The sequence below is a fragment of the Dipteris shenzhenensis genome, chromosome 13 (assembly GCF_047967505.1).
Source record: "Dipteris shenzhenensis isolate YYH24624 ecotype China chromosome 13, Dip_SZ_1.0, whole genome shotgun sequence".
Lineage (NCBI taxonomy): Eukaryota > Viridiplantae > Streptophyta > Polypodiopsida > Gleicheniales > Dipteridaceae > Dipteris > Dipteris shenzhenensis.
Window position 1 is genome coordinate 23,906,143 of NC_141608.1, and position 72,089 is coordinate 23,978,231.

A 72,089-nucleotide genomic window follows, 5' to 3' on the forward strand; every position below is an offset into this window, starting at 1 on the left:
TTTTGTACTGCAAAAGAGCATCATTAAAACAATGAAGATGCATCTATTTTATAGCATATATTGCGACAAATAATTACTTAATTACATCAAGAGGTAAGAAACTTACATGCATCATACATCCTAATGATAACTCTCGCTCGCGCTCGTTTATTATCTCTCCATCGCATTCGGCTTTACGTAGAGCTAGTTATAGCCAATCAAGTGACATGTGAGTGGGGAGAAGGGTGAGATCCCGTGGATATGGTTGTGATCGCCTGTTCATTACTCTAAATCTCATCCTTGCATTTATTATTTCTGCTTTGGCCGCTTCATATCTCTCAATCCACTTCTGCATCTCCTTGCTATTGACGATACAAAACTTATTGAATTTCTCCATTTGCTCTTCGCTCATCTTTCTTTCAATCCCTTTTCCTTGGGCAACCTTGCCACAACGATGTGATCATCATCCTTGTTATGCCAAGCTTGCAGCATATTGGGATCTGTGGATGCAAGAAACTCCGTGATATATACTAATGACTCTTGCACAAGCCATCCCTCTGCCATGCTTTTAGTCTTGCTCTTTGTCTTACAAATCCCTTCAAAGTTTTCATAAACTGCTCAAGAAAAAACATCCACCGACTATGAACGGTACCTGCAATGGCCACCTCATCAACTATGTGCACAAGCAAGTGCACTTGAGTTGTCATAATGCTCGAGGGAAAGTGCTTCTCAAGCACGCATACGGCTTCGATGGATTCCACGCTAGCCTTCTCGATGCTCGATATAGAGATATCTTTTCGAGATATTCACCTATTTCACATGCCCATGTAAGATATATTCATAATCAGTCTACATATTATTCAGCTTAAATTGAAGAAAATGCAATCAATGGGATTTGATAGTAGGCATACCTCACAATACGACTGATCTTGAATATAGCATTTCTAACATCTTCTTGTAAGCACCCTTTTATTCTAATTGGGAGGATGAACTATCAAAGCAACAAAGAAGTCATGTCAATAATATAACATAATCATAATTACACTAACGCATCACGAACACCTATTTCATTAATTTTGGACTTTTTGTGTTGTTTTTGGACGAAGCCCGAAAATACTTCCCAAATGAAAACTTTACTTTATGAAAATATCCTTTCCAAATCAAAATTTTACTTTCTAAAAAGTTTCTTCCCAAATCAAAAGTTCACTTTGTGGCACTGTCATATTCACATAAAAATATTGTTTTTTCAATCTATACTTTTGCACCAACATGCAAGAATTTGAAATAATCCTATATTAGAAATTCTAGCTACATCTAAGTTATTTGTTAATTTAATTATTTTTAATATTTTTCCTTGACGTTTTTCCTTCCCAAATCAAAAGTTCACTTTGTGGCTCTATCATATTCACATACAAATATTGTTTTTTCAATCTATACTTTTGCACCAACATGCAAGAATTTGAAATAATCCTATATTAGAAATTCTAGCTATATCTAAGTTATTTGTTAATTTAATTATTTTAAATATTTTTCCTTGACGTTTTTCATTGACGTGATAAATTTATAAATCCATGAAAGGAGACTTAAATATTTCATGAAAATAACATTGTCACTCGGCAATATGCACAAAATTTAACAAAAATTTTAATAAATAGAAAGAAGACATGATGCCATAAGACCAAAGAGGGATAATAGCAATTGTAGCTTTATGTATATGATTACATTGAGAGATGTTGCTCTTAGCTAGAGTCTTTATATCCAAAATGATATAGATTGAACATATGTTTACAATTTAAATTGTTGCTCTTAAAGAGCCTCAATTCGTGCCATCTACATAATTTGACACCCCATTGTCTTATTGCTCAATGTCACGATAGTCCCTTGCCAGTTGCCATCTGCATAATTTGACCTAGGCTTGTCTTGCCAAGCCTTACCCCTTGGGTGCATTGACTCCCCATTGTCTTATTGCTCAATGCGATAGTCCCTTGCCAGGTGCCATTTGCATTAACTCCCTGTTGTCTTGCCAAGCCTTGACCCTTGGGTGACATCCAGTGCAAAATACAGGTGCCATCTGCATTAACTCCCACAAGTTATCTTGCCAAGCCTTGCCCCTTGGGTGCATTGACTCCCCATTGTCTTATTGCTCAATGTGATAGTCCCTTGCCAGGTGCCATCTGCATTAACTCCCTATTGTCTTGGCAAGCCTTGACCCTTGGGTGACATCCAGTGCATATTTTGACTCTCATTTGACATACGAGGTGATGACTCTAATTATAATTGTCTTGGATTGGCTCCTTGCCTAGTACCCAAATAAAATCCTTCTGAATCAATGGACTTCAATACAAAGCTTTAATCATGGACATTCTTCATTTGCGCTGTCTCCTTCTACTTCCTCCATGGCGAGCATCCTTAAAAATTCATGTATATGCAAAATAGTTTGCTGTGGTATTTTTATTTTTCCTTCTACCTCATATCCCATGTGCTTCTTTGATTTCTTTGCCCTTGAATGCCAAGACACTATGATTGTCTCCGTCGAAACTTGAGAGACTGCTTCATCATTTGGGACCCACTCCTTCATTATACAATTAGTATATAATGTGTTGTTATCCATATTCTCCTTCCTGCCCTTTGGCTCATACCATACCGCTGTAAATGTTGTAGCTCTCCCTTGGTCATCTCTTTGCACATCAACTACTTTTGCAACCCAAAACTTCACATTCTCATATTCATCATCCGATGGCCGAACCACAACAAAACAATCGACCTCTATATCTACTTGTGGCATAAACTCTCTCTTCTTCGGTCCACAATATGGACGTGGGAGTAATGATACAAAATCATTTTCAAAGACTGGAGCTGGGCGCAAATCGTTATGAACATTTGGCCAAAACATATTGCATTCTTCCTTGACATCCTTTGAGCCTCGCATTCTCTCAAGGTCCTTTATTAAATTTCGTGTCCTGTAATTACAGTGGTAGTGTGTTCTCTCCAAGTAGGCTTCGAATCAGGATATCTCCGGAGCATTTCCTCTTTGTATGTAATAAATGCTTTTAATCCATCTATTTCACAATTAGACCTCTCATTAAATTCTTGTATAGGAGCCCATGTTGGATACCTTTCCTTGCTGGGAATTGAAGTTAAGAGAGTGTAAGGTTCTTCAGGTTCCCATTTTGTATCATGAGAATACTGTTGCCATTGCATTACGGGTTTTTCATCTTTTAAAAAAAAATGAAAGGAGTGTGGATTGGTATGACCTGTCAATGCATCACCACCCGTTTGTATGAAAGGTAGAATGAAGCTCTTCCAATCATACATTCTTTCGAGCCTCTCACATACTGTACTTTCCTTACGACCACCAACTTGCCTGCCACATCTTCTTACCAAGTCATCTATTGTCTCCACATCCTTGCATTTAAGCTCCCTTGAGACTGTGCTAAAAACCTGATCGATATCCTCATGTGTATGCCCAACATACAAAAATCCACATTCGACCTCATTGAAGATTCGATGAGCAACTAGCATGGAGCAGAATGCAAACATGAGTACGTTCTTATTTTCTTGCCAGCAATTATCAGCTTGTATTCTCAAAGTCGATGGCAGGCGACCTTTTTCTACATGTACATTGCGAATTGCCTTCATAATAGATGTTACAACTTGATTGCTATCATGTAGATACAAGGAATCAATCCATATATCTGCAAAGAACTTAATTCCATGCACTAACACTCCACATAGATGTGTCTTTAGAAAGTGCTTTCCTTGTAATTTAGGTGGAGTGGCAACAAAACGAGGCAATGTTGTTGTATTCTGATCCATGCCATCTACAATAAGGCACATGTAGTCATCAGGATGCGAAATAGCTTGCTCCTTCTAAAATGCATATTTTTGTCTGGAATGTCGAATAAGGTCATGATGAGATTTTTGGTTTTTTTTGTATAATTCCCTTTGATTTGGACATGTTGCACTCTCAATCGCTCGCTTTAAATCATCACAGACATTGCACTTTGACATTTTTTGCCTCCTTGGGATTTTAACATATCCAAAGTTCTTCTTCCAAAGAGTATACAAAGTATGAGAAGAAGCTACGGCATCCCCTCTTTGCCTTTGCTTTTCTGCAATAGAGTCAAATACTTCGAGCTTTGTCAAGCCCATTGGAAGGTGCATTTCAGTGATCGCGTCACCGTTAGGGAGTTTGGTGGATATATGGGGTTGAGGCAAAGCATTTTCATGTATGAAGTCTTGCAAAATTGCTACTGCCCTGACAGTTGAGATTCTTGATTTGGACCTTCCTCTATTACCGTGAATGCTAAATTTGTTGCCGCCCTTTGCCTTGGTGACTAAATCCCAATATGTACCATGGGATAATCCAGTAATATTGCGATATGCCTTATTGCAAATCGTTTTTCCATTTACGAGAGGTTTTACCTTTTGTCTTGAACTTAGCCTTTTATTGCCATTCTGAAGAAAGCAAGAGAGACTTGTGAGAAGGTATTCATTTCTTTCGCTTCCCCTTCTTTGCCACACGTGTCCTCTACATTCCCTGATGTCTGCAAGATCAATGAAGCGCATACATCTTCGCTTGCAACATAGATATCCCAATGCATTTAACATGTTCTCCTCCTTCATTACTCTCTTCCTCTTTGGTTGCTTTTGTGGATCTGCTTGGATTCTCTTTCTCTTCATGCATATGTATGACCGTTTTCGTTCCTCGTGCACATTGTTATCTGTATTTATGCACTTCTTCTCCTCATATTTGTTTGTAACCAAGCATCCATGATTGTTCGTTGCATCCTAGTTCATATCACAATCAAAGTTAAATACTGAATAATCCTCTGTTGATCTCATCCTCGTTTTTAACATACTCTTAGGACCATTCAATGAATTCAATATTCTACGAGAGTATTGAGAACCTTGAAACTCTTCCACTCCTGAGAGAACATCACTCATTGGGACATCTTGCATGGCTTTCACAAATCCACAACCTTGATTGACACCAGGTTTGTTAATATGCATGAACTCATCCACACTTGACAAGACATCGCTATTGAAACCTTTGCCCTTCTCACTGTGCAAGAATTCATCCACCCCAGATAAGGCTTCGCTTCTAAAATCATTTTGTTTCTTGGAACCAATGAACTCATCCACTCCAAATAAGATGTCACTTCTATAATTGAGTATATTGAAATCATCCACATTTGAAGTGATAGAGCCTGGCACATGGGCACGCTTTTTAGGTCCTTTGATATTGTAGTATGCGTTGTCTTTATCATTGAAAACCACGTGCCTCTTTCTCATGTTTAAAAATTGCATGCTCCATCTCATATTTTTGCCTACCTCATAGTAGGGATCACTTAAGGATGTTATGTTATCAACCATACCATCATCAGTGACTTTTAGAATCCTCATCTGCGCAAATGACCATTGCTCCACTTGTTCAAATCCCAATACTTCACCTTCTGCTACAATCTTATTTGCAAATGATCTCATTTGTAAAATGTCCCCTATAGTAAAATCCAAGGTGGTGCACTTTGTATTCTTGATAATGTCTATTGCATAAGTCTCATCTTTGTCCCATGCTATAAATGATTTGTTGGATGTATTGTAGGGCATAACATCTCCAAGTGTTTCCATATCTCCACATTTATACTTTAGCTCAACATGTGCGCTAAGAATCTTTGATACAGTAGCTGCTACCTTATCTTCGCCAAGTCTTCGAAAGTGGCAAAGTGAAATGGGATCACTATCATGGATTGTAGCAAATGCAACTACTTCTCTTTTGCTACATAAAATCACATCCATCCTTGGAACAAAATCTATAGCCATCTCCTTTGTGAGAGTCCTTCGCAAGCAAGCTGCAGTGGCAACAATTACATAAATATTAGTCTCTTTTTAATAATCTACTTATTTATTATAATTTTTAATTAGTACTTAATTTATTAGTGGGAGAAGTTATCCGATCAAGTACTCATCAGATGGACATGCCAAGTTATCCTTTGCATGGTCAATCAAGCATTAAATACTATTTTTGCTCTAGTGTCATGCACATCCGTAAAAAAACATGAGCCTACTAGGTACGTTATCCAATCAAGCACTAATGGGATGCGGGTGCCACTTTGCATGTAAGTCAATTCCACCTAGTTGAGGTGTACAAAAAGTGTTGTGCCCATCGGATATGCTTTGCATGGTCCATCAAGCATTAAATACTATTTTTGCTCCTGTCATGCACATCCATAAAAAAAACACGCTGCTAGGTGTGTTATCCGATCAAGTACTTATGCGATGGGAATGCCACTTTGCATGTAAGTCAATTCCACCTAGTTGAAGGTGTGTGCAAAGTATTGTGCCCATCCAATATGCTTTGCATTGTCGATCAAGCATAACACACTATTTTTGCCTTACTGTCATGCACAACCATATAAAAACACGGCCATAGGTGTGTTATTCAAATAAGTACTTATCAGATGGGGGCTCCACTTTGCACGCAAGTCCATTTTAACTACGTTGAGGTGCATGCAAAGTATTGTCACCATCGGATATGACTTGCATGGTCGATCACGCATTATACACCATTTTTTCCCTAATGATATGCACATTCGCACAAAAACACGCCATTAGGTGTGTTATCTGACCAAGTACTTATCGGATGGGTGTGCCTCATTGAGAACATTTCAATACCACATAGGTTTAGGCATAAAAAAAGTTTTGTGCCCATTGGATATCCTTTGCATGGTCAATCGAGCATTAAATACTATTTTTACTCGTGTCATGCACATCCGTCAAAAAACACGCTGCTAGGTATGTTATATGATCAAGCACTTATGGGATGGGCGTGCCACTTTGCATGTAAGTTGATTCTACCTATTTGAAGGTGTGTGAAAAGTATTGTGCCCATCGGATATGCTTTGCATTGTCGATCAAGCATAAAACACCGTTTTTGTCTTAGTGTCATGCACATTCGTCAAAAAACGCAGTCCTAGATGTGTTATTCAGACCAGTACTTATCGGATGGGGGCTCCAGTTTGCACGCTAGTTTTTTTCAACTAGGTTGAGATGTGTGCAAAGTATTGTCACCATCGGATATGATTTGCATGGTCGATCACGCATTATACACCGTTTTTTCCCTAGTGGTATGCACATCCGCAAAAAAACACACCCTTAGGTATGTTATCTGACCAAGTACTTATCGGATGGGTGTACCTCTTTGACAACATTTTAATACCACCTAGGTTGAGGTATAAGAAAAGTATTATGCCCATCGGATATGCTTTGCATGGTCGATCGAGCATTAAATACCATTTTTGCCTTAGTGCCATGCACATCCGTAAAAAAACACGCTGCTAGGTGTGTTATCCGATCAAGAACTTATGCGATGGGAATGCCACTTTGCATGTGAGTCAATTACACTTAGTTGAAGATGTGTGCAAAGTATCGTGCCCATCTGATATGCTTTGCATGGTTGATCGAGCATTAAATACCATTTTTGCCTTAGTGCCATGCACATCCGTAAAAAAACACGCTGCTAGGTGTGTTATCTGATCAAGCATATCTGATCAAGCACTTATGCCATGGGCGTGCCACTTTGCATGTAAGTCAATTACACCTAGTTGAAGGTGTGTGCAAAGTATTGTGTTCATCAGATATGCTTTGTATTGTCGATCAAGCATAACACACCGTTTCTGCCTTAGTGTCATGCACAACCATATAAAAACACGGCCATAGGTGTGATATTCAAATAAGTACTTATCAGATGGGGGATCCACTTTGCACGCAAGTTTGTTTCAACTATTTTGAGGTGCATGCAACGTATTGTCACCATCGGATACGATTTGCATGGTCGATCACGCATTATACACCATTTTTTTCCTAATGATATGCACATCCACAAAAAACACGCCATTAGGTGTGTTATTTGACCAAGTACTTATCGGATGGGTGTGCCTCATTGAGAACATTTCAATACCACCTAGGTTGAGGCGTACAAAAAGTTTTGTGCCCATCGAATATCATTTGCATGGTCGATCGAGCATTAAATACTTTTTTTACTCTAGTGTCATGCACATCCGTCAAAAAACACGCTGCTAGGTATGTTATTCGATCAAGCACTTATGGGATGGGCGTGCCACTTTGCATGTAAGTCTATTCCACAAGTTTAAAGGTGTGTGCAAAGTATCGTGCCCATCGGATATGCTTTGCATGGTCGATCGAGCATTAAATACCATTTTTGCCTTAGTGCCATGCACATCCGTAAAAAAACACGTTGCTAGGTGTGTTATCTGATCAAGCACTTATGCAATGGGCGTGCCACTTTGCATGTAAGTCAATTACACCTAGTTGAAGGTGTGTGCAAAGTATTGTGTTCATCGGATATGCTTTGCATTGTCGATCAAGCATAACACACCGTTTTTGCCTTAGTGTCATGCACAACCATATAAAAACACGGCCATAGGTGTGTTATTCAAATAAGTACTTATCAGATGGGGCTCCACTTTGCACGCAAGTCTTTTTTAACTACATTGAGGTGCGTGCAAAGTATTGTCACCATCGGATATGATTTGCATGGTCGATCACGCATTATACACCATTTTTTTCCTAATGATATGCACATCCGCAAAAAAACATGCCATTAGGTGTGTTATCTGACCAAGTACTTATCGAATGGGTGTGCCTCATTGAGAACATTTCAATACCACCTAGGTTAAGGCATACGAAAAGTTTTGTGCCCATCGGATATGCTTTGCATGGTCGATCGAGCATTAAATACTATTTTTGCTCTAGTGTCATGCACATCTGTCAAAAAACATGTTGCTAGGTATGTAATCCAATCAAGCACTTATGGGATGCGCGTGCCGCTTTGCATGTAAGTCTATTCCACCTAGTTAAAGGTGTGTGCGAAGCATCGTGCCCATCGGATATGCTTTGCATGGTGGATCGAGCATTAAATACCATTTTTGCCTTTGTGCCATGCACATCCGTAAAAAAGCACGCTGCTAGGTGTGTTATCTGACCAATTACTTATCGGATGGGTGTGCCTCATTGCGAACATTTCAATACCACCTAGGTTGAGGCATACAAAAAGTTTTGTGCCCATTGGATATGCTTTTTATGGTCGATCGAGCATTAAATACTATTTTTGCTCTAGTGTCATGCACATCCGTCAAAAAACACGCTGGTAGGTATGTTATCCGATCAAGAACTTATGGGATGGGCGTGCCACTTTGCATGTCAGTCGATTCCACCTAGTTGAAGGTGTGTGCAAAGTATTGTGCCCATCGGATATGCTTTGCATTGTCGATCAAGCATAAAACACCGTTTTGGCCTTGGTGTCATGCACAACCATGAAAAAACATGGTCCTAGGTGTATTATTCAAACTCTAGTACTTATTGGATGGGGGCTCCAATTTGCATGCAAGTCCGTTTCCACTAGGTTGAGGTGTGTGCAAAGTATTGTCACCATCGGATATGATTTGCATGGTTGATCACGCATTATACACCGTTTTTTCCTAGTGGTATGCACATCCGCAAAAAAACACGCCCTTAGGTATGTTATCTGACCAAGTACTTATCGGATGGGTGTGCCTCTTTGACAACAATTTAATACCACCTAGGTTGAGGTATGAGAAAAGTATTATACCCATCGGATATGCTTTGCATGGTCGATCGAGCATTAAATACCATTTTTACCTTAGTGCCATGCACATCCGTAAAAAAACACGCTGCTAGGTGTGTTATCCGATCAAGCACTTATGCGATGGGAATGCCACTTTGCATGTAGTCAATTCCACATAGTTGAAAATGTGTGCAAAGTATTGTGCCCATCAGATATCCTTTGCATGGTCAATCGAGTATTAAATACTATTTTTACTCTAGTGTCATGCACATCAGTCAAAAAACACGCTGCTAGGTATGTTATCAAATCAAGCACTTATGGGATGGGCGTGCCACTTTGCATGTAAGTTGATTCTACCTAGTTGAAGGTGTGTGCAAAGTATTGTGCCCATCGGATATGCTTTGCATTGTCGATCAAGCATAAAACACCGTTTTTGCCTTGGTGTCATGCACAACCATGAAAAAACATGGTCCTAGGTGTATTATTCAAACTAGTACTTATTGGATGGGGGATCTAGTTTGCACGCAAGTCCGTTTCCACTAGGTTGAGGTGTGTGCAAAGTAATGTCACCATCGGATATGATTTGCATGGTTGATCACGCATTATACACCGTTTTTTCCCTAGTGGTATGCACATCCGCAAAAAAACACGCCCTTAGGTATGTTATCTGACCAAGTACTTATCGGATGGGTGTGCCTCTTTGACAACATTTTAATACAACCTAAGTTGAGGTATAGGAAAAGTATTATACCCATTGGATATGCTTTGCATGGTCGATCGAGCATTAAATACCATTTTTGCCTTAGTGCCATGCACATCCGTAAAAAAACACGCTGCTAGGTGTGTTATCCGATCAAGCACTTATGCGATGGGAATGCCACTTTGCATGTAAGTCAATTCCACCTAGTTGAAGGTGTGTGCAAAGTATCGTGCCAATCGGATATGCTTTGCATGGTCGATCGAGCATTAAATACCATTTTTGCCTTAGTGCCATGCACATCCGTAAAAAAACACACTTCTACGTGTGTTATCTGATCAAGCACTTATGCGATGGGCGTGCCACTTTTCATGTAAGTCAATTCCACCTAGTTGAAGGTGTGTGCAAAGTATTGTGCCCATCGGATATGCTTTGCATGGTTGATCGACCATTAAATACTATTTTTGCTCTAGTGATGCACATCCGTAAAAAAACACGCTGATAGGTATGTTATCCAATCAAGCACTTATGGGATGGGTGTGCCACTTTGCATGTAAGTCAATTCCACCTAGTTAAAGGTGTGTGCAAAGTATTGTGCCCATCAGATATGCTATGCATGGTTGATCGAGCATTAAATACCATTTTTGCCTTAGTGCCATGAACATCCGTAAAAAAACACGCTGCTAGGTGTGCTATCTGATCAAGCACTTATGCGATGGGCGTGCCACTTTGCATGTAAGTTAATTCCACCTAGTTGAAGGTGTGTGCAAAGTATTGTGCCCATCGGATATGCTTTGCATTGTCGATCAAGCATAAAACACCGTTTTTGCCTTGGTGTCATGCACAACCATGAAAAAACACGGTCCTAGGTATGTTATTCAAACTAGTACTTATCGGATGGGGGCTCCAGTTTGCACTCAAGTCTATTTCAACTAGGTTGAGGTGTGTGCAAAGTATTGTCACCATTGGATATGATTTGCATGGTCGATCACACATTATACACCGTTTTTTCCCTAGTGGTATGCACATCCGCAAAAAAACACGCCCTTAGGTATGTTATCTGACCAAGTACTTATCGGATGGGTGTGCCTCTTTGACAACATTTTAATACGACCTAAGTTCAGGTATAGGTAAAGTATTATGCCCATCGGATATGCTTTGCATGGTCGATCGAGCATTAAATACCATTTTTGCCTTAGTGCCATGCACATCCGTAAAAAAACACGCTGCTAGGTGTGTTATCCGATCAAGCACTTATGCGATGGGAATGCCACTTTGCATGTAAGTCAATTCCACCTAGTTGAAGGTGTGTGCAAAGTATCGTGCCCATCAGATATGCTTTGCATGGTCGATCGAGCATTAAATTCCATTTTTGCCTTAGTGCCATGCACATCCGTAAAAAAACACGCTGCTAGGTGTGTTATCTGATCAAGCACTTATGCGATGGGCGTGCCACTTTGCATGTAAGTCAATTCCACCTAGTTGAAGGTGTGTGCAAAGTATCGTGCCCATTGGATATGCTTTGCATGGTCGATCAAGCATAACACACTGTTTTTGCCTTAGTGTCATGCAGAACCATATAAAAACACGGCCATAGGTGTGTTATTCAAATAAATACTTATCAGATGGGGCCTTTGCACGCAAGTCCATTTTAACTACGTTGAGGTGTGTGCAAAGTATTGTCACCATCGGATATGATTTGCATGGTCGATCACGGATTATACATCATTTTCCCCCTAATGATATGCACATTCGCAAAAAAACACGCCATTAGGTGTTATCTGACCAAGTGCTTATCGGATGGGTGTGCCTCATTGAGAACATTTCAATACCACCTAGGTTGAGGCGTACGAAAAGTTTTGTGCCCATCAGATATCCTTTGCATGGTCGATCGAGCATTAAATTCTATTTTTACTACTCTAGTGTCATGCACATCCGTCAAAACATGCTGCTAGGTATGTTATCCGATCAAGCACTTATGGGATGGGCGTGCCACTTTGCATGTAAGTCGATTCTACCTAGTTGAAGGTGTGTGCAAAGTATTGTGCCCATCGGATATGCTTTGCATTGTCGATCAAGCATAAAACACCGTTTTTGTCTTAGTGTCATGCACATTTGTAAAAAAACGCAGTCCTAGATGTGTTATTCAAACTAGTACTTATCGGATGGGGGCTCTAGTTTACACGCAAGTCCGTTTCAACTAGGTTGAGGTGTGTGTAAAGTATTGTCACCTTCGGATATGATTTGCATGGTTGATCAAGCATAACACACCGTTTTTGCCTTAGTGTCATGCACAACCATATAAAAACACGGCCATAGGTGTGTTATTCAAATAAGTACTTATCAGATGGGGGCTCCACTTTGCACGCAAGTCCGTTTTAACTACATTGAGGTGCGTGCAAAGTATTATCACCATCGGATATGATTTGCATGGTCGATCACGCATTATACACCGTTTTTTCCTAGTGGTATGCACATCCGCAAAAAAACACGCCCTTGGGTATGTTATCTGACCAAGTACTTATCGGATGGGTGTGCCTCTTTGACAACATTTTAATAACAACTAGGTTGAGATATAGGAAAAGTATTATGCCCATCGGATATGCTTTGCATGGTCGATCGAGCATTAAATACCATTTTTGCCTTAGTGCCATGCACATCCGTAAAAAAACATGCTGCTAGGTGTGTTATCCGATCAAGCACTTATGCGATTGGGAATGCCACTTTTCATGTAAGTCAATTCCACCTAGTTTAAGGTGTGTGCAAAGTATCGTGCCCATCGGATATGCTTTGCATGGTCGATCGAGCATTAAATTCCATTTTTGCCTTAGTGCCATGCACATTCGTAAAAAAACACGCTGCTAGGTGTGTTATCTGATCAAGCACTTATGAGATGGGCGTGCCACTTTGCATGTAAGTCAATTCCACCTAGTTGAAGGTGTGTGCAAAGTATCGTGCCCATCGGATATGCTTTGCATTGTCGATCAAGCATAACACACTGTTTTTGCCTTAGTGTCATGCACAACCATATAAAAACACGGCCATAGGTGTGTTATTCAAATAAATATTTATCATATGGGGGCTCCACTTTGCACGCAAGTCCGTTTTAACTACGTTGAGGTGCGTGCAAAGTATTGTCACCATCGGATATGATTTGCATGGTCAATCATGCATTATACATCATTTTTTCCCTAATGACATGCACATTCGCAAAAAAACACGCCATTAGGTGTGTTATCTGACCAAGTACTTATCGGATGGGTGTGCCTCATTGAGAACATTTCAATACCACCTAGATTGAGGCATACGAAAAGTTTTGTGCCCATCGGATATCCTTTGCATGGTCGATCGAGCATTAAATACTATTTTTACTCTAGTGTCATGCACATCCGTCAAAAAACACGTTGCTAGGTATGTTATAGGATCAAGCACTTATGGGATGGGCATGCCACTTTGCATGTAAGTCGATTCTACCTAGTTGAAGGTGTGTGCAAAGTATTGTGCCCATCGGATATGCTTTGCATTGTCGATCAAGCATAAAACACCATTGTTGCCTTAGTGTCATGCACAATCGTCAAAAAACACGATCGTAGGTGTATTTTTCAAACAAGTACTTATCGGATGGGGATGCCACTTTGCACACAAGTCAATACTGCCTAGGTTGAGGAACGTGTAAAGTCTTGTGTCCATTGGATATACTTTGCATAGTCTGTCTCACATGATACACCATTTTGTTGCTAGTGTTATGCACAATCGTCATAAAATACATAGGAGGTGTGTTATCCGAACAAGTACTTATGAGATGGGTGCACCACTTTGTATGCAAGTCAATAAGACCTAGGTTGAGGAGTGTACAAAGTTTTGTGCCCATTGGAGAAATGTAGATGCGATAATATTAGAAAATTCTCGGTATATGTATATGTGTGTGTGTGTGTGGCAAACAATTTTGGCACAAAGTAAACACCTAGTGCACAAATTATGCACTTCATACCTTGAGTAAATAAGCTTGTTGATGAGGATAAATATGCCGAATAAAAGCACAGTTGTTGGGTATATGTATATGTGTGTGTGTGTGTGGCAAACAATTTTGGCACAAAGTAAACACCTAGTGCACAAATTATGCACATCATACCTTGAGTAAATAAGCTTGTTGATGAGGATAAATATGCCCTTGAATAAAAGCACAGTTGTTGTATGATCACAATAGGATCGCTTTGACACCTGTGATTTTGCCCATATGTAAGTTTACAAATAGTATAAAAAATCATGTAATAATATATTAATAGTTTGCAAATGTGTATAGCAAGTGAGTAATGGGAAGTGGAAGTGGGAATGAGGAGGGAGGAGTGGAATAGGATAGGGAAGTAATAAGGGTGTATGATAATAAGTATAAAAAATAGTATAATAATATATTAATAGTTTTTAAATGGCAAGTGAGTAATGGGAAGTGGAAGTGAGAGTGGGGAGGGAAGAATGGAATGGGAGAGGGGAAGGTAATAGGGGAGTAGGCTAATAAGGGAGTGAAATGAGTGAGGAAGTTAATAGGGGATGAAAAAGAGGAGGGTGAGATGGGGAAATATGGGATTTTGGGAAATAGAAGGAGTATGGGACGTGGTGGAAATGTGGGATGGGAGTGGTGGCAATGGGGAGGAAGAAGAAATGGATGGATGGGAGGAGGGCTAATGGATGAGGGATGGGGGTTCAATAGGAGAGGGGGAGTAATGGGAGCCAATGGGAGAGGAGGTAAATGAAAAGCCAATAGGAGAGAGGGGAGGAATGGAAAGCCAATAGGAGAGGAGGAGGAAAACCTAATTTTTCTTATATATAGTCTTCCTTCTTCATTCATTCTCCCCTCATTTCATTCACTGAAGCAAGAAAGCAAGAAAGCAAGGACGATCAAGAGAGCAAGGAAGGAAGAGCAAGAAAGCAAGAAAGAGCAAGCTTACAATCTTTTTCCAGGTACTTGCAAACTTTTTTTTCTAGTTTCTTTTTGAAAATTTGAAGAGAGAGAAACTAGAGAGAGAAAGGTTCAGGGGAGGGGAGGGAGGGGAGGGAGGAGGAAGGGAGGGGAGGAAGAGGGTGGGAGGGGAGGGAGGAGGAAGGGAGGGGAGGAACGGGCGAAGAGGGAGGTGGGTGGGAGGGAAGGGGGTGGGCGGCTGAGAGGGGGGGGAGCGGCTGAGAGGGGGAGGGGGGGGGCGCGACTGAGGGGGGGAGGGGAGGGGAGCGGCTGAGAGGGGGGGCGGGGTGCGGCGTGGCTGAGGGGGGGAGGGGGGGGGGAGGGTGAAGAGGGGGGGCTGGCGGCCGCGGCCGCCAGCCCAGGGAGGGGGAGGGGTTGCGAAGGGGGGCGAGGGTGAAGAGGGGCGGGGGCTGGCGGGTAGCAAAGGGGGCGAGAGGGTCGGGGGCGCGGCTGAGGGGGGGAGGGGGGGGTGAAGAGGGGGGGCTGGCGGCCGCGGCCGCCAGCCCAGGGAGGGGGAGGGGTTGCGAAGGGGGGGGGAGGGTGGGGGAGCGGCTGAGGGGGGTAGGGGGGGGAGGGTGAAGAGGGGGGGGGCTGGCGGCCGCGGCCGCCAGCCCAGGGAGGGGGAGGGGTTGCGAAGGGGGGGGGGGCTGGGTGAGAGGAGGGGGGGGGGCTGGCGGCCGTGGCCGCCAGCCCAGGCAGGGTGAAGAGGGGGGGGATGGGTGGGTTGCGAAGGGTGAAGAGGGGGGGGGGAGGGTGAAGAGGGGGGGGCTGGCGGCCGCAGCCGCCAGCCCAGGGAGGGTGAAGAGGGGGGGGGATGGGTGGGTTGCGAAGGGGGGGGCTAGGTGAGAGGAGGGGGGGGGCCTGGCGGCCGCGGCCGCCAGCCCAAAGAGGGTGAAGAGGGGGGGGGGATGGGTGAGAGGAGGGGGGGCTGGCGGCCGCAGCCGCCAGCCCCAGGGAGGGGTTGCGAAGGGGGGGGAGGGTAAAGAGGGGGGGGGCTGGGTGAGAGAAGGGGGGGGCTAGCGGCCGCGGCCGCCAGCCCAGGGAGGGGGAGGGGTTGCGAAGGGTGGGGGAGCGGCTGAGGGGGGGAGGGGGGGGAGGGTGAAGAGGGGGGGCTGGCGGCCGCCGCTGCCAGCCCAGGGAGGGGGAGGGGTTGCGAAGGGGGGGTTGGGGGGGAGGGGTTGCGAATGAGAGGAGGGGGGGGGCTGGCGGCCACAGCTGCTAGCCCCAGGGAGGGGTTGCGAAGGGGGGGGAGGGTAAAGAGGGGGGGGGTGGGTGAGAGGAGCGGGGGGGGCTGGCGGCCGTGGCCGCCAGCCCAGGGAGGGGGAGGGGTTGCGAAGGGGGGGGGGAGGGTGGGGGAGCGGCTGAGGGGGGGAGGGGGGGGTAAAGAGGGGGGGGCTGGCAACCGCGGCCGCCAGCCCAGGGAGGGGGAGGGGTTGCGAAGGGGGGGGGGGGAGGTGTTGCAAAGGGGGGTTTGGGGGGGAGGGTGAAGAGGGGGGGACTGGGTGAGAGGAGGGGGGGGGCTGGCGGCCGCAACCGCCAGCCCAGGGAGGGTGAAGAGGGGGGGGGATGGGTGAGAGGAGGGGGGGGGCTGGCGGCCGCGGCCGCCAGCCCGAGGGAGGGGTTGCAAAGGGGGGGGAGGGTAAAGAAGGGGGGGGCTGGGTGAGAGGAGGGGGGGGGGCTGGCGGCCGCGGCCACCAGCCCAAGGAGGGTGAAGAGGGGGGGGGATGGGTGAGAGGAGGGGGGGGATGGGTGAGAGGAGGGAGGGTGAAGAGGGGGGGGATGGGTGAGAGGAGGGGGGGTGGGAAAGAGTGAAGGAGGGGGGGGTTGAGAGAGGGGGGGTTGGCGGCTGCGGCCGCCAGCCCAGGTGAAGGGGGGGTGTCGCCAAGGAGGGAGGGAGGGTTGAGAGGGGGCCAAAGGGAGAGTGGGGAAGAGGGTGGAAGGGTTGGGGGGGTCGCCAAGGGGGGTGGGGAAAAGGGGGGAAGGTTAAAAGGGGGTAGGGGGAAAAAGGGGTAGGGGAGGAAGAGGTTAGGCGATGGGAGAGGGGGAAGGGTAGCAGGAGGGGAGGGGGAGGGCGAGGGGGATTCTGGGGAAGGAGGGGGGGCGAGGGGAAGGGAGGGGTCGAGGGAGGAGTTTTGGCGGCAGAGGGAGGGGAGGGAAGGAGGCTGGAGGAGAGGGTTGGGTCGAGGGATGGATGGAGGGAGGGAGAGGAGAGGAAGGAGAGAGAGGAGAGAGAGAGAGGGAGAGGAGAGGAGGGAGGAGAAGGAGAGAGATGGGAGAGGAGGATTTGACTTACTATCACGAGCAAGAACGAAAAATAAGATTTGACTTACGAGAAGAATGAAAAGGACGAATGAAAAGGACTTACGAGAAGAATGAAAAGGACTTACGAGAATGAAAAGGACTTACGAGAATCGAGAAGAATGTTGAAGAAAGTATCAAGAAGAATGTTGAACATAAATTTGAATTCAAAAGGAACGTATGAGAAGAAAGTATAAGAAGAATGTTGAACACAAATTTGAATTCAAATTTCCCTCTCTTTTTCGAAAATTCAAATTTATGCGTAGGAGGAGTGGACTAGTTTTAACTCTCTCCTCATTTCATTGAAGCAACCAAGAGCGGAAGAGAAAGGATAAGCCGAGCCTTACTTTTTTCACTTTTTCTAGGTACTTGCATTCTTTTTTATTCGTCTTGTAATTCTATTTCTTTACTTACAATTCTTTTCAATTAGTTTCTTGTTAAGGTTTTTGAGTTCTATTTCTTAAAATTCGTATTGTAATTCTTTTTCTTTACTTATAATTCTTTTTCAATTAGTTTATTCTTAAAGTTTTTGAGGAGGGTGGTCTTTTAGAAGGCATTACAATTCTTTTTAAATTAGTTTCTTATTTGAGTTTTTGAGTTCTATTTTAATTAGTTTTTTATTTATATTTGAGTTTGTAAATTTGAGAAATGGGAGAATAGGGAGGGAGGGAAAGAGAGAAATTAAGAGAGAGAAGAGGGGCTCCTTAAATGAGAGAGGAGAGGGAGAGAGGGAGAGAGAGAGAGAGATTCACACAGAGAAGAGGGGCTCCTTAAATGAGAGAGAAGAGTAGGGAGGGAAAGAAAGAGAGAGGAGAGAGGCGGAGAGAGATTAAGAGAGAGAAGCGGGTAAAGAGAGAGGAGAGAGGGAGAGAGAGATTAAGAGAGAGAAGCGGGTCTCTTGGGGGCCGTGGCTACTTGAGGGAGGGAGAGAGTAGGGAGAGAGAGGGAGAGAGAAAGAGAGAGAGGGAGAGAGAGAAAGAGAGAGAGGGAAAGAGAGAGAGGGAGAGAGAGAGAGAGAGATGTTTATGGGAATGAAACGTGGCGAGAGGAGAGAGGAAAAGAGAGAGAGAGAGAGAAGAGAAGAGGAAGACTTAGGGAGAGAGAGAGAGAGAGAGAGAGAGAGAGAGAGAGAGAAAGAGAGAGAGGGAGAGAGAGAGAGAGAGAGAGAGAGAGAGGAATGAAACTTCTGTGCTAGAGGGAGGGAGAGGGAGAGAGAGAATAAGTGGGATGAGGATAGAGAGAAAAATACTTAAGAGTTGTCAAAGAGAGAGAGAGAGAGATTAAGAGAGAGAATGAGGTGTCTTGACTATGGCTACAAAGAGATTTAGGAGTCGAGAGAGAGAGAGAGAGAGAGAAAGTAAAGAGAGTTTTATATATTTACATCTTTTATATTATATTTTTAAATGAGAGAGAAGAGTAGGGAGGGAAAGAAAGAGAGAGGAGAGAGGGGGAGAGAGATTAAGAGAGAGAAGCAGGTCTCTTGGGGACCGTGGCTGCTTGAGGGAGGGAGAGAGTAGGGAGAGAGAGGGAGAGAGAGAGAAAGAGAGAGAGGGAGAGAGAAAGAGAGAGAGGGAGAGAGAGGGAGAGAGAGAGAGGAATGAAACTTCTTTGCTAGAGGGAGGGAGAGGGAGAGAGAGAATAAGTGGGATGAGGATAGAGAGAAAAATACTTAAGAGTTATAGAGAGAGAGAGAGAGATTAAGAGAGAGAATGAGGTGTCTTGACTATGGCTACAAAGAGATTTAGGAGGAGAGAGAGAGAGAGAGAGAGAGAGAGAGAAAGTAAAGAGAGTTTTATATATTTACATCTTTTATATTATACTTTTAAAAAATTATAAAAGAGTGAATTTATGGTTTGTTTTGAAGGTGAGATAATGTTTTTATATATATTCATCTTTTAAATTGAAAAATGTTAACTTTTCTTTAGATACTTGTTCTTTATTTATATCACATGCAGGTTTAGCCTCTACATCACAACCCCTTCTTTTGCATATTTAAGCCTCTTAAACCCCAGCACATTAAAATGAACACAGAAAAAGAAATTATTTATTGCTTTTCTTCGCTTCGACGGTTGGTTTAGCATAGTTTAGCATAGATTAGATTGCCTTAGAGGAGAGGCAATTCTCCAAGTTGCCAATCGAAGCCATGCTCAAATTTTTCTAACTAGTTCCTAATCGTTGTCAGTCCCTTCGCTCACATGCGGTTTAACACTCATAACATGCTATTAAATAAGACCTTTTACCATTTACCAAGAAGTTTATCAGTGGGCAGATTGCATGAGCAGATATCAGTGGACAGATTGCATGAGCAGATATCAGTGGATAGATTGCATATATCAGTGGACAGATTACATGTCATGGGACATATTGGAGGTTTATGATTATTGGTTATTTTATTGCATTTGTATAAATATTTAAGCTCATTTATTGTCATAAAAATCCTTGTAAAGCCTTTTATGCTATTTTTTACATTTATTGTCATATGAAGCGCCTTGTAATAAACCCGACCATCCCGACCATTCACTAATTAATGAGTATCAGTGGGATGCATAAGTGGATATCATGTGGGCTGCATAAGTGGATATCAGTGGAACAGTTTTTAGTGGATAGATTGCACCAGTTGGGTATCAGTGCTCAGATATCAATGGATGGACAGATTACATGAATCTTCACGAAGATTGAAGCTTTATCACTAGACGACATTTTATATTACTTGTAAAGCTTTATTGGCTAATTCTTTTACATTTGTACAAATATTTAAGCCTTGCAAAGCCTTTTAGGCTATTTCCCACATTTATTGCCATATGAAGCCTTGTAAAGCCTTTTGGGCTATTTTCCACATTTATTGTATCAAGGGTTGTATATTGTACTTTACTTGTATGTATCTAAATTCTTCACTATCTTTTCTTGTAGGATTATGGAGCAATCAGCTAATGTGATGGCTATGCTAGATGACTCTGAGATCAGAGAATGGGTTTCTGATGTCACTCTGAATTTGAAAGGAAAGGAGTATAGCCCCAATGGCTTTGGTAGGTGGACTCAATATCACATGGGTAGAAGAGCTTGGTTTCTTCATCAAAAGGAAAAGAGACTCTTTCTACTTATGTCAAAAAGGGAGTTCAATGGTGTTGAAGATCCATGGGATGCTACTTTCTTCAAAAAAGATATGACTTCAAGCCTTGTAGTAGGCATAATAATTCAGCGAAAAGACACTTTTGTGGATATTTTAACAAAGAGTTCAGATCCTGAAGTTGGCGGTATGCATTTTATTTTGTCAAGGAGAGACGCAAAGACCTTTGTGATGCCTCCTCCTCAACCATCAAAGTTTCCAGAGCTGCAAAGGGCATTGGAGACTCTTTCATATACTTGGGAGCAATTTCCTAGTGTGGTGGCAAAAAGGATGCATGCAAAGATAATGTTTGAATACTTTCAGGATGCAGAATATGCTCTCCATATGCAAGAATCATCACATGAAGGAGATCAAAAAGCTCAGACTTCAATGCAGGGACAAGAAGAACAGGCACACTGTCACAAACCTGTAGAACATGAGCGCAAACTTCTAGAGCCAGAAATGGTGGATGTAACTAAGGATGATGAAAAACAAGCCTTGAGTGCATGGGAATTAGCAAAAATTGAAGAAGATCAAGGTCGATCCACTGCAGTTATGCTAGAAGCTCTTGCTAGCAAACCACGACGTGAAATGCAAAAGGCTAGTACTGCAAGAGCCATGGTTCCAAGCAGTAAGAAAAGACATCGTCCCACTGTAGAGAAAGATAATGTGGATGAAAAACGGTCAAAAAAAGAGAAAGATGAAGAAGACTCAGAATCCGAGGCTGAAGATGATCAAGATGAACTCACATCAATCGAGCATCAATCAAAAATCTTAATCTGCGTCTTAATGAAGCAGTTATAGATGATGATGTGGGATATATCTGGGGTCAAAGGACGTGGTTTGTGAATGCCAAAGATGTGGAAGCTGCAGCTCTGTTTACTAATAGCCGAAGCCTTGATATATCCTATGCAATGCAAATATACGAGGCTTTGAGAGATGGTAAGAAACCTGTGGCAAGTAATGTGGTCTTGCACCCAATAATGTTTTGTCCAACCAAAAATAGTTTTCTGGATCAAATAACATTTACAGGGCCTACACATTTCGAGGAGATCTTCAGTCAATTCTTTAAAAACACTCTAAAAAATATTCCACATGAACAAGGCGAAGAGGCACAAGGAGAGAATATGCTAAAGGAAGTCAAGAAGGAATTTCTCCTTCATTGCAGATTCCAGCCCATTTATGGTCAGCATTGGGTTTATGCTTGTAATCAGATCACAAGGGAAGCAAAGGAGGGCAAAAGACTCACTCTAGAACAATTTGTAAAGATAAGCTCATTCCATTATTATCCTGCAACGATCTGTATATTCAAGCATGAGATTAAGTATTTGATTGAGTCCGAAAGACTTAATCATTATGTCCATGGAAAGCGTAAGATATCCTCAACATCAGAGGTCTTACAGAAGGCAAGGGTGATATGGACAACATTTGGTTCTCCAAATCCTAATTTGAAGCGAAAGGTCACAAAAGCAGACGCCGACACACTCACAAACTTTTATACTTCTTTGAGTGCAGTTGTGCCTAGGGGAACCCAAGAGCGGGAAGAAAGTATGACAAGCCTCAAGGTGGTGAGGGACAGATATGCCGACTACACTTCTATCATATTTCTTCCTGTTGAAGTGTTCAATGAGATGCTTGAAACATGCATTGCTTGTGAGCGTGGACAGCTGACCTTTGAAGCTCCTTTGTTTATCTCCGGCAAGTCAAAGGTAATGGATAAGAAGGAGTTGACAGCAAGGATGTGGAGGCTTGTAAAGTACTTACCTGATAAGTATGCATCCATGGCAGCACAAAAAATTTTAAAGAAAGAATGGTTTTTTGGAAAAAAAGACAAAGACCACTGCATGGAAGAATGCATCAATGTATAGGTGAGGCGTGATGCAGTGCATAGTGCCATCAAGTATTTGCTGTCAGAGAAACAAATTCCACTTACTCATTGTAACATTGACTATAATGTGGTGAAGCATATAGCTTCTTTGTCAACACCCAAGGTAAAGCTATGGGCAAACAGGTGGATTAAAAAGGATGAAGATGGGTCGGAAATAGTAACCTCTTATATGAGAAAAAAGATCCCACAACAGGTGGTTGCATATGTGGAAAGATTAATCAGCGAGATAAGAATGCCGACAGATATGCACCAAAGCTTTCAATTCAATGTAGAGGTTACGACAGAGTCTGGAAAGCTTGTCAACTTCAGGGGAGTCTCAGAAGATGACTTCTTTAAGAATGAGTCAGCATGGGATAAGCCACAACTATTCTTTATCAATGAAGTTTCTAGCGATGATATCCATAACTTCATTGATAGAATAGTATATACCACCATTAGCAAAGTGGCGATTTGTAACATTGTCATATTTGTTGATAAAAAAGACAAAGAAGCCATGCAGGTTACTCTAGAGCGAGCATATTCATCAGATTTGAAGATCTATAGTGGTGTTTATGCAGCAAAGAGAGGCAAGAGAGAATGTGGCATAGCGATTCAAACTCTTGAATCATTCTTTCTGTGTATGCGGAGTCCCAACCCTGATCACTCCTTACAAAAGAACATAAGAGGGAATTCAAATAATTTGAGATTGATGCTAGAAGAGCAAGATATTCCCAGGTCCATACATTATCAAAAAAACAACTATGGAAGTCCTGCAAAAAGTGGGAGTCTCTTGCTTACCATGATGGAGAATTTGCTGCCGGCAGGTTGGGAGGTCACCTTGTGCAGGATGGGATATTTATTTGAGGATCTCCTAAGAAAAGGCAACTCCACCAATATTATTGAAAATAAGCATTTCATGGCCTATTTCCAGCTTCAAGCAAATCTAACCACAGGCTATGAAAAAGAGATAGACCACAAGGACACCGATGACATGGATGATTACCTTGAAGATCATAATGTCCCAGTTGTTGATGATGAAAAGATGGACTTACTGTAAAGAAAGAGGGAGAGAGATAGGAGACTCAAGTTCAGCTTTCTTCACAACACACAAAAGAGAGAGGACACAAGGTTGGAGGGTGAAGCCTTTCTTCACTTTTGCACACAACAACAATACAATAGAAGAGGGAAATACCCTATATGTCAAAACCTAGAATACGTGGTTCATATGTGAACCCAAACCAAAAACATACGTGGTAGTCTAACTACACCACGAGTACAACTAACATAGGCGGTGACATAAATGATAGTCATCCAGGAGATATGTCAGGGGTAGAGCTTGATATCTCAACACTCCCCCTCAAGCTCAAATCCATCTCACGTACACCAAGCAAGCTCCTAAATCTGCGAAGCTTCTCGGTACCCAATGCCTTCGTAAAGATATCAGCCACCTGCTCCTCAGTGCTGACATAGACAAGATCAATCTCACCAGCTAGAACCTTCTCTCTCACAAAGTGATAATGCACCTCAATGTGCTTCGTTCTAGCATGATAAACTGGGTTATTAGCAAGCATGATGCTGCTAATGTTGTCACAATGAATGACAACTGTTGCATGAACTGACTGTCCCATATCTGCAAGTAGCTTCCGTAACCAAGCTACCTCACATGCAGCCATTGTTGCACCCCTGTACTCAGCCTCTGTGCTCGACAAGGCAACTGTTGGCTGCTTCTTGCTGCTCCAACTGATGGCACCACTCCCAAGGGAAAACATAAAACCACTAGTAGATCTCCTGTCTGAGACACTACCAGCCCAGTCAGCATCTGTGTATCCATGTACCTGTAATGCACACCCAGCTTCATAAAACAGTCCATAATGCAATGTGGACTTCACATACCGCAGTATGCGCCTAGCCGCATCCAAATGTGGCTTCCTTGGTGCCTGCATAAACTGACTCACCAGCCCCACAGCATAGCTCAAATCTGGTCTGGTTATAGTCATGTAAATCAAGCTACCTACTATGCGCCTGTACATAGTAATATCTTCAAGAAGCTCACCTGACTCTGCATTGAGCTTCACATTCTGCTCCAATGGAACAGAGATAGGCTTACAGCCTGTCATCCCATATTTGGACAGCATGTCCAAACCGTATTGCCTTTGCAACAACCATATCCCACTCGGGGATCTAATAACCTCAATGCCCAAGAAGTAACGCAGCTCTCCCAAATCCTTCATCTCAAATTTCTACTTCAATAGCAGCTTCACTTCATTAATGTCTGCATCACTATCACCTGTAATAATCAAGTCATCAACATAGATGACTATAAGCACAATCCCTCTGTTTGTCCTTTTCACATAAAGTGAAAAATCTGAATTGGAAATCTGAAATCCAATAGTGACAAGATATTGTCCTATCTTGTCTGACCATGCCCTCGGCGCCTGTTTTAAGCCATACAGGGCTTTGCGCAACCTGCATACAAAATCGGGGTGTGCTTTATCCTCATAACCTTCTGGCTGCATCATATAAACCTCTTCCTGCAAGTCACCATGCAAGAAGGAATTTTTCACATCCATCTGATGCAAAGACCATCCCTTTGCAGCAGCCATAGCAATTACTGCTCTCACGGTTGCCATCCTTGCAACTGGGCTGAAAGTTTCCTCATAGTCAATTCCATATGTCTGTGCAAAACCTTTGGCAACCAATCTTGCCTTGTACCTGCTAACAGACCCATCAGCATTGTGCTTTACTTTGTAAACCCACTTGCAGCCAATAGCCTTCTTATCATGAGGCAAAGGCATCAAATCCCAAGTGTGGTTTGCATCCAAGGCAACCATCTCTTCATCCATAGCTGCTTCCCAATTTTTATGCCCTGCTGCATCCTCAAAACATGTGGGCTCTGGCTCCTCTAGAACCTTGACCATATAAGCATAGTGATGTGCTGTATACCCATCATATCTTAGCCTGTCAACTGGATACTTAATACGAGTGGACCTCCGTACAACTGGATCAGTTGCAGGCGTCTTTAAATCATGCCTGCTTTTCCTTGCACCAGGTGTAACAACAGAAGGAATCCCAAGTTCCTCATCAAGGCTCATTTCAGAGCCGCTTGACTCTCCATCAACATGAGAGCTACCAGCAGACACATCAAACACTGGAGCATGGTCCACTTTTTCTTTTCCCTTATGTGATACCTGCACAACACTATCAGGACTGCCATGTGACGATTCACTAGATCTCAATCTCCCTGTCCATGCATTAGATCCACTAGTAGAGGACTCTCTGGGTCCACTCAAGGCTTGAGATTGCTGCTCTGCATTTATTGCAGCATTCCCATTTCCTGCATCTGCATCTCCTACCATAACAGTTGGTGCATACCAGCTGCTCATTTCATCAAAAACAACATCTCTGCTCACTTGCATTTTGCGGGTGGAAGGGTTATAACAGCGATACCCTTTCTGGTGCTGAGCATATCCAATAAAGATGCATTTTTCTGCCTTTGGATCCAGCTTTGTTCTCTTCTCATCAGGAACATGAACATAAGCTATGCAACCAAATACCTTCAAGTGAGAAATATCTGGTTTTTGGCCTGTATACATTTCTTCAGGCATCATGCCATGGACAGCTGCAGTGGGGGTTCTGTTCATAATATAAACAGCAGTTGCTATTGCTTCAGCCCAAAAATAATCAGGCATGTTTTTCTCATTTAGGATCGCCCGTCCTACTTCTGCAATATGCCTGTTCTTCCTTTCTGCAACCCCATTCTGCTGAGGGGTAGACCTGCATGAGTACTTCCTTTGAATTCCCTGTTCTTTCAGATATTCACAAAATTCTTCTGAAAAGTACTCTCCCCCTCCATCAGATCTTAGCACTTTAATATGCACACCTTTCTCTTTTTCAACCATGGCCTTAAAAGCCTTGAAATGGCTGAACACTTCACTTTTGTGCTTCATAAAATAAATCCACACCTTCCTAGTGTAGTCATCAATAAACGTCACATAATAATGGCATCCACCAATAGAAGCAGCTTTGGTTGTCCAAACATCTGAATGGATCACTTCCAAAGGTCTTATGCTCACCTTAGCATTTTTAGGAAATGCATGTCTGGCCTGCTTACCCATTTGGCATGCTTCACATACCTTTTGCATTCCCTCAACTCTGAATTTAGGCAAACCTGCAACAATGTTTTTCGTTTGCATAGATTTCAGCCTTTGTATATTCACGTGCCCAATGCGCTTGTGCCATATCTCAATATCTGCAATGACACCTCTCCCATGTGCAAACATAGCAGCTTTCACCTCAGGCATATCAACATCCAAGGTGAACATTCTTCCATTTTTGTTGCCTTTCGCAACCAAGTGGCATTTATTTTTCAGGTCTTCAACGAAGCATCCATCAGGATTAAATCTAACCTGCAGACCTTGCTCAACCATCTGGCCAACTGAAACCAGGTTGTTAGTGATTTTTGGAACATGAAGTACATCTGCCAAGTACTTTGTTTTGCCATCCTGCATAGCCAATGGCACTTTACCAACCTGCGTAATTGGGTGCGCAGTATCGTCACCTGTTTCAACATAACCTGGCTTATCCAAATTTTTGACATCATGAAACCACTCACCATGACTGGTCATGTGGTTAGAGGCACCTGAATCAACATACCAAACATCATTGCAAGCTGCAGCATCTCCTGACATGGAGTTAACCATATGCTGCATCACAAAAAGGTGCTCATTTCTGTCGTCACCATGCCCACTTGATGATGCATAGTTGCTTTGCTGCAACTTTCCACTTTTGATGTCATTCTGCTTTTTATAGCATGTATTCTCCTTGTGTCCAGGCTTTCCACAATAATAGCATTCTATGCTGCTATTTACTTGCTGGTTCCTTTGCCATGAACCACGGCCTCTTTGGCTCCCCCTGCCTCTAGAACTACCACGTCCTCCTCCATAGGACTGGTTTTCCTGTTGTTGCTGTTGGTTCTGATTTCCTGCACGGCCACCAGAACGGCCTCTTCCTCTACCCCTGCCTCTACCTGTATTCGAGTAGAAAGCAGTCTCTTGAGAAGTTGAGGTGGCTGAACCACCATTCCTTTGCTCTTCACTCAGCAAGAGAGCAATAAGTTCCTGAAAATCAGGAAATGTTTCACGGACTCCAATGGATGTCCGAAATTGTGCATAATCTTTCCCAAGACCATTCAAGGTCATGGACACTAAGTCCTCATCATCAATGGAGGCAAGAGAATCTGCAAGGCCTTTCACCTTCAAGGAATACTCATTTATATTCAGATTTTTCCTTTGCACATTGTGCAACTCCTGCTTTAGCTGCATCTTTCGTGCTTTGGTATTTGTGCTATACAGCTTCACCAATGTATCCCATGCCTCCTTAGGCGTCTCTAGATCCTGTATATGCACAATCATAGAATCTGAAATGCTAACAGACAGCCAATACAGGCATTTTCTGGCTTTTTCATGCCATTCTTTAAAGGCCTTCAATTCAGCAGGAGTGGGAGCAACACCCAAAACTGGTTCTGCAGTTTCACCACTGATGTAATCCCAAACTCCCTTTCCCATAAAGAAGTTTGTCATCCTGAACTTCCATGCTTGGAAGTTGTTCTTGTCAAGCTTCTCACTGACAATGGTAGACAGATTCTCAGACATTTTACAAATCACGAATTGCAACAGCAACCTGTAAACACAGCAAATGCCTCAGAAGGGCAAATAGAAAAACTTCTGCGAAAAGCCTCACAGGGGCAGATCTGCAACACTGACGAAAGTGGTATTTCACCACACAGTCACTTCCTCGTGACGATTTTGCATCAACAGGCAATAGGCATGAATCTGCAACTCCCAATATCTCTGCACATAGGCATACGATGCAATTTCTGTGGCACCTTTCCACCGACTAGCCGCGCGGTGATCGCACAGCAAAAACAGGGCCTTTTTCTGAGTGCCTGCGAAGAACTTCCGCCTTCAAAACGGGCCCCGAAACAGCCTCAAATCAGAAAAATAAAGTCACCATGGGCTTCGCCCTCTCCCGCAGCATATACTGCGCTCTCGCCGCACCGCGAAGGGCCTCTCAATCTGAAGCAGTGCACTCCTGCACTTCTGGCTGTGCTACCTGCAGAGATTTGCTCCCAAACTTGAAATAGGAAAGCTACACTGGTCCTCTTACCAGGACACCACAAACTTGGCTAGCTTTCTTGAGCTCCTTACCACGAACAAGGCTCTGATACCATGTAAAGAAAGAGGGAGAGAGATAGGAGACTCAAGTTCAGCTTTCTTCACAACACACAAAAGAGAGAGGACACAAGGTTGGAGGGTGAAGCCTTTCTTCACTTTTGCACACAACAACAATACAATAGAAGAGGGAAATACCCTATATGTCAAAACCTAGAATACGTGGTTCATATGTGAACCCAAACCAAAAACATACGTGGTAGTCTAACTACACCACGAGTACAACTAACATAGGCGGTGACATAAATGATAGTCATCCAGGAGATATGTCAGGGGTAGAGCTTGATATCTCAACACTTACATGACCCATTCACAGAGAGGTTGGTGGATGAAGACAAATATGATGATGCCCTCTTTGATAATTATGGCTCGCAGGGTTATGAAAAAAGGCCACTACGACAATACTTAGCAGTATGAACTCTCTATTTCTCAACTAAATACAATTTTTTAAATAAGATTTAAATTTAAAGATAATGAATCTAATCTCTCATATTTGTTTACAGGCAATAGAGGGAGAAGAAATGGATGAAGTCAATACGGAGGCACTCCCTTCTACTTCAACAATGCAACCACCTCTAAATTTGATTGAAAAATCAAATTTAGCTGCATTAGATAAAATGGAGAGCTCATTTCAAGTTAAGATCATTTTGAAACGAGAACCTCAGTATTTAAGCTTTGGTAGAGAGGAGGTTTCAATCCTCTCCAATCCTTTAAAAGAGGTTAATGACAATGTTATCTTGGCCATTCTCAGGTAATGTTTATTTATTTATTGCTACTTCAATAAGCTAACATTTGTTTATTCATTCACAGTTCAGTTATATATCAGTTTCCTAGTTCAGAATGCAAATCAATTCTATGAGCTAATGTTTGTTTATTTCCTGGTGCAGTGTAGTTATTTCTCAGCTTCCTAGTACAGTGCAGCATCATGTCTACATGCTCGATGCTCTCCTTTCTTCTATTCTTAGCTCTCCTCAAAAGACTATAGAAGATGTTTGTACCTGGTTAAGCCCTTTGAATTTAGATGGGGTGCGAGTCATCTTAATGCCTTATCATGAGGCGTAAGTATCAACTCTAACCTTATTTTTACTATTTCTTTGGCAAGTTTGTGTAAAACAATAATCATTTTTATTCTGGTCGTGTAGCTCACATTGGAGTCTGATCTTCTGGGACCTTGAACTCAACCATTTATGGTTTGTGAATTCAATAGAAGGCTATCATGCCAACTCCCCAAGGTAATTATTCTCTTAATATTTTTGATACGTTTTTATTTTGTATCTTATGATCATGACATATTAATATATTTCATATGTCATGCTGGACAGTGCTGCATATCGGCTAGTATCTGCTGTCAGAACAACCACGGAGCAACAAGATCAAGTAGAATTCAAAAGACATCTGCCAGTGGAGCAAAAAGATGGACACAGCTGTGGGTGGAGAGTTGCCTACAACTGCATGTAGAGAGATTTTTGATTTGGAGTTACTAGTCAAAATGGAATCATATACAGAAGCTGATCTGCTAGCATTTCGGGCTGAGAGTATTCAGCATCTAATTACTACCATTGGGAAACAACATGAAAATATGACTACATTGCAGCATGTATAAAACCTTATCTTTATACTTGTATACTTGTTCCAGCCTTTAATTGGGACCTTTAATTGGGATGTATAAATCTCATAACTTTTTTATATTTTCTTCCAAAAGGAGAAGAGAATGAGTTTAATGAAAGCATGCTATCTTTATACTTTTATAATTATTTAAACCATTAATTTTATTTGGGATGTGTAAATCTCATAACTTGTCTAATGAAAGCATGCTATCTTTATACTTCTATGATTATTTAAACCATTATTTTTATTTGGGATGTGTAAATCTCATAACTTTTTAAATTTTTCATCCAAGAGAAGGAGAGACTCACTCTAATGAAAGCGTGTATGAAACCTTTTTAAATTTTTGCTCCAAGCAGAGGAGAGACTTACACTAATGAAAGCATGTATGAAACCTTATCTGCTTGTTTAAGCCTTTATTTGGGATGTGTACATCGCATAACTTTTTTATATTTTTATGGCAGAAGGAGGATGTAGAGGACATAGCAAGTGAAGAAGAATACGATGTAGACTACTCCCTCAATAAGATGAGTCATAAAAATATGAATCTATTGGAGCAGATTGGAAGTTCATTCACTGCTATGTTGTTAATTCGACAACAACCTCATTTTTTTGAATTTGGTGAAGAAGAGATTTCAATCCTCTTGAATCCTAAGAATGAGGTTAATGTCAAAGTCATTACAACCATCCTCAGGTTTGATGCAGCCTTTTCCTTGGCTTTATACTTTGCTTATTTTGATTAAACCCAAGAAGCTAATACTTTTTTTTTAAATATAGTAATGTTATAGCAAATTTTCCGCAAAATATACAAAGCGTTTCATATATGCTCGATCCTCGTATTTCGGAAGTGCTTAGCAACAAAGAAGAAACCATAGAGAATGTTTGCAAGTGGTTGAAGCACATTCCTATGAATGACGCACGAGTTATTTTTATAGCATGTTATGAGAAGTAAGCATCAAACCCTACTTGTTTTTTCTATTGCATTGCTAGAATTGTCTCAAACACAGTAATTATTCTTTATTGATAATGCAGCTCACATTGGAGTCTGGTAGTCGTGGACATCCTTGCGAAGAAGTGCTTCTTTGCAAACTCAATGACATCCGTCCATGGCAATGTGTTAGAGTAAGTATAGACTACACTTGTTGTCACTTCTTGACATGTAGATTGATATGCAATGCACATATTCACTGTTGTTATATGTTTTGATATGCAGATCAGCTCAAAAATTAGTAGATGCTATCGACATAGTAATGCGGCAATGTGACTTGGCACAACAAATAGAGTATATAACATGTCAGGTATCACATCAAGATAATAGCCACATCTATAATTGTAGATGGAGGGTGGGCTACAATTGCTTTTTGGTACTTGGTCAAATTTTTGAGATGCAAAATGACACCACACTATCAACATATACGGATTTGCATCTCTATGCATTTATAACATGTACCATTCGAGCAATCATTGATTGTGAAATGAATGCCATCAAAGAGTCAAAGAGGATAGATGACCTCAACTCTACAAACATGGCTTCATTAAAAGAATTGGGAAGCTCTTTTAATGTTAGGGTTATGATTCAACATAGACCTCAATATCTTGAATTTGGGGGAGAAGAGATTTCAATTCTCTCTAGAGCTTCAAATGAGGTCAATAGCAACGTTATGATGGCCATTCTCAGGTTTGATACAAACTTTTTCATATATGGATTGACTGATTGCTTGCGAATGTCCGTGCTGGCTCCTGCGAGCTTCCCCTCCCCCCGTTGTACTCCTACCTCCCCCTAGCCTTCCCCTCCGCCCTCACCGCCCCCCTCGCCCTCTCCGTCCTCACCGACCCCCTCACCCACCGTTGCACTCACCCTCCCTCGCCATCCCCGCCTCACCGCCGCTCCACCCCCCTCCGACCTCACCCCCCCTCTCGCACCTCCGCTCACCCCCCTCGCTACGCTCCGCCCCCCTTGCTACGCTCCGCCTCACCCCCCCTCGCTACGCTCACCCCCTCCCCGATCCGCCCCCCCCTCGCTACGCTCACCCCCTCCCTTCCCCGCTCTGTTACCCCCCCCGCCTTCCGCTCCATCCACCGCTACCACCTCGCTCACCCCCGCCTCCCGTCCCCCTCACCCCTCACCTCCCGCCCCTGCCCCTTTCGCCTCTCCGCCCTTCCGCTCCACCCCTGCATCCTCCTCCTGCCCTCCGCTTCCGCCCCCCCGCCCCCTCGCTCCGCCAAAAAAAAAAAAAAAAAAAAAAATCCCTCCGCCTTCCGCCTGCCCTCTCGTCCCACTCCGCCTTCCCCCCGCCCCCGCTTTCATTCCGCCTCGCCCGCTCCCTGCCCACATTTCTTCACCCCGTGCCACCTCCGCTTCCTGCCCTTCCTTCTCGCCTCCTCCGCCTCCGCCCTCCATCCTTCCCGCCACACCCAGGCTCCACCCTTCCGCTTCTATCCCCCCCTTTTTTGGGTGGCAGCCTCTTCCCCACCGGAAGCCTCGCAGTTTGTCTTGGTGGTATGGTGGCTCCCTGCCCGGAACCGGAGGCCTAGACGGACCCTCCCTCTCCAGATGCCTACCGCGTCATCCTGACAGAGCGACAATCATCTCGGGTTCAAGAGGTTGCCAATGACTTTGCCCTTACCTCTGTGTATGGCAGAGTCATTGGACATTCCCCCTCCAGATCAGCCATCAGGGACTGGCTCCAATCCACTCTCAGGCTAGAGGACGGCCATATTGAGGAGGTGGCCCTTATGGGTAGGGGCATCTTCTGGCTCAAACTCTCCACCGCGAAAGCGGCAAGCAACTTGATTGCTGGCTCCCCCACATCAGTGGATGGAAAGATTATCATGATAGTCCCGTGGTACCGTAGATTCAGCGCAACGGATTTTGATGCTCGATTTCGTATACCTCGTCATCCAGTGACGCTTGTTTTTCCAGGTCTTGCTGCTGAGCTGCAACCGATTGTCAGGGACCTGGGCTCCCACTTTGGCTGGGTTATGCACGATACTTTCACTGATGCGGTGACTACGGCAGGAGCCCCCCGAGTCCGTGTGGTGGTGGTGGATCCTGCAACTCTCCCAACAGTGATTGAGATCGTGACAGATGTCGGCAGCGTCACCCAGAGCATGGTGGTCACTGGACAGCCAGGACAGTGTCTGAGGTGTCACAGCTTTGGGCACCTGGCGGCTGTGTGTCCACGATTCGCCAGCTCTTCTCGGCCTCCCCCGCTCCCTCCCTCTCCGCCCCCTCCCCCCCCCTCAGGGCAGCCACGCCAGGAGGAGCAGAGGCAGCCGCGGAGCCTGGACCAGAGCTAGCTGGCGGCTGGACTGAGGTTAGAAGGAAAAGAGGAAAGAACAAGAAGATTTCTGATAAAGGCAAAGAGGCCGAAGCTACCCAACCTGCAGCTGCACCTCAGAGACCCGATAGGCAGCCGCCCCAGGGATTTGGGAGAGCATCTTCTTCGACAGTAGTCTGCCCTCCACAGCCTCAGGTCCCCCTTTCCTCCTCTCCCTAGCCTCTTCTCGTTCAGCCCCAATCCATCCCACATCTACCCCCCATATCTCCCGACCCGCAGCTTCAGCCCCATCCTCGTCCTCCTCAGTCTTCTCCCCCTCCTTCTCAGCATCCCCATCCCTCCCCCCCCCCGTTTCTCTTAGCCCTCCCGCCGAGCTAGATGCACAGATGATTCCCCCGCTCCCCCTCCTCCTCCTCCCCTGCTAGTCGCCCCCGAGGAGTCTGAGTTGCCTATTCCCCAGCCTCCTCCCCCTCCCCCTCCGCTGGCAGGACACCCTGAGCCTACACCATCACCGGTGCAGGCCTCTCCATCTGCTAGCCCCTCAGTGGCAGACTCTGACGGCCTCAGCTTCAAGAGAGAGCGCTCCCCCGCGACTTTTACAGATCTGGCCCCTGGGACTACTTGGATGTGGCCGACTTCAGGACCTTCCCTGCTTGCCTCGACATCAGTATCTTCCTGCTCCGCAAAGGGGCGGATGGGAAGCTAGCCGCCTTGGCCCCCAGGGATGGCCCGAGCTTTGCTTTCACGTTCCTTAGCGACGGCACCGAGACCTGGACAGACGACTCGGTTTGGGAGGCTCTCAGGGAGCAGACACATGCTCAGGTTTGCTCCTGGATAGGCCCGTCCGGTGGGCAGCTTCTCAAGACTCAGTGGTCCGCCGAGGGTGATGTGCGCCTGCGGTGGCGTTGTGCCGCCAAACGCTTCAGACTGATTGTGATCCTCAGGCCCCCCCTGTCTTGGCCCCTCCCCCAAGATGTCAGAGCCTGGACTCCTCAGAAACTCCGCGCCTTCTATGGTATGTCCACCTCAGAGATCTCGAGTTGGCTCGAGAAAGCTTTCGCTCATGGTACCAAAGGTCTCTCGCCTTTGCTGAAGGTGTTGAAGGATGGGCAGGACGACCCCACCTCCCCCTCCAAACCTTCCCATAAGCGTCAGCGCCTCCACTCCGACATGTCAGCTTCTTCTTCGACCTCGACCGCGAGCAGACAGTTGTTCGCAGCCTCCCAGTCCTCACCATGAGCCTACACCTCGTATCCTGGAATGTGAACGGGTTTCACTCTTCCGGCACCCGTGGTCCCAGGAAGCTCATCTTGAGACAGGAACTTCAGACAGCAGTGATTGGTTGTTTGGATGTTCTTCTACTCCAGGAGCACAAGCTTTCTGCGGCTCACTCCCGTAGATGCGGGAAGATTCTCCCTGGATGCTCTCACACTTATTGGGAGCCCTCGATCGGCGCTATGGGGAGGAGTGGTGGTGTCTGTACCTCTGTGGGCGAGCAGCTAGCCCAGGGAGTTTTCGGTCATGGCACGCTGATACCAGGCCATGCCCTTTAGGTAGGCCTGGATCTGGAGGGCTCCAGAGTTGGAGTTCTCAACATTTATGCTCCCACAGATCTCCGTTGTAGAGTTACCTTTTGGAGGACACTTACAGGGATTCTCCCAGACATGGATTCCTGGATTGTTGGAGGCGACTTCAACAATCTGGAGACCTTGGAGGACCAGCAGGGCAGAGGACCGGAGTTTACAAGCATGTCTCAGGCAGAGCAGTCCGCTTGGGATTCCTTTATCTTTGCGACAGGAGGAAGGGACAGTTGGCGAGACCCGTCCTTCCGACGATGGCAGGGGAGCCTGGACTTCTCGTGGGGCTTCCGCAGGGAAGGAGGTAGACTCCTGGAGAGGCTGAATAGATTTTACGTCAGTGACTGGGCCATCAGCAGAGGCGGTCAGGCGGGTGTAGTTCCAGGGACGACACTCTCCGACCATATGCGCCTGTGCTCTGATCATTAGACTCGACAGCTCAGACCCTTCCTCCCCGCTCTTGCCAGATTCCTGACTCCATTTTCTCGAGGGAGGACGTACGCAGCAGTATTTGCAGTCTTTGGGACAGAGACTGGGGCGAGGGCGTGGATTTGGTGGATTCGGTGGCGCAGACTTTGCAGGAGTCCAGCCAGATTTGCCAGTTCGCAGCCCTACAGGTTCGACAGGAGTGGTGGGGCAGAGAGAGAGCTCTTCGGAGGGACCGCGCCTCCATTCAGCGACTCCAGCAGGCTTCCTCGGGCTCAGAGGAGCTCCGAATCCAGGCCCTTCGAGCCCGAGCCCTTCTTGAGGAGACACTCCAGTGTCGCTCAGAGTTTTCCTATCACGCCTCTCTCTCCTTCTGGGCCCGGAAGGGTGACCGGATGTGCAGGGAGTTCTTCAGGTCGCATGGTCAGAGAGCTACACGTGATCAGCTTCGGAGTCTCAGGACAGCGGAGGGACACATTATTACGGATCCGGGAGAGGTCTTGCGGTTGGCCACTGACTTCTACAGGACCCTTTTCCAGCATGAGCCGCTTGCCCCTCGTACTCGACGTGCCCGTGAGGAGGTGTGGAGGAACACCCCTTCCCTGGTACAGCCTAGCATGCAGGCGACATTGTTGGCACCGTTCTCCACGGATGAGATGTTGGAGGCCTTGATGGCCCTCGACGGACAGAAATGCCCAGGTGAGGATGTGCTATCCCGGGCATTCTTCACCTCCTTCTGGGACCAGATCCATCAGCCCCTCCTTGCAGCTCTGCAGAGGATTTTCAGCAGCGGTCAGATGCCAGAGAGCCTTTCCTCGGGACTGATTTGCCTCATCCCGAAGGGAGGAGATAGACAGGAGATCCGCCAGTGGCGTCCGATCACTCTCCTTACCACTGCCTACAAAATCCTCGCCAAGATGATCAGCGCCAGAGTTCGGCCTCTACTCCCAGACCTCATCCATGACACTCAGACAGGCTTTGTCCAGGATCGCAGTATCCTGGATAATGTCTTCACCTTTTCAGAGGCGGCGGGCTCAGCACAGCGGATCACACCTTGCCATTCTACTTCTCCACTTCGAGAAGGCCTATGATCGAGTGGACTGGTCCTTTTTGGAGGGGACTCTGGAGCGGCTAGGTTTCCCGACAGGTTGGATTCAGGGTATCTCAGCTTTGTACAGGACAGCGTCCAGCAGGGTCATCATTGGAGGCAGGATGGGTGAGTGCTTTAGCTTGGAGAGATCAGTGCGTCAGGGCTGCCCCCTTACTCCTTACCTGTTTCTCTTCTTCGCCGAGGCAATGACTTACTACCTTCGGGCGAGGTCCACAGGGATCAGGGGTGTTCGCCTTCCACTCCGGGAGGACACGGAGCTTTTGGACTCGGAGTACGCAGATGATACAGCCCTATATGTCCAGGACGATGAGAGGATGCTAGAGAGGGTGCGGATGGCCCTGGAGGTCTTCTGCTCGGCCGCTGGTGCGAAAATCAACTGGAACAAATCAGTTGGTTTTCTCACAAACCCTGGGGCGTGTTCTCAGTGGGGGCGATTTCTGGGTTTCAGATGGATTCCACGGGGACAGACAGCTAGATACCTTGGCTTTCAGGTTGGCCTAGACATCACGCCAGCTCAGTAGTTTCTCCCGGTGCTAGACTCCATCCGACGGAAGCTGGCTTTCTGGAGCACTGCTAAGCTCTCTCTTGCAGGTCGTGCCCTGGTAGTTAACCAGGTCCTCCTAGCCACGGCTTGGTATGTGGCTTCCTATTGGTGCTTCTCGAGATCCAGCGTGGCACAGCTCAGTAGGCTGGTTCGGAACTTCCTTTGGTCCGAGGAGGATGGTCTTAGAGATACCAGAGCCAGGGTTGCTTGGCAGACAGTCATTCTTCCGTAGGCTGAGGGTGGCCTGGGGGTCATCGATCCAGAGCTTCAGAGTCAGGCCTTGTTAGGCAAGCTTGTCATCCGCGGTTTGACCCCGGGGGGGCAGACGTGGAAGATGTTACTCCAGCACGGAGTCGGTTCTTGTGTCCCGCGCCGAGGTGGAGAGTGGCTATCGTCCCTCAGGTGGATCTTCACTTCTGCCTCGCTCACTCAGCCCCGTTCCCCACTCGTTCATAGCCTCCTCATGGTTTGGAGGCGGCTCCTCTCATTCAGTCCCCTCCTAGCTGTCAGGAGGAGATTGATCGCCAGCCGCTTATTTGGAACGGTCAAATCAGAGATGCCGAGGGCCTTCAGTTGGGGGAGAGATCACATATCAGGTGGGATGGCTGGATGAGGGGGCCAGCCCGGTCCCTTCGAGTTTGGAGGATACGTACAGACATCTGGAGACGGCTGATCTTGCAGACGCAGCTGGAGGTGCACGTAGAGCCCAGGGAGATGCACGGAGATCGACGGCGCGATCCCAACTGTCTGGTTGGTTCCACCTGAGCCTCAGGTCCTCATGCCTGGTGACGCCCGCTGGCTGGGACAGTTCACCCCCCGTGGCATCCCACTGGTGATCGCAGGACGTATGGATGACTCCTCTATCTCCTTCTTCGCGGATTTTGGGGATGGACGACTCAGGAGAGAGGATGCGCTCATCGACCCCCTACTCCCATGGCAGAGGGTTCGGGTCATAGGCCTTTTGGGGAAGGTCTGGCGTACCGACCCTAGCATCGAGCAGGACCAGATGCAGCTTTGGCGCCTCTGGCTCTGGGAGGGGCGGGCCTTGTCAGAGCTTGATTGGGACCCAGGAGAGTGGTGGTGGCCAGAGATTGTGACAGGACAGGGGCCGACTTCCTTCTTCGCCTATAGCACGACTCTGGGCAGGCGAGTTCTTGGGAGGATGCAGAGCCGCCCCCCCACCCAGCGCCCCAACTGGTACGCACAGGGTATTTCCAGGTTCTTCTTGCAGGCATTCTGGAAGGCCTTGTGGGAGAGTTGGCAGCCGCGGAAGATCTCATACTTCCTATGGCTTCTTGCCCACAAAGGCCTGCCAGTGGGGAGCTGGTTGCGGCAGATAGGCCAGGACGGATGCTGCTAGATTTGCCATGCGGATGAGGAGTCACCAAAACACTGCCTGTGGAGCTGCACTCGCGCCTAGGAAGTGTGGAGGTGGACTTTCGGGATTCTTACTCGCGCAGCACCAGAGCTAGGATTGATCACTTGGGGCGCGTTCTGTTGGTGCAGCACCGCACCTGGTCTTCATCACTTATTTGAGGCATGCCAGCAGGACCCCACTTTCCTTATCACACAGGGGACGTGGGGGCTGCTCGAGGGTATCCCGCAGCACCTAGCAGAGGCTGATACAGGAGTTTGGGAGAGGCAGCCAGTTTGGGAGATTATTAGCAGCATTACAGGGTGGCACATCTGGACCTCGCGCTACGCGCAGATCCTCGGTGGCACCTCCTTATCGACTGCCCAGATCATGGCGGAGATTTGGAGTGAGATTATTCATACCCTCAGAGGCCAGTGGGACCAGATTCAGGGAGACTCCCGGGCTGGTCAGGAGAAGCGGAGACGCTTCCTCCAGGCTTGGGACACACAGGGCCTCTTCTTCGAGCAGACTATGCAGGGCCTTCGGTGGCACTACTCACCACCCTGATGGCTGTTCATTCACACTCGTCTTATCCCTCTGTGAGAGTATGATTTATTCTGCTACCTTTTAGGGCTGTGTCCGATTTGTGAACGCAGCCCGTCAGCTATAAGCTGACCTTTTGTATCTTGTTCTCGAAGTAATATAATTAGCACTGTTTTTTCGGCAAAGATACAAACTTTTTCTCTACTTGATAATTCAATATTTTGATTTAATCTAATAAGCTAATAAGCTAATATTCATTTATTTTGATTAAATCTAATAAGCTAATATTCATTTATTTGTTGGTGCAGTATAGTTATCTCATGATTTGGTAGAGTCGTACAAAATCGTGCGTATATGTTTGATTCCCTCCTTTCTCCTATACTTAGTGATAGTAGAAAGACAATAGCCGATGTTTGTAAATTATTACAGCCTTTACATTTACATGGTGTGCGAGTCCTATTTATGGCATATCATGAGATGTAAGTATCATGGCAACCTTTATTTTCATCTTATACTGGCAACATTGTGTTAAATAATAATGGTTCTTAATTATTCGTGTAGGGAACATTAGAGTCTGGTGGTTTGGAACCTTGAAGACAACTATTGTTGGTTTGTTAACTCGATTGCAGGCTTTCATGGCTCAGTGCAAATGTAAGTATTCTATTAATCTGTTGTTACTTCTATATTATGTACCTTATGTGATAGATACACTAAGTTTTTTTAATATGTCACGATGAGCAGGTCGATTGAGAAGTTGGTATCTGCTATCAGAGAAACAGGATAGTACAAAGACTCGGTAGACTTCCAAAAGCATTTAGTAGTAGAGCAGGAAGATGGGCATAGTTGTGGGTGGAGAGCTGCCTACAACTGCATGTTGATTTTCAAAGAAATTTTCTCACTTAAGCCACAGATCTCATCGGAAGACTCTTTGGAGCTCAAATATTCAGAGGAGGATATACAATTGTTTAGGGCTGAAATCATTCGAGACCTAATTGCTGCCATTAGAATACAACGTGCAACTGAAGCAATACGAGAGCTTCCCTTTAAGGAAGAGGAGACTGAGTCTACTATGAAAGCACTGCATACTACAGAAGAAGTAGAGACCCAATGTACACCTACAGCACCACAGCCTCCACTGGAAGCATCAGAAGAGTTGCCACCGCCTCCGCTTGCATTTAAGGAAGAGGATACTGAGTCTACTCTGAAAGCACTACATACTACAAAAGAAGTAGAGACCGAATGTACATCTACAGCACCACAGCCTCCATTGGAAGCATCCGAAGAGTTGCCAGAGTCTCCACTAGAAGCATCACAAGAGTTGTGATGCATGTATGATGTTGTGTTTGTAGTTTTTGTTGATTATACACCAATTTGTGACTTATTACTTAAGTGGCATAATCATGATATTTATATAATTTCTTTATGCACACAATTTTATGATATGAATGTGTGATGATGTGATTATTTGGAAATAAATCCTTGTGTGATGAGAATTTTGATATGAATATGTGATGATGTAATATTTGTAATATATTTATTTCATGCACACAATTTTATGATATGAATGTGTGATGATGTGATTATTTGAAAATAAATCCTTGTGTGATGAGAATTTTGATATGAATATGTGATGATGTAATATTTGTAATATATTTCTTCATGCACACAATTTTATGATATGAATGTGTGATGATGTGATTATTTGGAAATAAATCCTTGTGTGATGAGAATTTTATTCAGTTGGACAGTCTCCACTCACTTAAAGTAGAGCATTCGCAATGCTTCTCTCACTTTATTCCAACCCTTATCCTTATCATCTCCACTCACTTAAAGTAGAGCATTCAATCTCCACTCGCTTTATTCCAACCCTTATCATAGTGAACACATCGTGCCACTCACTTTATTCCAACCCTTATCCTTATCGTAGTGAACACATCGTGCCTTAGTGCACTTGTATTCTTCCATCCTAGTCCTTCCACAAACACTCTCTTATTTCTTACATCCTAGTCCTTCTGAGTAACTTGTATTCTTCTATCCTAGTCCTTCCGCAAACACTCTCAGAGTCTTCTTTCATCCATCCTGATAACCAAGTATTCTTCTATCCTAGTTCTTCCACAAACACTCTCTTCTTTCATCCATCCTAGTGCTTCTCATTAACTTGTATTCTTCTTGTATTCTTCTATCCTAGTCCTTCCACAAACACTCTCAGACTCTTCTTTCATCCATCCTTATAACCAAGTATTCTTCTATCCTAGTTCTTCCGTAGACACTCTCTTCTTTCTTGCATCCTAGTGCTTCTCATTAACTTGTATTCTTCTTGTATTCTTCTATCCTAGTCCTTCCGCAAACACTCTCAAAGTCTTCTTTCATCCATCTTGATAACCAAGTATTCTTCTATCCTAGTTCTTCCGCAGACACTCTCTTCTTTCTTGCATCGTAGTCCATCTCCCTTTCTTTATCATCTCCCCACCCATGGATGTCCTTGGCATTGTCAAAGACGTGGAGTTCGGAATTAACAATCTCAAAGAATGGATTGCTGACCAAGGAGCACAGAGAGAGGCTAGAATTCGACAAGGTTCTCCTTTGACACACATGAAGAGAGAGGAATTTGCTGCACAAAGGCACGCAGAGAGGGAGGAGACTCTCAAGATAGCAGACAGTGAAAGACTTCTAAGACGTATGATAAAAGCACGACAAGATCTATTAGACTTCTTAAGTAACCTGCGTTATCGCAGCTCTCGTCATGGGCGATTTGATGCGGATGCTGAGAGAACAATAAGAGCCTCTCAGAGAAATTATAAAGAAACAATTTGTGATTGCTTAAACTTCTTCTTCACATGTAATTATGTTGAGGATACAGCTGTGGAGGTAGTGAAGGATTGGGTTGTTGAGAAGATAAGAGAGACCAATGATGAGATCTTCTAGACTTAGATAAGAGAGACTGTATTAAGGTGTTTTTTGACACCATATGGCTTTGTATTAAGGTGTTTTTTGACACCATATGGCTTTGTATTAAGGTGTTTTTTGACACCATATGGCTTTGTATTAAGGTGTTTTTTGACACCATATGGCTTTGAGTAATATGATCTACTTCTTGTACAAATGTGATGTTAAGATGATGTTAAGAGAGACTGTATTAAGGTGTTTTTTGACACCATATGGCTTTGAGTAATATGATCTACTTCTTTACAAATGTGATGTGCTCTTTTTGAAATGTACTCTAGTTTTCATAACATGTCACGCCATTTTTTCTAATTTGATTTTTTAAAATCTTACTTTTTTGTCTCTTTTAACAATGTGATGTACTCTATTTTTAACATCTCACGTCATTTTTTCTAATTTGATTTTTTTAAATCTTCCTTTTTGACTCAATGTTTTGTTTTATAAGAGCCTCTTTTTTTGAAATGTTTTATCCAGAATTATCTCACAAAATGAATTTGGACAGTGCAAGAGTCCAAAATTAATGAAATAGGTGTTCACGATTATCAGTACACTAATCCTACAACTTAGAATACCTGTAAGACCTTGTGCCAATCATGGGACTTGAGCCCACTAAGATTATTTTCCTTTGAAAATGCTCCTTTCAAGCAAACGCATGTACCTTGTGGGTGTTTGAAAAGAGGCAATGTCTGCCTTGACCACTGCCTCCTCTCTTGTGGAGAGGATCCATGTTGCTTTCGGGAGGACAACTTTTCCTGAAGCATGCATTTGGGGCCACAAATGAGACATCCTATTCATAGCATGCAAGTCTTCTTGCACTCCTCTCAAGTCTTTGGAACCAACCAAGTGTGCCCAAATAGTAGCCCCCACATTCTTGAAGATATGCATGGGATCCAAGAGATGATTGATTTGCAACTGACCCCAATAAGGAAGCTCGTGAAAGATCAATAGCCTCTTCATACCACGAGGAGGTTCCTCTCCATTCGCCCTCCAAGCCTGAGTCTAGTCACTTGCCTTCAAATATGGTGGTGGTGGACCAAGCTGACCTCCACGCGTGAGATGGTCCAGCGGAAGGTATCAAGCATGACCCTCATAAACATTTTTCCCTATATGTTTGGAGTATTGCAAGCAATTTCAAACCCGGTTCACAAACAGGACAAGCATGGTACCCACTTGTAACAAGTCCTGCATGCGTGCATGAATGTGTTAGTATAAGACATGCATGCAAAAGAGAGTCATAAAAGCATAATCCTATATTATACATGTAAAGACACAACCATGTACCTATGCACTCTCCATATCCTGGGTAGTCATGTATGGTCCACATCAAGATACCCTTGACCGAAATATCATTGGTATGTCTAAGAGCTCTGGAAATATCAAAGACCTGCACTCCTCTCCATAACATCTGTAACTCCTCTATCAAAGGTGCCATGTACATATCCATATTTTTGGCCTTATACTTCCCTGGCACAAGTAGTGCAATCATGAGGTGTCCCTTCTTTATTGTTAGCCATGGTGGGATATTGTAATTCACTAAGACTATGGGCCATGTCGACCAAGATGTCAAGCATAAGCCGAAAGGATTCACGCCGTCCATGGCAAGCCCAAGATGTAAGTTGCGTGGCTCCCTCCCAAAGTTCGGCCACTGATTGTCTATGTGCTTCCAAGCTACACAATCTACGGGAATCCTCAATGTGTCATTAGTGGACCGATGAGATGCATGCCAAGTCATCAACTCTGCTATGGATTTGCATCGAAACATGTGCTGTATTCTTGCAATGATGGGAAAGTGTCTCAAGACCTTTACCAGTATCTGCTCACCCTGAAAGTCATCTCTATATCGTTGTTCCCCACACTTTGGACAACTAGCCCAATCTCCATGCTCACGACGAAAGAGAATACAGTCATTATGGCAAGCATGGATGGTATCATAATCCATACCCACTGTTGTTAGCATCTTCTTCACTTCATCTCTTGATGCGGGCATGGTATTTGGTGCAGGCAACATCTTTTGGAGCAACCTATCACAATTCAAATATACATAGGCTTCGAATAATGATGATTCTCAAACATACATGATGGATTCTCACCTCTCTTTTCCCCTTTTCTTTCTCTTTTCCCCTTTTCTTTCTCTTTTTCCCTCTTTCAAAGCAACAAAGAAATCATGTCACTAATCCTACAGCTTAGAATACTTGTAAGACATTGAGCAACCTTTGAATCCTATAGCCTTACATTGAGCAAGCATTTACAGACTCCTGCATTCTTTGAATTAGAGTGACAGAAGTCTGTATCTGTTTGCTCAATGGTAGGCTATTAAAGCTTCACATGGGGGAAAAGCGAGAAGGAAAGAGAGAAGAAAAGAGAGGAAAAGAGAGGAGAAAAAGAGAGAAAAAGAGAGGAGAAAAAAGACAGAAAAGAAGAGGAGATAAGAGAGAAAAAGAGAGAAAGTGAAAAGAGAAAAAGTGGGGATAAAAGAGAGAAAAAAAGAGAACGAAAGAGAGGAGAAAAGAGAGGAAAATAGAGGAAAAGAGAGGAGAAAAAAGAGAGAAAAAGAGAGGAGATAAGAGAGAAAAAGAGAGGAGAAAAGAGACAAAAAGAGACGAAAAGAGAGGATAAAAGAGAGAAGGATAAAAGAGAGTCACAATTCAAACATATATAGGCTTTGAATAATGATGATTCTCAAACATACATGATGATTCTCAAAACAAACAATATCCAAATAATGAGTCAAATTAATACGGGAGCTAACCTCATTAAGGCCAAGACACTTGTATCCGACCACCCATACTTTGCTTGCAGATTCAAGATTGAGACACAAGCCCGTAGTTTAGACATCCTAGCACCCTCGTACAACTATGTTGATTGCAACTCTCACATATTGACCTCAAACTCTGACATCACGTGTACATGTGATGTAGTGCCCCTAAAAATAGAATCCATCATGTCCACCATACCCTCGTCATCATCTAGCACATCCGGGAGACTATAGTCTTGTTCAAAGTGTGAAGGTATATGCACACCCTCGCCACCCTCCTCATCCTATCTCAAGATTTCGTGTAAATATAAGATCTTGTCTCAAGGTCTCGTGTCATAATGGTATCCAATATTAATCACGAACTCAAATAGCATTGACTTACCAATGATCCATCACCATGTGCAACACCAACGGTGGGTACTGGTTCGAGCTCCTCCCCATAAACACCAACGGTGGGTACTGGTTCGAGCTCCTCCCCATACATTCGCAAGTGGCGCATGACAATACGACGTTGATGTCGTACTTCTCGCTTGCAATGAGTGCAATGATAATACAACCTCTCCGTAAGCCACTCTATGCTCTCAGGCATTGGCGCATCATCTGATGAGAGCTTCCACTCATCCCTTCCATCTGCACACTTCCAAAATCACAACATGATCTACAAGGAAATCTATTAAGATCCAAAAAATAGCCACCCATAAGCTCCTTTTCTCCCTTATAACAATAAGTGCCATGAACCGTCGCTATATAGCAATGCTTTGCCCTCTTCCATCATTATATAGCGACGCTTTTTGGATATAAACATCGCTATATAGCGATTGACCAGTGTCGCTATATAGTGACGCTGGGGGCTTAAACCCGAAACCTCGCACAATGCCATCTTTCACATCTCTATTGTGGGAAAAGCAAAAATCTCTCCTCCCACCTTATATTTGATGACCTCGCTTTCTTCCTTTCTATTCCCCACTCCTCACCCCTACCCAGCCCCTCTCCCAACACTTGTGCTCCCTCTCCACCCTTCTCCCTCTCTGCTTGTGTGAAAGGAAGTTTTTTAAGAAGGTGGGTCTCTTTAAGCAATGTAGGTTCATTTTTTGTGAGATTTCGTTTTATGAGTGTTGAAGCATGCTTCTCCTTGTATTGCTAAGGCTATGTGCTAATTTTCATGCTTGATTTTCAAAGGTTAAGGACAAAAAATGAGATTTGGTGAAAGAAAGAAGACTCACCTCTTCTCTTTTTGGTATTTCTCTTCCTCCTCTTTCTCCTTGTTTGTAGGCTTATGCTCTCACCTTTTTTATAGGCTTCTCCAAACTCATCCAATCCCTTTGAAAAGTTGCTTCTCCAAACTCCTTCTTCCTCTAACTAGTATTTTCTCCTCTTTTCATAAGCATATGTATTTGCCTATGCTTATGCATGAGCATATGCTCATATGCTCATGCATAAGCACAAGCTTATGCTTTCTCTCTTTTTCTCTTATGCTCATGATCATATGCTCATGCATAAGCATAAGCATATGCTTTCTTTCTTTTTCTCTTATGCTTATGCTCTTTTTCTCTCTTCTTTTTCCCCTCTTTCGATGTCTTTTCCCCTCTTCCTTTTCTTCTTTTTCCCTCTTCTTTTTCCCCTCTTTCAATCTCTTTTCCCCTCTTCCTTCTCTTATGCTTATGCTCTTTTCTCCTCTTCCTTTTTTCCTCTTTCAATCTCTTTTCCCTTCTTCCTTCTCTTCTTTTCCCCTCTTCTTTTTTCCCTCTTTCAATCTCTTTTTCCCCTCTTTCAAACATATGCTTTCTCGCTTTTCTCTTATGCATATGTTTTTCCTTCTCTTATGCTTATACTCTTTTTCCCTCTTCTTTTTCCCCTCTTTCAAACATGTGCTTTCTCTCTTTTCTCTTATGCATAGGTTTTTCTTTCTCTTATGCTTATGCTCTTTTTCCCCTCTTTCAATCTTGTTTCCCCCTCTTTCAATCTCTTTTTCCTCTCTTTCAATCTCTTTTCCCCTCTTTCAAACATATGCTTTCTCTCTTTTTCTCTTATGCATATGTTTTTTCTTCTCTTATGCTTATGCTTATGCATGAGCACATGTCTCCTCCTTCTCCTTCTCCTTCTCCTTTCCTTCTCTTCTTTTTCCCTCTCTTTTTCTCTTCTTTTCATAAGCATATGCCTATGCCTATGCTTATGCCTATGCTTATGCTTATGCATGAGCATATGCTCATATGCTTATGCTTCTCTTATACATATGCTTTCCCTCATATGCTTTCTGTCTTATGCATCTGCTTATTTCCTTCTCCTTAGTCATATTCAGCTCTTTTTTCACATGCTCCTTAGCCGTATTTGGTTCTTTTTTTTTTCAAACAGATTCTAAATGGAACAACCACGCCCTCACCCACGGGTGTCCTCCCTAAACCCCAACCCGATTTTCCATGTCATAGGGATTATAGACATAGCTTTGCTACTAGCTCATGTAAAAGAGAAGATTGCGCAAGAGAGTGACTGGGTGAAGTACAACGTGGGGGTGCATGCTTCTGGGTGGGGTCCAAGCCGAAGGGTAGTGGAGCAAGGGCGACTAAGCAACGCACGACACAACCTACGGGATCTTCGTAGGTTGTGGAGAGACCGCCACGACCAGTGGAGTCTCAAATATGATTGTGTAAAGGACATAATGGATTGTGTGGAGGCATTCATGGATTGCGAGTACATAATCGCTGCAGAGCATGATCCTCTCTTTTTCTCCTCTTTTCATAAGCATATGTATTTGCCTATGCTTATGCATGAGCATATGCTCATATGCTCATGCATAAGCACAAGCTTATGCTTTCTCTCTTTTTCTCTTATGCTCATGATCATATGCTCATGCATAAGCATAAGTATATGCTTTCTTTCTTTTTCTCTTATGCTTATGCTCTTTTCCTCTCTTCTTTTTCCCCTCTTTCGATGTCTTTTCCCCTCTTCCTTTTCTTCTTTTTCCCTCTTCTTTTTTCCCTCTTTCAATCTCTTTTCCCCTCTTCCTTCTCTTATGCTTGTGCTCTTTTCTCCTCTTCCTTTTTTCCTCTTTCAATCTCTTTTCCCCTCTTCCTTCTCTTCTTTTCCCCTCTTCTTTTTTCCCTCTTTCAATCTCTTTTTCCCCTCTTTCAAACATATGCTTTAGCTTTTCTCTTATGCATATGTTTTTCCTTCTCTTATGCTTATACTCTTTTTCCCTCTTCTTTTTCCCCTCTTTCAAACATGTGCTTTCTCTCTTTTCTCTTATGCATATGTTTTTCTTTCTCTTATGCTTATGCTCTTTTTTCCCTCTTTCAATCTTGTTTCCCCCTCTTTCAATCTCTTTTTCCTCTCTTTCAATCTCTTTTCCCCTCTTTCAAACATATGCTTTCTCTCTTTTTCTCTTATGCATATGTTTTTTCTTCTCTTATGCTTATGCTTATGCATGAGCATATGTCTCCTCCTTCTCCTTCTCCTTCTCCTTTCCTTCTCTTCTTTTTCCCTCTCTTTTTCTCTTCTTTTCATAAGCATATGCCTATGCCTATGCTTATGCTTATGCTTATCCATGAGCATATGCTCATATGCTTATGCTTCTCTTATGCATATGCTTTCCCTCAAATGCTTTCCGTCTTATGCATCTGCTTATTTCCTTCTCCTTAGTCATATTCAGCTCTTTTTTCACATGCTCCTTAGCCGTATTTGGTTCTTTTTTTTTTTCAGACAGATTCTAAATGGAACAACCACGCCCTCACCCATGGGTGTCCTCCCTAAACCCCAACCCAATTTTCCATGTTGCAGGGACTATAGACATAGCTTTGCTACTAGCTCATGTAAAAGAGAAGATTGCACAAGAGAGTGACTGGGTGAAGTACAACGTGTGGGTGCATGCTTCTGGGTGGGGTCCAAGCCGAAGGGTAGTGGAGCAAGGGCGACTGAGCAATGCACGACACAACCTACGAGATCTTCGTAGGTTGTGGAGAGACCGCCATGACCAGTGGAGTCTCAAATATGATTGTGTAAAGGACATAATGGATTCTGTGGAGGCATTCGTAAATTGCGAGTACATAATCGTTGCAGAGCATGATCGCATATTAGAAGAGGTGGAGGATGAGGTCCCCAGTGACCCACCTAGCGGTGCAGAGGAGGAAAGTACCTCAGACAGTAACGCAGAGCAGTAGGCCTCCTCCACCATTTTGGCATTTTTAGAGAATGTCTCTTTTGGAGACAAAATTTTCTTAAGCATACTTTGGAGACATATATTTTTTATATACATAATTTTGGAGACATACTTTTGGTCTCTATTTTATATATATATATACATATATATGAAAATCTTATTGGATTCCACTTGTATTTCATAAATATTTGTCTTTTCAAAAATGGCCTTCATAATTGTCTTAAGTAAATAATTGTCCTTTCATATTTATCCTTTATGCGTTGATGTCATTTCATAATTTTCACAAGTAATTAATTGCTTGCCTGTAATTTCTTGAGTTTGAATTTCATAATTGTCTCAAGTAATTAATTGTCTTTTTGCTTCTTACCCGCTCTTGTTTTTTGTTTTTTGTTTTCGTCTTTGTGTCTACGTTTGTCCAATCCCCCCAAATTAGACATAGGATCACGTTGCACATCCAACGAGTATAGAAACCCTCATAGGAGGAGACATCATGATCTCCATTCTCCAGAGGACTTTGATTCCACTCAAGCAACACCTTAGGGGCCTACCCGTGACCCGACTCCTCTGAGATGTAGCATTGTGACTACCCTTTGGGGAACTCCTTGGCTAGTAGTCCATGGCTTTGTCAGGAGTCCTGACGAGTTTGTCGCACAGATGACCGATGTGGAGGCAGCAAGATTCTTCTCTCTACTATCCCTGATGACCTCAGCAAATCCCTCTCCTACATCGACGGCTGGACCTATTATCTAGCCATCCCCTCTAGTCCCTCCAACTGAGGGGTCATCACTTGGGTGTGCCCATCATAAGGGAAGGAAGAGTAGGAGGGGTCCCTTATATTGTGCTGACTTGGGAGATGTAGACGAGTCAGCACACTCACATGCCTACAGGTCTCCACTTGGTCCCAAGACCCAGTACCAGTCAGGTCCCCTGCCCTCTCCTACTCCCACTGCTACTCCTTGCTCTGTAAGTGCTCATACAGACACCACTTGCTCTGACTCTACCACTGCCATGAGTCCTCCTTACCCGGTTGAGGACCTGTCCTATGAAATCACGGTTGCTAGAGAGATAATAGAAAATAAAAAGGGCTCAGTAGTGATCGCCACCATTTCACAAGCGGCATAGCCTACTGACTGGCAATAGCAAGATGAAGGAAAGAAGTAGGCAATCATCGATGAATTGAACAGACAATATCCTAACCCTCCAAATTGGGAGTTCAATTAAGATTACATGAAAGAGTGCATGGGGGTTCTCTTGAAGCATCATAGGTCAACCTTGCATACTTCCATTGCAAGGGGGAAGGCTAAACCCAGCTGGGCATACAAAGTTGATTGGAAGTTTTTCAAGAAGCAATACAAGGACCATCCCGAACTGTTCGAGGGTCAGAGGAGGGCTACAAGAAGATGGCTGGACTCCATAGGTACTTTGTACTTTGGTGCAGGCGGACAGTTGGCATTTGAGGCAACTCTGGGAAGTCTACTTCTTCTCATTTAATGTATTATTTTACTACATATTGCATGCACTTTATCTAACTCTCATAAATTGGGCCCACAGCAAGCTGCGATGGGTCACCTTCATACAGACACAGAGATGAGACGTGTGTTTCACGTAGGAACAAAGTCGTGGTTTATTGAGCAGGAGGTGCTAGGAGCGATGGTTGATTGGGCTGAGATGGCTGCTCACATGGTATAAGTCTACTCCTACTTGTAATCTCACTTTCTAAAGTGTTTTATTCTTTAAGTTCCAATATAATTTCCAATTAATATGGTTTCACTCTTAGAATCAAAGCTCGAACGTCCCATCAGTGGAGGTGAGCGGTGATGATGAGGGATTAGGCTTACACGGCTTCGATGAGGGCCAGGGATCAGGCACAGCTCACGAGGGCCAGGGATCAGGCCATCACGATGAGGACGAGGATGAGGATGACAATTCGAATGAGCAATAGTAGTAGTATTAGTAGTAGTTTGCATGTACTTCACCATGTATATGCTTTTGTATATCGGCTCGTTTGAGAGATTTTGTATCACCCTTTTCGAAAGGGTAATTTTGTAACAAACAATGTTGTATATCTTCAACATGTATATGCTTCTCTCGCTCGATTCATTTGAGCAATTTTGTATCACCCTTTCCACAAGGGAAATTTTGTAACAAAAAACATTCTTTTGTAATTACTAAATAAAAAACATTAGTGGGGCAAAATAGGGCTTGCTGTGGCCCTGTCTAGTCCCACTAAGGTTTTTTTTTAGCTTCTGTTAATCGTCGCTATATAGTGACGTGTACTAGTGTCGCTATATAGCGATGTTTACCAGTGTCACTATATAGCAACCGTTCTTTTTCGATGCTTATAGCAACGTAACTACCAACCTTTGTGCCCGTCAAAAAAAAACTTTTGTGTAAAAAAGGTTGGTATTTCCATCAGAAAAGGGCCTATGCCTTGTAGTGTTGTATCTATTTTGAGTTCGTGCACTCTCTCTATATATATATATGTACTCATATTGATTCATGTTGCCAAGAGACAAGTTAACATATCATATGTCATACCACTCTTAACAAAGGTGTAACTCTATTTATGTGACAATCTTTCAAATAAACCAATGTTTGTTGTTACATATATGCATGCCCTTATACCTTCATACTTGTCAACGAGGGCATGGCTTGATATAGCCAACAAGTTCATCCATCTTAGACTGTATTATTTGTGACTTTTGTGCTGCCCATGTACGTGTTTCTTCATCCTCCTAGATGTCAATCCAATAATTATTAGATGTGAGTCATATAATCAAGTGTATCATTAGTTTAGCAAATAAAGTAATCATAGATATTGCTTTAGCAACACCATCAAACATCAATTGTATATATCAAGATTTGGTTTCCAATTGGCCTAGCAATTTAGTTCCATTGGATATATTTTGGTGTATGTGTAGATGTGTATAAACTCTCACATCTTTTAAGCATTAATGTCGAATGTGATACACCATACCATGCTTTCCTACAGAGTCTGATCCACCTACAATTTTGAAGACTTCCTCTACTATATCATTAATATGAACTAGAGAAAGGAGAGTCTCTCTTTCATCTTATAATATAATTTTATCACGGTTTTCTCAAAGATAAGCATCATATTACTACTTCTCAATATACTGAAGATAAGTTAGTCATGATAAGCATAAGGAAAATTGCTAGTTTTATGTTACACTACCATAACCCCTGAGAAAACATTGCCACATCAAACATTGTGGAGTATGTGTCAGTATATTTGAGCTTAGAGTATGTAGTGGATATTTTAGAGGGTTGTCCTTTCTTGCATATTTATAATCTTTCGAGTGTACTTTTATCATTCGTGCTATGTTGATGATCACTCTCTCAAACATAAGCATGATATTATTACCTTGGATTTGTGAACATGATCACATTGTGCTATGAAGCATATCCAGCTTTGCATAAGCATTTGTGTTGATTTATATATTTTATCATGTGAATCATAATACTATGCAGCTTGCATAGGTCCGTGCCCTTTTTTGTACTGATTATTGTAGGATTATTGATTACTTGTTGAAGATCCGTGCCTCTTTGCTGATCACTGGATTTGATTCTCATATTCTCAGATGTTCCTTATTCCTAGTTGTTCTGTACTTCCAAATGCCTAGATGCTTGTGTTTCCCACATGCCCAGATCTTTTGGTATTCCGGATGTCCGGATGTTTTGGTATTGCGGATGCCCAGATATTGTGGTATTTCGGATGTCCGAATGCTTTTGTTTCTCGGATGTTTCTTATTTTGGATTTTTCTATACTTCTCGTAATGCACAAATTCTTGTGTTTCTTGGATGCTGGGATGTTTTAAGTATTCCAGATGATCGGATATTTTGGTATTTCGGATGCTTGGATGCTATGGTATTCTGGATGCCCGAATGTTGTGGTATTTTGGATGCCCGAATGTTTTGGTATTTCATATGCTGAGATGTTGTGGTGTTGCTGATGCCCACTCCATTTGTTTAATTCCTACAAGGTTGCAAATCTGCATCATGATAAGTGCTACAACACTATGATGGCTACCACAACACTATTGGATTTGGAGGGTAACACTTCAGAACAATTCCATCAGGTAATTATAGTATTGATCATAGTATGTTTATTTTCATTTATTATTGACACCTTATATCATGATGAAGGCATCTAATTGACAGCACGAGACTTCATGACACAGTTGTGGCCACAAGACTTAACAAGGTAGCGATGGTTGTTGTCTGACGTTGGTCACTCCGTGCCATCTACAGTGTGACATCCTTACGAAAGATCGTTCATAATTTCAGAAATATGTTCAGTATCTTCACGATATGTATTGTATCATGACAACAAACTGCACTGTATATATTTGCAATCTACCACGATGCACTTCACAATCTGCACTGTATGTATCTCCACTGTACCACGATGCACTTCACAAAGTGCATTGTAGATATCTACGCTATACCACGAATGTACTTCGCAATCTGCACTGTATATATCTCCACCTTACCACGTGTTGTTTAGCCATGTGTCATGATTTTAAATTCAATTTTAAATACGAATATTATTTCTTCCCCCCTTTTGGGAAAGGCAAGAAAGTGCCTCCATAGCCTCAATGGACAAAGTTGTTGCACCCTTCCCATCTCATGGAAGCTGTAGCTCTTTCTAGGTTAGTGCTTTCTCCGTCTTCTTGCTTTTATGTTTTGTGATTTCACCTTCATTATTTTTTGGGGGGTTAGGGAGGGGGAGAGGAGAGATTGCTTTTCTCTTTTATGCTTTCTCCTTCATTGCCTTTCATAATTGTTGATGCATTGTCGTAAGTTTTTCACGTAATACACTTGCTCTGACATGCTCTTAAGTTTTCTATCATGCTGTGAGATAAGCAACTTGAGAGCTTGGCTAGTATCAAAGTTTACTAACTGGGAATCTTTTTGTGAAGTCCGATATAACAAACTCATTTTTTATTTCAAAAACGAAGGAAGAGTTGGTCTTATCTTGCAGTAAGTTGGTATTTTCTATCATAATGCTTGTGAAGTAAGTAACTTAAAGATCCTAGCCTTTGTATGAGTATGCTCAATGGGAGAATTTCTATGACATCTAATGAAACTAGTTCATTTGTTGTTGTGAAGAAGAGAAGGAGTTGTTGTCTTCACATTTGTAAAGATTCTCATTTCCTGGTTTGAAATCACTATAACACAACAAGACAAAGCACCCATAGACGCGCGCACAGACGCGTTTCATGAACTAAAATAAAAACTTACGGGCGCATCTATTTGCACGTCTATTTGCGCGTCTGGAGACCCGCGTCTATTTGCGCATCTATATATTAGACTTACGCGCGTATAGACACGCACAAAGATGCGTAGATAGACGCACTTATAAACGCCTTTATAGACGCGTGTATAAACGCAAAACGAATAGATAGACACGAATATAAACGCGTTTTTAAACGCACTGATAGATGCGCCTTTTTTTTAAAAAAAAATTTACAGAATAGTGTGTATGTTATGTATGCTATATAGTTACAAGAATCCCATATCCACATTCTGTAATTCAATTCTTACAGCCAGTCGCATTTTAATTACAATTCCAAATAAAATATTACAACTCCAAATCGCAATAAAATTGAAAGCTCAAAAAAGTGCTTGTATATACATATAGCACGAAGCTAAGCCACGTCATGTGGCTTCAAGTACAAAAAATAAGGAAGCTAAGCCATGTCATGTGGCTTCAAGTACAAAAAATAAGAGGAGTCTATATACAAGAGGCACGAAGCCAAGCCAGTGGCTTTAAGTACAAAAAAGAGTAGCTAGCATTACTTATATGACTAATCTATGTTCTCTAGGTCCTCGCTCCCTTCCACGCTCCCTTCTGCGCTCCCTTCTGCGCCTCCTTCCTCCTCTTCCTCATCGTCTTGTGCACGGGCCTGTAAACAAGGGACAACATATATCAATGTATGAAAAATCAAATCTTTACTTATAATTTTGGCATTATTTAATTACTTTCAAATACCTGGGGGGCCTGTCCAGTAGCTCGGGTATACTGCTCCTCAGTAATCAACCCGTCATCATAGAAGTGCCTCCATGTATCTCCTCTACGATGGTGGTGGTGGTAGGCTGTCTCCACCGGAGTAGGGTATCTGCCCACGATCTCAAGCTGCATGACCGCGATACACTTTGTGGAGGGATTAGTACAAAGAAACAACCAACCTCCTAATAAACTACATAAGCAATATAATTTGAGATCAATACTTACAAATTGGGCCTCTCATGATTCAACACCCCCTGCTCCAACATGCGCGCTCCCTTATTCCTCCATCTGGATCCTCCGTGCCTCCACGTGTTGCAGACTGGGCTCCTCCCTTGCTGACTTCATTGCCTTCTTCCACTCATGCTTGTGACCGGTGTGGGGCGGGCCCCTTGGAGGTTGACCTGCCTCAAGTCTGGCAAGCTCCGCTAGTGCCTGCCTCTTAAGGGAAGATCCTTTATTGCTAAGTATCGTAACAATCTTTGACTTCCCCCATTTATCTGTGAACTGGCGATTGGGGGGGTTAGGATACCTAGAGCGAACAGTAGCGAGGGTCTCATCAGCAAACCTCTTTGGGTGGTCTTTATAGTGGATAAAACAATCTCTGTAATTGTTAGCAATTACAGAGCGCATGAAGGCCATGATGTCCTTCCCCCGCACATCCATCAAGATGCCTCCTGTCTGCGTGATGTCATAATAAATCGTACCATCACCCAGAGGCACGTCTAGATCATCCGAATCATCCTCCTCCTCACCGCCACATGGCCTAAAGCACTGTGCCATGCATCCGCCACCGCTCTCCCTGCTACTATGCTTGCTACCCTGTCGTGTCGAGCTCGTACGCTGGCCACTCATAGTTGGGGACTGCACGGGACTAGGCTTAGCGACTCTGGCTCTCCTTCACCGCTTCTAAAAAGACGTGGACACGTAGGCTCCTTGGATCACTCTTCCTAAGCTGACCACTCGTAGCTGGAGAACCGAGTCTCAATGGCTGGGGAGTACGTCGACGGCTCGCCGAGATTGAAGGACCTCCTGACGGCATGGGGGAAGGGGCATAAGACGGGATGGCAGAAGGGACATAAGATGGCATGGGGGAAGGGGCATAAGATGGTACGGGGGAAGGGGCATAAGACGGGGCATAAGACGGCTGTGCGGACTCCGCTGGGGTGATCTCAGCCGGTGTGGGGTGGCTCGGAGTCTGTAGTGCCGACTCCTGGGGAGTGTTAAGGGTACCCGTCATGTACCCGTATAACTCCGCAGGACTAGGAGGGTGCCCTAAAATGTTATATAAATCCTTCCATATCGATTCCCGCGGATCAAGTGAGCTAGAAGCACTTCCTCCCCACATGTTAAACTGGAAAAAAGGAAAAAAATATATTACTTTGGGAGCTGAGAAGAAAGGGGAAAAAAAAAGGGGAAAAAAAAAGAGGCTCTGTTAGAGCGCGTCTATAGACCCATCTGATCTGCACGTCTATAGACGCATCTGTTGAGATATCAAGCTCTACCCCCGATATATCTCCTGGATGACTATCATTTATGTCACCGCCTATGTTAGTTGTACTCGTGGTGTAGTTAGACTACCACGTATGTTTTTGGTTTGGGTTCACATATGAACCACGTATTCTAGGTTTGACATATAGGGTATTTCCCTCTTCTATTGTATAATTGTTGTGTGCAAAAAGTGAAGAAAGGCTTCACCCTCCAACCTTGTGTCCTCTCTCTTTTGTGTGTTGTGAAGAAAGCTGAACTTGAGTCTCCTATCTCTCTCCCTTATTCTTTACATGGTATCAGAGCCTTGTTCGTAGTAAGGAGCTCAAGAAAGCAAGCCAAGTTTGTGGTGTCCTGGTAAGAGGACCAGTGTTGCTTTCCTATTTCGAGTTTGGGAGCAAATCTCTGCAGGTAGCACAGCCAGAAGTGCAGGAGTGCACTATTTTAGATTGAGAGGCCCTTCGCGGTGTGGCGAGAGCACAGTATATGCTGCGGGAGAGGCCGAAGCCCTTGGTGACTTTGTTTTTTTGATTTGAGGCCGTTTCGAGGCCCGTTTTGAAGGCGCAAGTTCTTCGCAGGCACTCAGAAAAAGGCCCTGTTTTTCGCTGTGCGACCACTGCGCGGCTAGTTGGTGGAAAAGTGCCACAGAAATTGCATCGTATGCCTGTGTGCAGAGATATTGGGAGTTGCAGATTCATGCCTGTTGCCTGTTGATGCAAAATCGTCACTAGGAAGTGACTGTGTGGTGAAATACCACTTTCGTCAGTGTTGCAGATCTGCCCCTGTGAGGCTTTTTGCAGAAGTTTTGCTATTTGCCCTTGTGAGGCATTGGCTGTGTTTATAGGTTGCTGTTGCAATTCGTGATTTGTAAAATGTCTGAGAATCTGTCTACCATTGTCAGTGAGAAGCTTGACAAGAACAACTTCCAAGCATGGAAGTTTAGGATGACAAACTTCCTTATGGGAAAGGGAGTTTGGGATTACATCAGTGGTGAAACTGTAGAACCAGTTTTGGGTACTACTCCCACTCCTGCTGAATTGAAGGCCTTTAAAGAATGGCATGAAAAAGCCAGAAAATGCCTGTATTGGCTGTCTGTTAGCATTTCAGATTCTATGATTGTGCATATACAGGATGTAGAGATGCCTAAGGAGGCATGGGATACATTGGTGAAGCTGTATAGCACAAATACCAAAGCACGAAAGATGCAGCTAAAGCAGGAGTTGCACAATGTGCAAAGGAAAAATCTGAATATAAATGAGTATTCCTTGAAGGTGAAAGGCCTTGCAGATTCTCTTGCCTCCATTGGAGCACCTGTTGATGATGAGGACTTAGTGTCCGTGACCTTGAATGGTCTTGGGAAAGATTATGCACAGTTTCAGACATCCATTGGAGTCCGTGAAACATTTCCTGATTTTCAGGAACTTATTGCTCTCTTGCTGAGTGAAGAGCAAAGGAATGGTGGTTCAGCCACCTCAACTTCTCAAGATACTGCTTTCTACTCGAATACAGGTAGAGGCAGGGGTAGAGGAAGAGGCCGTTTTGGTGGCCGTGTAGGAAATCAGAACCAACAGCAACAACAGGAAAACCAGTCCTATGGAGGAGGACGTGGTAGTTCTAGAGGCAGGGGGAGCCAAAGAGGCCGTGGTTCATGGCAAAGGAACCAGCAAGTAAATAGCAGCACAGAATGCTATTATTGTGGAAAGCCTGGACACAAGGAGAATACATGCTATAAAAAACAGAATGACATCAAAAGTGGGAAGTTGCAGCAAAGCAACTATGCATCATCAAGTGGGCATTGTGACGACAGAAATGAGCACCGTTTTGTGATGCAGCATATGGTTAACTCCATGTCAGGAGATGCTGCAGCTTGCAATGATGTTTGGTATGTTGATTCAGGTGCCTCTAACCACATGACCAGTCATGGTGAGTGGTTTCATGATGTTAGAAATTTGGATAAGCCAGGTTATGTTGAAACAGGTGATGATACTGCGCACCCAATTACGCAGGTTGGTAAAGTGCCATTGGCTATGCAGGATGGCAAAACAAAGTACTTGGCAGATGTACTTCATGTACCAAAAATCACTAAGAACCTGGTTTCAGTTGGCCAGATGGTTGAGCAAGGTCTGCAGGTTAGATTTAATCCTGATGGATGCTTTGTTGAGGACTTGAAAAATAAGTGCCGCTTGGTTGCGAAAGGCAACAAAAATGGCAGAATGTTCACCTTGGATGTTGATATGCCTGAGGTGAAAGCTGCTATGTTTGCGCATGGGAGAGGTGTCATTGCAGATATTGAGATATGGCACAAGCGCATTGGGCACGTGAATATACAAAGGCTGAAATCTATGCAAACGAAAAACATTGTTGCAGGTTTGCCTAAATTCAGAGTTGAGGGAATGCAAAAGGTATGTGAAGCATGCCAAATGGGTAAGCAGGCCAGACATGCATTTCCCAAAAATGCTAAGGTGAGCAGAAGACCTTTGGAAGTGATCCATTCAGATGTTTGGACAACCAAAGCTGCTTCTATTGGTGGATGCCATTATTATGTGACATTTATTGATGACTACACTAGGAAGGTGTGGATTTATTTTATGAAGCACAAAAGTGAAGTGTTCAGCCATTTCAAGGCTTTTAAGGCCATGGTTGAAAAAGAGAAAGGTGTGCATATTAAAGTGCTAAGATTTGATGGAGGGGGAGAGTACTTTTCAGAAGAATTTTGTGAATATCTGAAAGAACAGGGAATTCAAAGGAAGTACTCATGCAGGTCTACCCCTCAGTAGAATGGGGTTGCAGGCATATTGCAGAAGTAGGACGGGCGATCCTAATTGAGAAAAACATGCCTGATTATTTTTGGGCTAAAGCAGTAGCAACTGCTATTTATATTATGAATAGAACCCCCACTGCAGCTGTCCATGGCATGATGCCTAAAGAAATGTATACAGGCCAAAAACCAGATATTTCTCACTTGAAGGTATTTGGTTGCATAGCTTATGTTCATGTTCCTGATGAGAAGAGAACAAAGCTAGATCCAAAGGCAGAAAAATGCATCTTTATTGGAAATGCTCTGCACCAGAAAGGGTATCGCTGTTATAACCCTTCCACTCGCAAAATGCAAGTGAGCAGAGATGTTGTTTTTTATGAAATGAGCAGCTGGTATGCACCAACTGTTATGGTAGGAGATGCAGATGCAGGAAATGGGAATGCTGCAATAAATGCAGAGCAGCAATCTCAAGCCTTGAGTGGACCCAGAGAGTCCTCTACTAGTGGATCTAATGCATGGACAGGGAGATTGAGATCTAGTGAATCGTCACATGGCAGCCCTGATAGTGTTGTGCAGGTATCACATAAGGGAAAATAAAAAGTAGACCATGCTCCAGTGTTTGATGTGTCTGCTGGTAGCTCTCATGTTGATGGAGAGTCAAGCGGCTCTGAAATGAGCCTTGATGAGGAACTTGGGATTCCTTCTGTTGTTACATCTGGTGCAAGGAAAAGCAGGCATGATTTAAAGACTCCTACAACTGATCCAGTTGTACGGAGGTCCACTCGTATTAAGTATCCAGTTGACAGGCTGAGATATGATGGGTATACAGCACATCACTATGCTTATATGGTCAAGGTTCTAGAGGAGCTAGAGCCCACATGTTTTGAGGATGCAGCAGGGCATAAAAATTGGGAAGTAGCTATGGATGAAGAGATGGCTGCCTTGGATGCAAACCACACTTGGGATTTGATGCCTTTGCCTCATGATAAGAAGGCTATTGGCTGCAAGTGGGTTTACAAAGTAAAGCACAATGCTGATGGGTCAGTTAGCAGGTACAAGGCAAGATTGGTTGCAAAGGTTTTGCACAGACATATGGAATTGACTATGAGGAAACTTTCAGCCCAGTTGCAAGGATGGCAACCGTGAGAGCAGTAATTGCTATGGCTGCTACAAAGGGATGGTCTTTGCATCAGATGGATGTGAAAAATGCCTTCTTGCATGGTGATTTGCAGGAAGAGGTTTATATGATGCAGCCAAAAGGTTATGAGGATAATTCACACCCCGATTTTGTATGCAGGTTGCGCAAAGCCTTGTATGGCTTAAAACAGGCGCCGAGGGCATGGTCAGACAAGATAGGGCAATATCTTGTCACTATTGGATTTCAGATTTCCAATTCAGATTTTTCACTTTATGTGAAAAGGACAAACAGAGGGATTGTGCTTATAGTCATCTATGTTGATGACTTGATTATTACAGGTGATAGTGATGCAGACATTAATGAAGTGAAGCTGCTGTTGAAGCAGAAATTTGAGATGAAGGATTTGGGAGAGCTGCGTTACTTCTTGGGCATTGAGGTTATTAGATCCCCGAGTGGGATATGGCTGTTGCAAAGGCAATACGGTTTGGACATGCTGTCCAAATATGGGATGACAGGCTGTAAGCCTATTTCTGTTCCATTGGAGCAGAATGTGAAGCTCAATGCAGAGACAGGTGAGCTTCTTGAAGATATTACTATGTACAGGCGCATAGTAGGTAGCTTGATTTACATGACTATAACCAGACCAGATTTGAGCTATGCTGTGGGGTTGGTGAGTCAATTTATGCAGGCACCGAGGAAGCCACATTTGGATGCGGCTAGGTGCATACTGCGGTATGTGAAGTCCACATTGCATTATGGACTGTTTTATGAAGCTAGGTGTGCATTACAGGTACATGGATACACAGATGCTGATTGGGTTGGTAGTGTCTCAGACAGGAGATCTACTAGTGGTTTTATGTTTTCCCTTGTGAGTGGTGCCATCAGTTGGAGCAGCAAGAAGCAGCCAACAGTTGCCTTGTCGAGCACAGAGGCTGAGTACAGGGGTGCAGCAATGGCTGCATGTGAGGTAGCTTGGTTACGGAAGCTACTTGCAGATATGGGATAGTCAATTCATGCAGCAGTTGTCATTCATTGTGACAACATTAGCAGCATCATGCTTGCTAATAACCCAGTTTATCATGCTAGAACGAAGCACATTGAGGTGCATTATCACTTTGTGAGAGAGAAGGTTCTAGCTGGTGAGATTGATCTTGTCTATGTCAACACTGAGGAGCAGGTGGCTGATATTTTTATGAAGGCATTGGGTACTGAGAAGCTTCGCAGATTTAGGAGCTTGCTTGGTGTACGTGAGATGGATTTGAGCTTGAGGGGGAGTGTTGAGATATCAAGCTCTACCCCCGATATATCTCCTGGATGACTATCATTTATGTCACCGCCTATTTTAGTTGTACTCGTGGTGTAGTTAGACTACCACATATGTTTTTGGTTTGGGTTCACATATGAACCACGTATTCTAGGTTTGACATATAGGGTATTTCCCTCTTCTATTGTATAATTGTGTGTGCAAAAAGTGAAGAAAGGCTTCACCCTCCAACCTTGTGTCCTCTCTCTTTTGTGTGTTGTGAAGAAAGCTGAACTTGAGTCTCCTATCTCTCTCCCTTATTCTTTACAGCATCTAACAGAGCGTTTAACAATTCAAGTAAAACCGCATCTAACAGTTTGTCCAGTAATCCATCTAACAGTGTGTTTACAAGCGCGTCTAATAGCGTGTTTAACAGTCCGTCAAAGCATCCGTCTAACAACATGTCTAAAAGCGCGTCTAACCATTCGTTTAAAACTCTGTTTAACAGAGCGTCTGTGTGAGCATCTACATACACATCTGTGTGTGTCTGTGACAAGCCAGACGTGCAAATAGACGTGCCTGTAGACACGCGTTTAGATGCACCCTCAGATGCCTCTATACACGTGCTCCGACAGGCGAGAATACTAAAAAGAACACTTATTTCATTAATTTTGGACTCATATGTCTACTTTTGGACTATTCCTTAAAATCCTTCCCAACTGAAAAGTTTACTTTATGAAACTGTCATTCGAGAATCAAAAGTTTACTTTCTGGCACTATCATTTTCACATAAGACATTTCAAAATATCTCTCTACAATGTTGTACAAATAATGCAAAAACTACTATTAAATCCTAAATTTCTATTTCTTGTTTATAAGAATCATATTCTTAAAATAAAAAATCCGAGTTATTAGTTTAAATCCATGAAAAACCATGCTATTGAGGATTCACAACATTTTAAAAATGTATACATAAGAGACCTGTAAGACTCTTTTTACTTTCAATGCAGAAAACTATAACACTCTTGAATATTCAAGAAATTAAAAGGTTTATATACACATGAGACATGATGGAAGCCTCTTTTGTACTCCAAAAAGTAGCAATAGCTATGCTTGCAATTTTACATTATCATGTCATAAGTTTTACAACAAATATTGCTCTGGATGAGTCTTTGTACAAAGGATCTCCTGTGGCCTTTTCAATAATTTAATTTTTCCTTTACAATGAGTTTAGTACAAATGGGCGATCCAAACATTTGCTTGTTTGAATGTCCTTTTCTATCATGATCACAGAAATGAGCGATCCAAACATTTGCTTGTTCAGAATGTCCTTTCTGTCGTCACTTGTCGCTTGGGTGCCATCTTCATTCACTCTCATCTGACAACCACCACCACCTTCACTCTTTCTCGATATTTGAATGGTGTTATCATGGGCATTCTTCATTTGCGCTATCTCCTTCTACTTCCTCCCGGGCGAGCATCTTTGTGAACTCTGTAATGTGCATAATAATTGGTTGCGGTAATTTTATTTTGTCTTCTACATCATACCCCATGTGCTTCTTTGTTTTCTTTGACCTTGATTTCCAGGATACTATGACTGTCTCTGTGGAAAGTCTTGAAATTGCTTCATGGTTTGGGACCCATTCCTTTTTCAAACAACTACTATACAATGTATTGTTATCTTGGTTCTCCTTCCTGCCCCTTGGCTCATACCATACCGCTGTAAATGTTGTAGCTCTCCCCCAGTCATCCATGCTCACGTCAACTACTTTTGCAACCCAAAACTTCACGTTCTCATGTTCATCATCCGATGGTCGAACTGCAACAAAACAATGGACATCTATGTCTATTTGTGGCATAAACTCTCTCTTCTTGGGTCCACAATATGGACGTGGGAGCAACGATTCAAACTCATTTTCAAAGAGACCACATGCTGGACGCAAGTCATTACCAACATTTGGCCAAAATAAAGGCCGTTCTGCCTTAATATCATCTTCTCGCATTTTTTGCAAGGTCCTTTATCAATTGGTAGGTCTTGCTAATTACAACAGTAGTGTGTTCCTTCCAAGAGGGCTTCCAATCAGGAAATCTCCGGAGCATTTCCTCTTTGTATGCAATAAAAGCTTTTAAGCCTTCTATTTCACCTTTGGATTTCTCGCTGAATTCTTTTATAGGAGCCCATGTTGGATGCATTTCTTTGCTCGGTATTGAAGTTAAGAGAGAGTAAGGTTCTTCAGGTTCCCATTTTGTATCAAGAGAATAGTGTTGCCATTGCATCACTGGTTTTTCATCCTTTAAGAAAAATCGAAAATAGTGTGGAGCGCTATGACCAATCAGGGCATCACCACCTTTTTGTATGAAAGGTAGAATAAAGCTCTTCCAATCATACATCCTCTCAACCATTGAGCATATTGTTCCTTCCTTACGGCCACCAACTTGCCTCCCGCATTTTCTTATCAAGTCATCCATTGTCTCCATGTCCTTGTGTTTTAGTTCTCTTGAAACTGTGCTAAATACCTGATCGATATCCTCATGTGTGTGCCCAACCAACAAAAACCCAACTTCAATCTCATTGAGGATTCTATGAGCGATTAGCATTGAGCAAAATGCAAAGAAGAGTACATTCTTATTCTCTCATCCACAATTGTCTGCTTGTATTCTCAAAGTTGCTGGTAGGCGACCTTTTTCTGCATGTACATTGTGAATTGCCTTCATAACGGATGTTACAACTTGATTGCTATCGTGTAGATGCAAGGAATCAATCCATATGTCTGCAAAAAACTTAAATCCGTGCACTAACACTCCACATAGATGTGTCTTTAAAAAGTATTTGCCTTGTAGCTTAGGTGGAGTGTTAACGAATCGAGGTAATGTTGTTGTATTTTGATCCATACCATCTACAATAATGCACATGTACTCATTTGGGTGAGAAATAGCTTGCTCCTTCCAAAATGCATATTTTATTCTAGAATGTCGAACAAGTCCATGATGAAATTCTCTCTTTCTTTTGTAAGCTTCTTTTTGTTCTGGAGATGTTGCACTCTCAAGTGCTCGCTTTAGATCATCACAGTCATTGCACTTTGACATTTTTTGCCTCTTTGGGATTTTAACATGTCCAAAGCTTTTTTTCCAAAGAGTATACAAAGTATGAAAAGATGCCGGTGCATGCCCTCTTTGCCTCTGTGTTTCTCCAATAGAGTTAAATACTTCTTTTTTGGTCAAACCTATCGGAAGATGCATTTCTCATAGGTGGGGTTGTGGTAAAGCATTTTCATAAATGTAATCTTTCAAAATTGCTGTTGCCGCAACCGTTGAGGCTCTTGTTTTGGGCCTTCCTATGTTTCCATGAATGTTAAATTTAACTCCATACTTTGCTTTATTAGCCAAATTCCAATATGTGCCATGTGATAATCCTGTAATAATGCGATATGCATTATTGCATATACTTTTTCCATTTATAAGAGGCCTTATTTGATGTCCTGAACTTCACCTTCTCTTATCATTTACAAGAAAGCAAGACAATCTCGTGAGTAGGTATTCATTTCTTCTGCTTCCTTTCCTTTGCCATACATGTTCTCTACAACCCTTGATGTCATGTAAGTTAATGGATCGCATACATGTATGCTTACAGCATGTAGATTGCATTGCTTTTAGCATAACATCTTCATTCATTACTCTTATTCTCTTTGGTTGCTTTTCTGGATCTGCCTGCACTCGTTGTCTTTTCATGCATCTGTATGTCCGTTTTGGGACCTTCTGTTCATTCTTATTTGGATTTGTGTAGTTCTCCTTGTAAGATTTATTTGTCACGTTGTTTTCATGAGATGTTGCATCCTTGATCTTATCACTCTGACAGCCAAATACTGAATATTCCTTTGTTGATGTCATCCTTGCTTTTGATACATTCGTCAAACCATTTGTAACATTTACAAGTTCACAATCAAAGTCAAACACCGAATAGTCCTTTGTTGATCTCATCCCTACTTTTGATACAATCGTAGAACCACTTGTCACAATGGCATTAGAGTGTCCCGAATGATCTTCAAACTCATCTATTCCTGAGAGAACATCACTCATTGATGCACTTTCTATGGATTTCATAACTCCATAGTCAGTGGTGATAGACTGTCCAGAATGATCTTCAAACTCATCTATTCCTGAGAGAACATCGCTCATTGATGCACTTTCTATGGATTTCATAACTCCATAGTCTTGAAACTCCTCTACTCCAGAGAGAACATCACTCATTATACTATCGTGCATGATTTCCATAATTCCATAGTTACCTGCTTTGACTCCAAGAACTTTATCAGTATCCATGAAGCCATCCATGCTTGAAGATATAACACTTTTCACATCTTTGCCCAAGTTCTCAATGTGCATGAACTCATCCACCCCGGATAAGGCATCACTTGTGAAATATTTTTCTTTCTCGGTACCAATGAACTCATCGACTTCTGATAAGACGTCAGTGCTATAGTTGAGTGCATTGGAATCATCCATCTCTGAAGGAATAGAGCTTGGTACATTGGCATATTCTTTCAATTCTTTGATGTTGTAGTATACATTATGTTTATCATTAAAAACCACATGCCGAGTCTTTCCAATCTTTAAAAATTGCATGCTCCATCTCAAATCCTTACCTACCTCATAGTAGGGACCATCCAATGACATTGAGTTATCATCCATACCATCATCAGTAACTTTTTGAATTCTCATCTGCGCAAATGTCCAGTGTTCAACTTGTTCAAATCCCAAGACTTGACCTTCTGCTACATACTTATTTGTAAATGATAACATTTGTAAAATATCTCCCACTCTAAAATCCAAAGATATGCACTTTGTATTCCAGATGACATGTGTTGGATAAGTCTCATCTCTATCCCATGCAATAAATGCTTTGTTGGAAGTATTATAGGGCATAACATCTCCAAGGATTTCCATATCCCCACACTTATGCTTTAGCTCAACATGTGCACTAAGAATCCTTGATACGATAACCGCTACCTTATCTTCGCCAAGTCTTCTAAAGTGACAAATAGAATTTGGATCACTTTCATGGATTGTAGCAAATGCAACTACTTCTCTTTTGCAACATAAAATCACCTCCATCCCCGGAATAAATTTTGTAGCCATCTCCTTTGTGAGTTTCCTCTGCAAACAAGCTGTAACAACCATTATAAAGAACATTAGTCTCTTCTCAATAATCTACTTTATTACTGATTTAAAAATCCAGAACGTGTTTGAAAATTTAATTAGACACTAACCAATAACAACCATAAACCCTAAACCCTAAACCGTAAACCAAAACAACCCTAAATCCTAACCAATAATAACCCTAAACCCTAAACCCTAAACCCTAAACCCTAACCCCCAAACCCCAAACCCTAAACCCTAACCCCCAAACCCCAAACCCTAACTCCCAAACCCTAAACCCTAAACCCCAAACCCTAAACCCTAACTCCTAAACCCTAAACCCTAAACCCTAACTCCCAAACCCTAAACCCTAAACCCTAAACCCTAAACCCTAACTCCCAAACCCCAAACCCCAAACCCTAACTCCCAAACCCGAAACCCTAAACCCTAAACCCTTAACCCTAACCCCCAAACCCTAAACTCTAAACCCTAACTCCTAAACCCTAAGCCCTTAACCCTAACCCCCAAACCCCAAACCCTAACCCCCAAACCCTAAACCCTAAACCCTAAACCCTAACTCCCAAACCCTAAACCCTAAACCCTAAATCCCAAACCCTAAACCCTAAACCCTAACTCCCAAAACCCAAACCCTAAACCCCAAACCCTGAACCCTAAACCCTAAACCCTAACTCCCAAACCCTAAACCCTAACTCCCAAACCCTAAACCCTAAACCCCAAATACTAAACCCTAACCCCCAAACCCTAAATCCTAAACCCTAACCCCTAAACCCTAAACCCTAAACCACCAAACTCTAAACCCTAACCCCAAAACCCTAACCCTCAAACCTTGAACCCAAAACCCTAAACCCTAACTCACCAAACCCCAAATCCTAAACCCAAACCACAAAATCCTAAACCTTAAATCCTATGAGTGTTTTCAAGTAATATCATTTATTTAAGTAATAGTTTTAATTAGAATTTATAAGTAATAGTGGAATTGATAGTTGGGAGGGTGGTAGTGGGAGAAAGGGAGAGTGGGAAAGTGGAGAAAGGGAGTGTGGGAGGGTGGTAGTGGGAGAAAGGGAGAGTGGGAGAGGGAGTGGGAATGGGGGCGGTGGGGGTGGGGGTGGGAGAGTGGGAGTGGGAGTGGGAGTGGAAGTGGGAGAGGGAGTGGGAATGGGGGAGGTGGGGGTGGGAGAATGGGAGTGGGAGTGGGAGTGGGAGTGGGAATGGGGGAGGTGGGGGTGGGGTGAGGGTGGGAGGATGGGAGGATGGGAGTGGGAGTGGAAGGGGTGGGGTGGGGAGTGGGAGTGGGAGGATGGGAGTGGGAGAGGGAGTGGGAATGGGGGAGGTGGGGGTGGAAGTGGGAGGGGTGAGGTGGGAGGATGGGAGTGGGAATGGGGGAGGTGGGGGTGGAAGTGGGAGGGGTGGGGTGGGAGGATGGGGGAGTGGGAGTGGGGGAGGTGGGGGGGGTGGGAAAATGGGAGTGGGAGTGGGAATGGGGGAGGTGGGGGGGTGGGAAAATGGGAGTGGGAGGATGGGAGTGGGAGGGGTGAGGTGGGAGGATAAGGGTGGGAGAATGGGAGTGGGAGTGGGAATGGGGGGGGAGGGGTGGGGGTGGGAGGATGGGAGTGGGAGTGAGACGTGTAGGTGGGAGGATGTGAGTGGGTGGGAGAATGGGAGTGGGAGTGGGAGTGGGAGTGGGAGTGGGAATGGGGGAGGTGGGGGTGGAGTGAGGGTGGGAGTGGGAGGGGTGGGGTGGGAGGATGGGAGTGGGAGAGGGAGTGGAAATGGGGAAGGTGAAAGAATGGGCGTGGGCGTGGGAGTGATAATGGGGGAGGTGGGGTGGGAGGATGGGAGTGAGAGTGGGGTGGGAGGATGGGAGTGGGTGGGAGAGAGAGAGAAGATAATCTAATAGAGAGGCCAATGGGAGAGGAGATAATGTTATAGAAGGACCAATGAGAGAGAAGCACTCAAAACCCTAGTTTTTCTTATATATACTCCCCTTCTCTCATTGTTTCTCTCATTTCAACAAGGAAGAGCAAGAGGAGAAGCAAAAAGAGGAGGAAGAGCAAAAGCAAGCACAAGCAAGCACAAGCATCGATTTCAACTTTTTTCCAGGTACTGTTTTTAAAATTTGTATTCTTTGAAATTTTTGAAGGATAGATTTTTAGAGAGAGAAAAGAAGAGAGAGAGTCTTGCTGCCTCGGCAGCAAAAGAGAGAAAGAAAGAGAGAGGGAGAGAGACGAGAGAAAGGGGGGGAAAGAGAGGGGAGAGAAAGGGAGGGGGGAGAGAAGGGGGAAGGGGGAAAGAGAGGGGAGAGAGGGGAGAAGCAGCGAGGGGGGGGAGAGAGAGAGGGGGCAGGGGGGCGAGGGTGGAGAGGGGGAAGAGGGAGGGGAGGCGAGGGTGGAGAGGGAGGGAAGGGGGCCGCTGCCGCGGCAGCGGCAGCGAGAGGGGGAGGGGGGGGAGAGGGAGAGGAAGGGGGGGGGGGGGCAAGGGGGGGGAGGAGGGAGAGGGAGGGGAGGGGGCCGCTGCCACTGCCGCGGCAGCGAGAGGGGGGGAGGGGGGAGAGGGGAGGGAGGGGGCCGCTGCCACGGCAGCGGCAGCGAGAGAGGGGGAGGGGGGCGAGAGGGAAGGGGGGAGAGAGGGGGCAGCGAGAGGGAAGGGGGGGGAAGAGAGAGAGAAGGGGGGGGCCGCTGCCGCGGCAGCGGCAGCGAGAGAGGGAGGGGAGGGGAGAGAGAAGGGGGGCGGGGGGGGAAGGGAGGGGAGGAGAGAGGGAAGGGGGGGGAAGAGAGAGAGAGGGGGAGGGCCGCTGCCACTGCCGCGGCAGCGAGAGAGGGAGGGGAGGGGAGAGAAGGAGGGGGGGGGAAAGGGAGGCGAGGAGAGAGAGAAAGGGGGGGGGGCCGCGGCCGCTGCCGCGGCAGCGAGAGAGGGGGAGGGGGGGGAGAGGGAGTAGCGAGAGGGAAGGGGCGGGAAGAGAGAGAGAGGGGGGGGGGCCACTGCCGCGGCAGCGGCAGCGAGAGAGGGAGGGGAGGGGAGAGAGAAGGGGGGGGGGGAAGGGAGGGGAGGAGAGAGGGAAGGGGGGGGAAGAGAGAGAGAGGGGGGGGGGCCGCTGCCGCGGCAGCGGCAGCGAGAGAGGGAGGGGAGGGGAGAGAGAAGGGAGGGGGGGAAAAGGGAGGCGAGGAGAGAGAGAAAGGGGGGGGGGCCGCGGCCGCTGCCGCGGCAGCGAGAGAGGGGGAGGGGGGGGAGAGGGAAGGGGGGAGCGAGAGAGGGGGGAGAGGGAAGGGGGGGGGGCCGCGGCCGCTGCCGCGGCAGCGAGAGAGGGGGAGGGGGGGGTGAGGGAAGGGGGGAGCGAGAGAGGGGGGAGAGGGAAAGGGGGGGGCCGCGGCCGCTGCCGCGGCAGCGAGAGAGGGAGAGGGGGGGGAGAGGGAAGGGGGGAGCGAGAGGGAAGGGGGGGCGGCCGCGGCAGCGAGAGAGGGGGAGGGGGGGGAGAGGGAAGGGGGGAGGGGCCGGGGGCAGCGAGAGAGAGGGAAGGGGGAGAGAGAGAGAAGGGGGAGGGGCCGCGGCCGCTGCCGCGGCAGCGAGATAGGGGGAGGGGGGGGAGAGGGAAGGGGGGAGGGGGCGGAGGGAGCGAGAGAGTGGAGGGAGAGAGAGAGAGAAGGGGGGGGGCCGCGGCCGCTGCCACGGCAGCGAGAGAGGGAGGGGGGGGGAGAGAGAGAAGGGGGTAGCGAGAGAGAGGGGAGGGAGAGAGAGAGGGGGAGAGGGGGAGAGGGAAGGGGTGGGGAGAGGGAAGTGAGAGGGGGAGCCGCTGCCGCGGCAGCGAGAGAGGAGGGGGGGGAGAGAGAGTAGGGGGGAGGTGCGAGAGAGGGGGGGAGGGAGAGAGAGAGAGGAGGGGAGGGGCCGCTGCCGCGGCAGCGAAAGAGAGGGAGGGGTGGAGAGAGAGAGAGAGAGAGGGGGAGGAGAGAGAGAGAGGGGATGGGGGGGGAGATCGCGGCAAGTGAGAGAGAGTGGAGAGGAGAGTGGGGAGCGCAAGTGAGAGAGAGGAAAAAGGTGAGGAGAAAGGAAGAGAGAGAGAGAGAGGGGAAATGAAGAGGAGGGGAGAGAGCAGACTAAGATGAGAGGAAACGTAGACTAGAGCGGAGAGGAAAGAGAGAGAGAGAAGAGTCAGAGAGATGAAAATTTAGAGAGGGAGGACACGAGAAAGTACGATCGAGATAGAAAATCTTACCAATGAAGAGGAGAAATGAGTGGGCGACGATCGAGACAAGATGAAGAGATCGAGATAGAAAATCTTACCAATGAAAAGGAGAAATGAGTGGGCGACGATCTAGACAAGATGAAGAAGCTACGATCAATGAGGCATATGAGAGGAGATTGGTATGTGATTTAGTCTAAACTTAAACAAACAAAACTATAAACCTTGGTGTTTGATGAAAATTTAGAGAGGAAGGGCACAAGAGAGTACGATCGAGATAAAAAATCTTACCAATGAGGAGAAAAAATGAGTGGGAGACGATCAAGAAGAGATAAAGGAGAGATGTTTTGATGGAAGAATTTGGGAGCTACGATCAATGAGGCATATTAGAGAAGATTGGTGTGTGATTTAGTCGAAACTTAAACAAACAAAACTATAAACCTTGGTGTTTGAAAAAGAAACGTGTGGAAACTAGAATTTCAAAATTTCCCGCCTTTTTTTTAACTATGAATCCTTGTGTTTGAAAAGACAAACCTTGGTGTTTGAAAAGAGAAACGTGTGGAAACTAGACCAAGGTTTGATGAAAATTTAGAGAGGAAGGGCACAAGAGAGTACGATCGAGATAAAAAATCTTACCAATGAGGAGAAAAAATGAGTGGGCGACGATCAAGAAGAGATAAAGGAGAGATGTTTTGATGGAAGAATTTGGGAGCTACGATCAATGAGGCATAGTAGAGAAGATTGGTGTGTGATTTAGTCGAAACTTAAACAAACAAAACTATAAACCTTGGTGTTTGAAAAAGAAACGTGTGGAAACTAGAATTTCAAAATTTCCCGCCTTTTTTTAAACTATGAATCCTTGTGTTTGAAAAGACAAACCTTGGTGTTTGAAAAGAGAAACGTGTGGAAACTAGAATTTCAAAATTTCTCACTTGAATCCTTGTGTTTGAAAAGACAAACGTGTGAAAACTTGAAAATTGTGATAAAAGACAACCTTGTGTTTCAAAAGACAAACGCGTGGATGTGAAAATTGTGATAAAAGACAACCTTGTGTTTCAAAAGACAAA